The sequence below is a fragment of the Microcebus murinus genome, chromosome 3 (genome assembly GCF_040939455.1).
Source record: "Microcebus murinus isolate Inina chromosome 3, M.murinus_Inina_mat1.0, whole genome shotgun sequence".
Classification (NCBI taxonomy): domain Eukaryota; kingdom Metazoa; phylum Chordata; class Mammalia; order Primates; family Cheirogaleidae; genus Microcebus; species Microcebus murinus.
In genome coordinates this window covers 75,782,875-75,845,126 of record NC_134106.1, presented here as the reverse complement: position 1 = coordinate 75,845,126, position 62,252 = coordinate 75,782,875, and the positions used below count along the sequence as shown (strand labels likewise).

The window sequence follows — 62,252 nt, the reverse complement described above, 5'->3', positions numbered from 1 at the left end:
TCTTTTTATTGTATTGTCATGGCATCACCTCATGAGGGAGAAGCTATGCAGAAGCATTGAGTGTTTTTCTTAAGGTGGTGTATAGACTATTTTGCCAAGCCTGTTTCAGTGATCTGAGTATAGAAAGAAGTAATAGCAATGGCCCAGATGCTACCATTATTAGCCAACAAGAAATCTAGAACAATGCATTTGCCTGTCACCACTTACACCAATGAATTGAGACAGATCTGTATGCCATCTAGGGCAGAGGTGGTGCCATTAATAACTGTGGCAGAGTCTTACAGGCTTTTTATTTCCCACCATTGGAATACTGTTCTGATTGTTCACATAAACGACGAGTCAGCAATTCCTCCAAGGTAGGGTGCCTGGATAATCAAGGATAACCTCATTTTGAAACTCATGTCTGAATTGGAATTTCCAACATTGATGACTTATAGAATTAGAATTTCTGTGTACCGGCAAGTCTTGGAATACTTTTCCTAAAATGTGCGAGGTTTTAGTCTGAAGAGAACAAAATCAAGTCTCCTGGCTGCAAAGTAAGTGAACTCAGTAGCAGGGCATACAGATCCAGAACAAAAAAGGAATTGTTCGTAAGTCAAGATTGGAACCAAGGCCTTGCATTAGTTGTGTTACATATTTGGATCTCTATTAGTTTCTTCCAGATGATGAGTAACTAACCCATTGCCCTATAAAGGCTGCTGAGTTTAAATTTAGAATTTCCTAGAGTCTGATCAACAGATTGCAATAATTGGTCCTTTTTCTAGGAGAGAGGGACACCAGTAAAGTCACAGGTTGATTTGTTTGAGGTCATTTGTCCCTGTAGGTGCAAGTGGAAAAGCCATTAGCTATAATCCCCTATAGTTTCATTTGATGAAACCAGAATCACTCAGATGTATTTATCACAGTGGTCTGGTGCTGGATAGCATATCCAACATTGGTAAGAGTGAGCATAGTGGCTACTCTTAGGAATAACCCAAGAATGGCATTAGAATGAGTATGTTCTGACCTAACAATTATAATAAAGATGAAAGAAAAGAGAAAAAGGGCCACCGTGGGTAGATGGCACTGAGGGGTCAAAAGACAATGAGAATACAAATGGCTATAAGCAAGCAGATGAAAGACAAAACAGGATTTCTACAGAGGTCTTGGTCTGACATCTTGGGCAGAGGCTATCCACTATCCAAGTTCATTTTTTCTGAAGGCTTGGGTCCCCAGTATAGTTCTGAAGATCAGCTGCATATGTAATATCCTGGAGAATCCCCAGTTTGTGGTTTTCGATTGAAGTGGCCTTCTAGTTGCATCAATTCTTAATTGCTCCTTTAGTTGTGAAATGTATACCCAAGGATTGACACCCTGGAGTTTCACTGCTGTATTTATTGCTAAGGGTGCCTGATAAAGTCCCTTGCAATGAGATTCAAGAGGAATTTTTCTTTATGTCTCTCTTCCAATAGACAAAATCTCATGGTTTAACATAATGACAAGGCTGTTTAGGAAGATATTGTGAGAAGATGGCCTTAACTTGTTGGTGATAAGACTGGGAATAACACGAGTTCTTCACAATATTTCACCAGGCCTGCATAGAGCTGGGTAGAGTCAAGTATTGGAAGTGAAATCCCTATGTAAGTAAGCCTTCCAGTTACCCATTCTTAAGGGGAGAGCTGATGTGAATCAGCTGGCTGATCAAGGGAGTGAATCATATGGCTGTAAGGGATTCAGGGGGTACCTTTGGCTAGGGAGCTCAAGGGTTTCTGAAAGTGTTGCTAATTTTAATTTAAGGATGCCAATTGTTCTTTCAAGCTTTCTAGGATTGTGGATGGTAAGGACAGTGCAGGTTTTGAGCAGGGGTAATGCCTTATGCCAGCCTGGGAAACATAGCAAGACCAAAAAATATTTAAAAATTAGCTGGGCATGGTGGCATGCACCTGTAGTCCTAGCTACTTAGGAGGCTAAGGCAGAAGGATTGTCTGAGCCCAGGAGTTGGAGGCTGCAGTGAGCTATGATCACACTACTGCTCTTCAGCCTGGCCAGCAGAGTGAGACCCTGTCTCCGAAAAAAAAAAGAAGAAGATATATACAGATGGCCAATAAGCACATGAAAAGATATTCCCTAGCATTAGATATCAGGAACATGAAAATCAAAACCACAGTGAGATACTACTTCACAGCTACTGGGATGGCTAGAATCAAAAGGACAGATAATAAATGTTGGTGAGAAATCAGAACCCTTTAACACTGCTGAGGGGATTGTAAATTTTTTCTAGCCACTTTGGAAAACAATCTGGCAGTTCTTCACATGGTTAAATATAGATTTATCATATGACCTAGCAATTTTGCTCTTGGGTATATATCTAAAAGAAACAAAAACATATTCACACAAAAACTTGTACGTGAACGTTCACAGCAGCATTATACATAATAGTCAAAAGGTATAAAACAACTCAAATGTCCATCAACTGATGGCTAACTAAAACATACCGTAGTATATCCATGCAATGTAATATTATTCCTCCCTAAAAATGTAATGAAGCTACATTACATGCTACAACATGGGTGAACCTTGACAACATTATGCTTAGTGAAATAAGTCAGTCAAAAAGGAACACATATAATATTATATGATTTCATTTATATGAAATGTCCAGAATAGGCAAAGCTATAGAGCCAGAAAGTAGACTAGTGGTTGCTTAAGGCTAGTGGTTGCTTAGGGTGGCAGATGGGAGTATGGTAGAGTAACAGCTGAAGGGTATGAGGTTTCTTTTTGGTGTAATAATAAGTGTTCTAAAACTATGGTGATGGTTGCACAGCTCTGTGAATATACTAAAAACCACTGAGCTGTACACTTTAAATGGGTGAACTGCTTGAATTTAGTTCTCCTGAGTATGGGTATCTAGTCCTTCAGGGAAATGCCTGGGAGGGAGGCCTTAACAAGTGGCTCAAATAACCTGAGCCTAGAAATAGGGGTGATCCCCAAGACTGAGGCCTAATTTGCTGACCTGGTTTGAGCAAATGAGTAAGGGTGATGAGATATGGCTTGGACAGCCAGGGACCACCAAAAAGAATCTTTGTAAAAATCACAAAGATTATGATGTTTGAGAAGGTATAAACTCCTAATATAAAAATTTGGCCAAGATTTTTGGTACAGGAAAAGATTCCTTAGTCGTTGGTATTTGATATCCATTCTCGTGGTCAACTGAATTTTTTTGAGTTCATATATTTATTAAATTAAAAATTTTATTTGGAGATAAATATATATTCTCATGCAGTTGTGAGAAATAATAAGTCCCATGTACTCTTCACCCAGTTTTCACAGTGGTAACACTTTGCAAAACAATAACAATATAACAACCAGCATATTGACATTGATACAGAATACAATCCTCACTTTGTATCTGGGGGGATTGGTTCCAGGACTCCTAGTGGATACCAAAATCCTAGGATCCTCAAGTCCCTGATATAAAATGGCATAGTATTTGCATATAACCTATGCACATCCTCCTGCATGCTTTAAATCATCTCCAGATGACTTATAATACCTGATACAATGTAAATGCTACGTACATAGCTATTATTCTGTATTGTTTAGAGAATAATGACAAGAAAGAAGTCTGTACACTTTCAGTACAGACACAACTCTCCATTTTTCCCCCCTAATATTTTTGATTTGCAATTAGATGAATCCACAGATGGAGAACCTATGGATGTGGAGGGCCAACTGTACTTCCATCACCCTGAGGAGCCCTTGTGTTGCCCTTTTATAGCCACACCACTTCCCTCCTACCCCTGCCCGCTTCCTAACTCTGGACAGCCACCCATCTACTCTCCATTTGTATAACTTTGTCATTTCAAGACTATTGTATAAATGGAATCCTACAGTATATGGCCTTTTGAGATTGGCTTTTTTTATTCAGCATAATTCTCTGGAGAGTCATCCAAGTATCAATGACTTGTTCCATTTTATTGCTGAGTAGTGTTCTATGCATGGATTTACCAGAGTGTTTAACCAGTCACTCAGTGAAGGACATGTGGGATGTTCGCAGTTTGGGGGCTATTAAAAATAAAGCTGCTATGAACATTCATAAACAGGTTTTTGTGTAAAAAAAAGCCAATCTCAAAAAGCCATATACTATAGGATTCCATTTATACAATAGTCTTGAAATGACAAAGCTTTAGAAATGGAGAGAGGATGGGTGGCTATCCAGAGTTAAGAAGGGAGCAGGGGCGGGAGGAAAGTGGTTTTCATTTCTCTGAGGTAAATTTCCAGGAATACAATTACTAGGGAATAGGTTAATTGCATTGCATGTTTAGCTTTTAAAGAAACTGCCAAACTGTTTTCCAGAAAGGTGGTAACATTTTACATTCCCACCAGCAATATATGAGTGATCCAATTTCTCATATCATCATCAGCTTATGGTGTTGCCACTATTTTTGTTTTAGCCATTTTGATAGATGTGTAGTGATGTCTCATCGTGGTTCTGATATGCACTCCCCTGATGGTTAATGATGCTGGGCATCTTTTCATGTGTGTCTTTGCCTTCTGTATAACTTTTTCTGTGAAATATCTTATTTTTGTTTTCTATTGTATTGCTTGGTTTTGCTTGCTTTTTTTACTCTTTTTTTTTTTTTTTTTTTTGAGACAGAGTCTCACTTTGTTGCCCAGGCTAGAGTGAGTGCCATGGCGTCAGCCTAGCTCACAGCAACCTCAAACTCCTGGGCTCGAGCGATCCTTCTGCCTCAGCCTCCCGAGTAGCTGGGACTACAGGCATGCGCCACCATGCCCGGCTAATTTTTTTTTTATATATATATCAGTTGGCCAATTAATTTCTTTCTATTTATAGTAGAGACGGGGTCTCGCTCTTGCTCAGGCTGGTTTTGAACTCCTGACCTTGAGCAATCCGCCCGCCTCGGCCTCCCAAGAGCTAGGATTACAGGCGTGAGCCACCGCGCCCGGCCGCTTTTTTTACTCTTGAGTTTTGAGAATTCTTTGTAAATTCTAGATACTAGTCCTTTATCAGATACTTGGCTCGCAGATATCTTCTCCCACTTTATAGCTTGTCTTTTCATTCTCTTAACAGTTTTTCACTGAGCAAAAGTTTTATTTTTATTTTGAAGTCTAATATTTTAAATAAGGCTTAAGTTTCAAATTGTGGCTTATTTATTTTTGCCTGTGGTTGTTCAATTCTTTCTGCACCATTTGTTGAAAAACACCATTGGATTGGATTGAATTGAATTGATCCATTGAATTGCTTTTGCATCTTTGTAAAAAATCAGTTGGGCATTGTTTTAATCCCTTCCCATTCACTCTGAGGGAAGGATTCCTCTCTACGGTTTGGGGATGGCTGAACACAGGACATTTGATACTGGACAGATGAGCCCCACAGCAGTCTGTGTGTCACACACACTGAGAGGAGGACACTGCATGCCACAATGAGCAACACGGTGGGGGGGGTTGCATTTGGAAACAGGGTGAACCAGCAGGGGCTGTGGGAGCCACGTAAGAGAATGAGGTGACCCCTGTTTCCCACGAGAAGATGTGACTGGCTTGCTTGAATAATTCTGTGGACTGGCAGGGAACTGAACCCCATTACTCTGAAATAAGCAGGAACTGGGCCTGATCCCCTCGATGAAGAGTATTGCTTGGCCCTTATTCATGGGGGAGAGTGGGGACTAGATCTTATGGTTAGGCCATTAGAAGCCCTTCTGATTTCACTAGATGTCAAGGCAGCAGTACATACTATTGGGCCTTAATTTTAGGCCTTACACAACAGGCATATTTGTGTGTATTTATTTCTGGGTTCTCTAATCTGTCCCGCCAATCTATTTGTCTATCGCTCCTCCAAACTACATATTCTTGATCACGGTAGCTATTCTCTGACCCCTGGAGGACTCTTCTTAGCTGTCTCTTTCCATGATTGGCCTTAGTGAACTAGCTGGTTTATGGTTTAGCTTTTTGTGCTTAATTTAATAGTGTTGGCAGACTCTTCATAATTACTGACTTACAAAAATCTTCACCGTTTTTGAGAGTGCCCTTAGGTTTGAACTTCCCCAAACTCTGCTTCAGATAAAGTTCATTTCTTTAGGGATAGCTTTGGAGCTCTCCATTCTTGTGGACTGTCTCTCCCACTGGGAGAAACCTGTGACTCACCACTCCTGCGTGCTAGGGGGTGGGGGTGGTAGCCTCTGATCTTCTTGGCTTGACTCTCCTGGTGTGGAACCCCTGTCTTATGAATGAGCTGAGTTGGGGGCAATTAGAGCCTCCGTATCCTGAACCTGCTGCATCAGGGGTCCAGCCTTCATCCTATAAGTGGGAGCTGTGAGGAAGAAGGAAGTCTCCAACCTCTCAGCTGCACACAGCACATAGCAGGAATTTAGCCTCTTCAGTTAGGAGCTGGAGGAGATAAGAAATGCTCTAACCTGCCTTTCCCAGTCAGATACTGGGAAACACTGAATCCAAATTTTTTGCTTAGGGAGGAGTTTTCCTTCCAGAATGGCATGGTGAGGAGCTATGCAGACCTACTCCCCAGCAAAATAAGCATAATTGGTGGAAAATGTGAAAAAAAAACAAACAACCCAAACTCTTGAAGTTGTCCTAGGACATACAGCAAATGAAGAAACATTTATTCAAGAAGAGCTACTAAATCTCAGTAAGAACAAAATAATCTGGGGCACTTGAGCCACAATCTACTCCTTCCCTCAGAACCCTTCTTCCCCACCCACCTTGATTTGCTGAGGGGACAGGGAGCCCTGTTTTCTTCATCACACCTGATCATCTTCTTTCCAAACCCCGCCTCTCTTGCTGCCCTGTTTTTATTAGCACACTAATTTTTGTCTGGTTTTTCCAAATGAAAAATACCCTTTCATCCTTGGCCCTCCCTCCTCTCCTGTTCATGCTGCACGGCCAGCATCCCGCCTTGCAGACTGTCCACTCCTCCACCTGATCCGCTGCCACTCAGAACGTGCAAACTGGAGCGCAGCGTCTCCTTACACGTCAAACTGGAGCACAGCGTCTCCTCCCCATCAGTCCTCCCTCTCCAACGGGGAGCATTAACACCCTGCCCGTCCTCCTTGCTCAGCGTCCACTGTGGGTGCCCGGCCACCTCCTCACTCTGGGTCAGCCTGAACGGTTCTGTGTCACAGGGAAGCCCAGCCGCTTGGCCTCCATCAACACCTTTCAGGACATTTCTTCCCACGCACACTCGAGTCCCAGGAAACTATTTTGTGTTGCCCCTAAAAATGTTCTTTCACAGGTTCTCATCTCCACAGCTTTGCTTTGTGCCTAGATTGCTCAACCTAATTTCTTCAAGGAAAATGCATTCTCGTTCACTTTTGCTACTTTTAGATAACTGCGATATTAAATAGTCTTCCTAAATTGGGAGGAATCATGTGCTCACATGTCCAGTCTCAGCAACGTAGATGTCAGGGCTTCTTTGCAAGTGGGTTTTCTGCATGTGATCTTGTTTCCTACAGGAGACTTAGACTCAGTAGATGAAATAGGAAGAACGTGCTACTGTACATAAAACCCTCTGTGCATTTGACACATCATGTATTTTGAGGACCATTTATCCATTTGTTATAGCTGTCAGCCTACACTAACTGCATGCTGGCTTTCCTTAACCACTCCCCCACATCTAATCCTTCAGGTTCAATTTGCTGTTCTAGAAAACATAGCTTAGACCAGGCGTCCTCAAACTACATCCCTCGGGCCACATGCGGGCTGCCTAGCACATTTATCTGGCCCTCCCAGTGTTTTTGCTGCTGCTGCCTGCCCTGCTTAGCAGCCGACTAGTCCCTGGCCCACAGTGCACATGTGTGGAATGTGCCCCGTACTCTCCAATGGCCCTCCAATGATCTGAGGGACAGTGAACTGGCTCCCTGTTTAAAAAGTTTGAGGACCCCTGGCTTACACCATTTTACCTTGCTCAACAAGCCCCCAAAACACCAGCACTTCAAGGCTGTGGTTCTACAATGGCCTCTTAGTTGGTACCACTCGGCCTCAATGTGTTTTTAAAGCATATAATAGGGTTAGCAATTAGTTCCGTCTAATAGTTCCGTCTCATAAGATTACTGGGATGAATACATGACTTAATACATATAAACCAATTAGAACCGTACCTTCCTCACACCTGCCTAGAATGGAGCCTTCATCAAGGTGATAAATTGGACTTCATCAAAATGTAAAACTTTTTCTTGGTGAAAGGCCCTGCTCAAGGAATGAAAAGCCAAGCTATAGGCTGGGAGAAAATATTTTCAAACATCCTATTTGAAAATGGACTCACATCTAGAATATATAAAGAACCCTCAAAGATCAACAGTAAAAGAAACCAGTCAACGCACCTAGAAAATGAGCAACAGACATTTCACCAAGCAGGACATACAGATGGCAAAGAAGCACATGAAAAGAAGTTCAACATTATTAGCTATTGGGGAAATGTAATTTAAAACCATGATAAGTTGTCACAACATACCTATTAGAACAGAAAAAAAAAAAAAGAATGATGACAATACAAATGCTAGTGAGGATGCAGAGAAACTAGGTCTCTCACACATTACTGCTGGTGGAATATAAAGTGGTATGGCCAGTTTGAAAAACAGTTTGCCAGTTTCTTACAAGACCAGACATATACTGTACTTATCAAACAATCTAGTGATTTCAAGTGCTTGAAATTTATCCCCCCAAAATTAAACCTTATTTCCACATAAAATCATGCACATGATGGGTATATACCCAAAAGAATTGGAAGCAAGGACTGAAAGAAATATGTGTACACCCACGTTCATAGCAGCATTATTTACAATAGCCAAAAAGTGGAAGCCGGGCGCGGTGGCTCACGCCTGTAATCCTAGCACTCTGGGAGGCTGAGGCGGGCGGATTGCTCGAGGTCAGGAGTTCGAAACCAGCCTGAGCAAGAGCGAGACCCCGTCTCTACTATAAATAGAAAGAAATTAATTGGCCAACTAATATATATAGAAAATTAGCCGGGCATGGTGGCGCATGCCTGTAGTCCCAGCTACTCGGGAGGCTGAGGCAGCAGGATTGCTTGAGCCCAGGAGTTTGAGGTTGCTGTGAGCTAGGCTGACGCCACGGCACTCACTCTAGCCTGGGCAACAAGCGAGACTCTGTCTCAAAAAAAAAAAAAAAAAAAAAAAAGTGGAAGTAATCCAAGTGTCCATCGACAGATGAGTGGATAAACAAAATGTGGTATATACATACAATGGAATATTTCTAAGCCTTAAAAAGGAAGGAAATTCTGACAAATGCTACACATGAATCAACCTTGAGGACACTATGCTAAGTGAAATGAGCCAGTCACAAAAGGGCAATACTGTATGAATGCACTTATATGAGGTACCCAAAGTAAAAACTAGTCAAACTCATAGAGACAGAAGGTAGAATGGTGGTTTCTAGGGGATGGGGAAGATGGGTATGGAGAGTTACTGTTTAATAGGTATAGAGTTTCAGTTTTGCAAGATGAAAAGAATTCTGTGGATAGATGGTAGTGATAGTAACACAACAATAAGAATGTACTTGATGCCACTGAATTGTATACTTAAAAATTGGTAAGATGTTATGTGTATTTTACAATTAAAATATTTTTTAAATATTAAAAAACATGTACACAAATGTTGATGGCAGCTTTGTTTGAAACAGCCAAAAATTAGAGACAAACTAATATCCTACAATGGGTGAATGGTTAACAAATGGTGGTACCGTGGAATATCATTCAGTAGTTAAAAGGAATAAATTATTGGTACATGTAACAACTTGGATAGACATCAAGGGTATTATGTTGAGTGAAAAAAGCCAACCTCAAAGGTTACATACTGTATAATTCCACTGATGTAATGTTCTCAAAATGATAAAATTATAGAGATCAGAAACAGATTAGTGGCTAAGGGTTAGCGAGAGAAGGGTTAGGCTAAGGGTTAGGAGAGAAGAGTTATGGGTATGACTCTAAGGCAGAAGCACAAGGGATCTTTGTGGAGATAGAACAGTTCTGTATCTTGAATGTGGTGGTGGTTATATGAATCTACACTTGTAACACAATTGCACAGACCTACACACATACAAACACACACACAAATGAGTGCATGTAAAACTGACAAAATCTGAATATGCTCTATGGATTGTACCAATATCAATTTCCTGGTTTTGATTTTGTGCTATAGTTGTGTAAGATATTATCATTGGGGAAAACTGCACGTAGGGTACGTGTGACCTCTCAGTACTATTTTTACAACTTGCTACAAATCTATAATTATTTCAAAGTTAAAAGTCAGAAACAAATAACAAACTAACCAAACCAAAATCAAACTTGCTATGGACCTTAATAGATTCTGAATGTTTGAAACCACTGGCCAGCAAGTTACCATGCGATCTGAGCTGCCCATCATGACCTGGATGTTGTCTGATCCATCAAGCAATAAAGTTGAGGGCGCACAGCAATACTCCATCATCAAATGGAAGTGGCACACACAAAACCGGACTTGAATAGGTCCTGAAGGAACAAGTAATTAATTGTGGGACTTCCTTATGCTCCTGGCCCCTACTTCTGCTACATTATCTTCTCTCTCTCAACCCCTACTCACAGCTTCCTGAGGAATTGGCTGATTAGATTCCTGAAGAAGAAAACTCTTGGGCTTGGTTTACACGTGGTTCTGCATGACACACAGGCACCTCCTGAAAGTGGACAGCTGCAGGACTACACTCCCACACTGGAAAGACTCTGAAGGACAGTGGAGTAGAGAAATCCTCCAAGCAGGAAGAAGTTAGAGCAGCACACCCAGTTGTTCATTTTGCCTGGTCAGAAGTACAGAACTATACTTTTTCATGGGCTGTGTCTAATGGCTTGGCTGAGTGGTCAAATACTTGAAAAGAGTATAATTAGAAAGTTAGTGACCAGGAAATCTGGAGAAGAGGTTTGTGGACAGACTTCAATGACTGGACACAGAACATGAAGGTTATTATGTCCAATATGAGTGCTTCCAAAAGGGTGTCCTCCACAGAGGAGGATTTTAATGAAGTGGGTAGAATAACCCATTCTGTATATGCCAGTCAGCCTCCTTCCCCAGCCAAATGGACTCCTGTATAAAGTCAGGGATGGAGGTTATGTATGGGCTCAACATGGACTTTCACTGGCCAGGCCAATCTGGCTATAGTCACTGCTGACTGCCCCATATTCCAACAGCAGAGACCAATATTGAGCCGCTGATATGGCACACTCCAGGAGGCTCAGCCAGCTTTCTGGTTGTAGGTTGATTACACTGGACCAGTTCTATCATGGCAGGTGCAGCACTTTGTCCTTACTGGAATAGACACTTTGGATATGGATTTACCCACTTCTGCCCATAATGCTTCTGCCAAAACAACTATCCATGGACTTACAGAATGCTTTATTCACTGCTATGGTATTTCATACAGCATTGCTTCTGACTTAGGAACTCATTCCACAGGAAATGAAGCGTGGCAATGGGTGGGTCCCTGCTCATAGCATTAACTGGTCTTACCATGTTCCCAATCATCCGGCTTGACCTGTGGGTGTATTCCAACACTATTCTCTTAATTTAGCCAATTTGAGATGTAAAAAGTCTATTGAAAACCAGATGCATCAAAAATAGGTATGAGTGAAATAGAGAAAAAGGAGAAAAGAGGAATCTTTGACTCTAGCTTGTCAACTATTTTTATCCTTCTATATGTTTGAAAATTTTTTTGCTAAACTTAAAAATTGGACACCTGCATGAGCAGGCTCCCCAGCCTCTCACAAGACAACTCTGTTGTTCCTCCTCTGTTGCAGGTATGTAGTTCAACTGGACCGGCAGAGATGGTATGAACTAAAGTCTGAGGTGAGTTAAAAAAAATAAATGAAAAAAAATGAATAAAAAACCATGGCCAAGCCTGAGATATGCATACGTGTGACCAAAGAACAGAATCTGAATGAACCCACAAATGCGTGTGAAATCCAAGGTAATTTAAGTGCTTAACCTAAGAAACCTCAGACTTTACTGGAGTTGGGTACAAGCAACTCCTCTACACTCCTTCCCTGTTTCATTCACTCCTTGGATCCTCATTGCACTGGGTCCCTTCCCGTGCACGTCTGCACGTCACAAGGGTCCAGAGCATCAGCTCAGGTAATCCCGAGGTCACCCCTCCCAGGGACCTCCCCGATGTCCCACGCCAGTCTCCGGTTTGATTTGGCCCGTCGCCCTCCCCGTCTCGCGCGAGAACCACTTGAACTAGCCCCGCCCCAGCCCCGGGTCCTAACGCAAGGCCCCCGTGGGGCTGTCCGCGGCCGCGCCGGACTCAGCCTACCCTGTGGCCTGTTCCGGCAACTCCTACCCCTGCCTGCGGTGCGGTGTGGCCCTCGGGCCTCGAGAATTCAGCCGCAGCCCGAGGCCCGCAGTTTGATCAGAAGCAGTCGCGGCAGGCGGTGGGGAAGGCGGTCTGGGTCGGAGGCTGAGACGCTGCTCGGGCTCCAGCATGGCGGCCGCGGTGCGCGCTGTGTGCCGCTTCCCTGCGCTGTGCGGCGGGTCTGCGGGTGAGAGCCGAGACGCCGGGAGCTGGGGCTCTGAGCAGAGCGGCAGCGGGGGTCGCCCGGGGTCTGCAGCTGCCCGGACGGAGGGAAGCGAGAAGTCGCAGCCTTTGGCTCCTCATGCCGGAGCCTGCTGTGTGACCTTGCGCGCGTCCTCTCCCTCTCTGGGTTAGGGAGCCCCTGTCTGTAAAGTGAGGGTGAACTGTACAGCATTTACCAAGGTTCCTTCCAGCGTACGAAGCCGCTCGTACGTGCTCGGCTGAGAGGAGCGGGAATCGGCAGGCATCGCCTTCCGGGGGAGAGCGACCCACAGGTTCATTTGGTGATGTCTGCTTGGGGTTCAAAGCAGAGGGCCGCCAGCTAGAAGCAGGAAAGGAAAAGAGCGGCCTTCCTGTTTGAGACGGATAGGATCAGCCGCGATCATTCTAGATTCCCTGCAAATCGGTGGCCTTATTTATGAAGACGGAAGCTGTTATTGTCCTTCCTCTCCCCTTGTTGGTTGTGTGCAACCCGAGGAAGAGATCTGCTGTCCTCCAGCATAACATTTGCCTTTAGGAACCGCTTCTTTTGCCTCTGCCTTTTCTATTTGCAGTATTTTACTGTTAAGTGCACAATCTGGCATTTGCAATTCCGAAGTCCAAAGACCCCTAAATACCGAAATTTTCTGTTTTGTAACTCATTTTGCTGCAAAATTTGACCTGAAATCATTTCGCGGAAAATCTGATGTGATTTTTGTCCATGTTGTGATCATCTCCTCCTTTTTCAAGTCCCCACTCAAATAGCACCTAGCTGTTGTAGCTTTCCTTCCATGAGCTCTTACTATGTCTAGGGACTTTTAAGAGTATTTTCCTCAGTTCATCTTCATAATGCCTTTATGGGGTAGATGGTTATTCCCATTTTATGGATGAGGGAATGAAGGCACACAGATCGGGAAACTTGCTCAAGGTTAGACTAGGAGGACGTCAGATTTTTTCACTCATGCTGCCTGGCTCTAAAGCCTGCTTTCTGTTTGTTTGCTTGGAAACAGCCTTATTGAGATATAATTCACATACCATACAATTCACCCATTTAAAGTGTACAATTCAGTGGTTTTTAGTATATTCACAGAGCTGTGCAACCATTACCATAGTCAGTTTTATAACATTTTTTTCACTCCAAAAAGCAAACCTGTACCTTTAAGCTATCACCACCCTATGCCACCCCATGAGTACCCAGCCCTAGACACCACTAATGTACTTTCTATCTCTATAGCTTGCCTGTTCTGGACATTCTATTTAAATAGAATAATATAGTATGTTGTCTGTTGTGACTGACTGACTTTCACTTAGCATAATGTCAGAGTTCATGTATGTTGTAGTATGTGTCAGTAAGTACTTCTTTCCTTATGGCTGAATAATATTCTGTTGAATAATGTGCCACATTTTGTTTATCCATTCATCATTTGGCTTGCTTTCACCTTTTGGCTATTACGTTTCATGTTGCCATAAACATTTGTGTGCAGTGTTTTTGTGTGTACATATGTTTTCTTTTCTCTGTGTGTATACCTGGGAATGAAATTACTGGATCAAGTGGAACTCCCTATTTAACTTTTTGAGACTGTTTCCCAAAGTAGCTGTACCATTTTACATTCCTACCAACAGTATATGAGGGCTCTGATTTCTACACATCCTTGCTAACACTTATTATTATCTGTTGTTTGATTATAGCCCTCCTAGTGGATGTGAAGTGGTAACAATTTGTGGTTTTGATTTGCATTTCCCTTATAGATGATAAGCATGTTTTCACATGCTCATTGGCCATTTATGTATGTTCTTTGGAGAAATGGGTATTCAAATCTTTTGCCCATTTTTAAGTTGGGTTGCCTTATTGTTGAATTGTAAGAGTTCTTTATATTTTCAAAATACAAGTCCCTTATCAGATATATGATTTGCAAAAATTTTTTCCTGTGTTATCTTTTCACTTTCTTGATGGTGTTTTTTTAAAGTGCACAAATTTTAAATTTTGATGAAGTCTGACTTTTTTTCTTTTTGTTTCTGTGATTTTGGTGTCTTATATAAGAAACCATTGCCAAATCCAAGGTCAGGATGATTTACCCCTATGTTTTCTCCTAAGAGTTTTATAGTTGTAGCTCTTACCTTTACATCTTTGTTCCATTTCATGTTAATTTTTATATATAGTGTGAGGTAGGGCTCCAACTTCATTCTTTTTTGTGTTGATATCCAGTTGTCCCAGTACCATCATCCCAGCACCATTTGTTGACAATGTTATTACCTCCCCATTGAGTGGTCTTGGTGCCCTTGTCAAAAATTGCTTGCCCATGAATGCTATCAGAGCCTGTTCATTGTGTGAAGGGGTACACTATACAGGCAGAGCCTAGTGCTGTAAGGGCTCCAGAGGGAAAGGGGGAGGCTTCGCTGAGAGGTAATGTTTCAGACAAACCAGGAGAGTCTGGTAAAGACACAGAAGTGTGCAAGAGCAGGGGTTCAAGACCGACTGTAGGTCTGGCATGGCCAAAGGGAGGGTGGATGGGAGAGAGAGAGGTGGGCATGAGGCTGGTGTGGAAGCTTGGGGCTATGGGGCAACCCTGTAGGCTGTGCTGAGTGGTTTGACTTTGTTCTGCAGGCAATAGGGAGGCAAAGAATGATAGATACATCAGGACTGTGAAGTGACCAGACCTGTTATTTTAGAAAGGAGGTGAATTACCGGGGGAGAGATTGAAAGTGGGGACCTATTAGGAGACTGTTATTCGCTGTGGCTGAGGGACAATAAGGCCTGAACAGAGAAAGGGCAGCGAGGCCATAGAAGAGGGTACAGCTGATAGGTGGATCGGTCTTTGAGGAGACTCTGTAGGGCTTGGTAACTGGTTGGATGTGAGGGTGAAGGGAACAGATGAGATGCGATGTCATCTACTTGGCAAGTGGTCACGGAGCCCAGAAATTACTCATTCACTTGTCTTAGTTCTTTTATTCTGTAGATGCAAATATTCTGTAGATGTTACTGTTTAAAATGTTCCTTTTCATGTAGAAATGTATCTTAATTTTTTTTATTTTTTTATTTGCAGTTCATTTATGGTCCAGGCAGCTTTCCCTAAATGCCTGTCCAGCAACTTCCATTTTGGCATTGAAGCCCACTCTCAGCAATGGTGAGATTCATTTATCTAACTACCTTTTCTCATAAGATTTAATGTTAGAATTGTTTCTATAGTTTATTTATTTATTTATTATTTTTTTAGAGGGCGGTGTCTCCCTCCGTCACCTAGGCTGGAGTGTGGTGGCACGATCTTAGCTTACTACAGCCTCTATAGCTTTGAACTCCTGGGCTCAAGGGATACTCCCGCCTTAGCCTCCCAAATAGCTGGGTTAATGGCATGCAGCACCATGCCCAACTAGTTTCTGTAGTTTTTAAAAATGTAAATGAATGAAGCACATTCTTTATAATGGAAATTCATAGGGTCTCAAGAGTATTTTTTGAATTTTTTATGATTGCAGTTGTTACAGCTCAAGACTTTAAAAAGTAATAGCTAAATAATCATTATTGAGTGATTACTATGTTTTAGGCTTCAAGCATGTTGTAGTGAGTAGTTAATCCTCATACCAGTTTTTTGGGGTTTTTTTTGACAGGTTTCTTTCTGTCTCTCAAGCTGGAGTACAGTGGCATGATCATACCTCACTGCAGTCTTGAGCTCCTGGGCATGGGCCACCACACCAGCTAATTGTTTTTTTTGGTATAGGCAGGGTTTCACTGTGTTGCCCAGGCAGGTCTTAAACTCCTGGCCTCGAGCCATCCTCCTGCATCGGCCTCCCAAAGTGCTGGGGTTATAAGTGTGAGAGCCACTGCACCTGGCCCTTCACACCAGTTTTTATGAGGGAGTTATTATTTCTATTTTATACATGATGGAGAGAGTCTCTGACAGGCTAAGTGACATGTTCAAGAGCATGTAGTAAATGGCAGGGCTGGGAGCTGAGCTGTCTGGATACTGTGGTGTCTTCTCGTATGTCACACAGGCCTTTCACTGCCATAGGACAGGCCATCTCTTTAGTCACTGTCTAGCAAGGAAGGAAGCCAATCCAGGCTGAGTCCATGTTGTATTTGTGATCCATTGAATCTTACCTTTTCCACAGGGACTATGGTTAGAACAGAACTGAAATCTTGTATTGAGTGCCAGGCTTTACTTTTAGTCTTACTCCCTTTCCTCATCTTCACTGCACCTATGAGATGCTTTGCACCTTAGTTGAGAGGTCCTGCAGAGGAATTTGCAGACCTGGGCTCTTCCCTTTATTTATCTGTTCACTTGTTGACTGGTTGGTTCATTCATTCATAAACTACTTCTTCTGCCCTTTCCTGTGAGCCAGGCAGTTTCCCTAACCTGAGCTGCTGTGGGGCCTGGAGAAGGCTTCTGTGAGGAAAGCCAGAGAGGAGCACTCTTGGCTGAGGGGATAGCCCCGGAGAAGGCCCTGGGTGGGGTGAGCACAGAGCTAGCTGACTGTTGGAATGAAGGCAGAATTCTCTGCTCCGCCACCTCCTGTCTTTGCAACCAGGTACAGACATCACCCCTTGGAGCCTCGGTTTCCTCATCTATAAATTAGGGATAGTAGTCTTTACTTTGAATTGTTGTATTATTTTTTTAAAATATTGAACTTCCAAAGAATACAAAAAGGTTTATATGTTAAGACCAATTCTCTTTCCTACCCCTCCGAATCGTCCACTGACACTTTAAATTCTTTTAGTTTTCTTCTGGTTGTATTTCCCAATGCATTGTATATATTTTATTTTATTAACATTGTTATCTAAGTAAAAAGTTAACTCTTACTCTGTTGTCTCTACCTTCTCCTTATGTAGTTATAAGCACAATTTTGTTTGAATCTCTGGGCAGTGTTTTCATTATTAAGGTTATGTGTATATTCACAGCTGAGTTAGGTAGTAGTAGTCTATTATTATGTTTTCCTACAATATTTTCTTTTTCCTAGAATTAATAATTGCCTTGTTTTTAAAATACTGCTTAATTTCGTTAGTACCCATTACTATATTTTTCTAAATGCTGCAACAGATTGGTTAGAAACAGCAATAATTTTTGTAAAATCTCTCATACACATCACTGGTTACTGGTTTGATTTAATAGATGAAACTTAAATTAGAAGGAAGTTCATGGTGAAAACTGTTAAAACACTGAAATGACACCCTTGAGGGCAGACTTTGTGTCTGAGGAGGCTTCCACATGAGGAGGCTTCCTGGGCTTAGCCCTCTTCAGACTCAAGGAAACAGGGACTTCATGGTCTGAAATTAATAATTCAAAGGCTCAGAGCAAAAGTGATAATTGTTCATGAATGGGTGATAATCTGTGACTGAGTGATTTAACACAAGCTGCTGCCATCTCCTGTTTTAAAAATCACATTTTAAAGTCAATTTTAGTAACAGTGTATTAAAAGTAACTATTTCTAAACTCTGAAGTCAGTTTCTTTCTGCCTTTGACAATTAGACCTTTTTAGGCTAAGTACAGTATTATCTAGGAATAGTATTTCAGTCTTTTGTAAAAGATTAAAGAATTCTAAATCTGATAGTGATTTTTATACTTCTTGAAGTATATCAAAGATTGCAGTGTTAAACAATGCAAGGTTAAATATCTTAATTGATATTAAATTAATATTAACTAAGATATTTTATTGAAAATTAAAGGGTATACAAGAAAAGCTAAAATGTGCCCTGGATAATGGGATTTGGAATGACAGTGGAAGTCCTGAATATATTTAAAATGAAAAGCCAGTATTTTCTGCTACTTTCTGTTGACTGATTCTGTAAGTGAGCTCATGGATCTAGAGGGGCCTCAGTTCGTCATCCGAGGTTGGCCTCCATGCAGTTGAGTAATTAATATGGAATTGGAATTGGTGTTTAAATCCCATCTTCTAACTAGTCTTGTGATATAATACTTTTCTCACTTGTGCTTAACCAAATTCTTACTACCATTTGGGGTCACTTCTAGTGTGTGGCCCTGTGGGGTGATGAAGCAGCTGTTACTGTCTTCATAAATTTGCATAGACTTGAAAATAGCTGTTTTCACTCTTTGGTTTTCCATTTTTCAAGCCCAATATCCTTAAATAACCTCTTTTCTTTCAAGGGCTGTTTTAATTCCCTTCATCACTTCTCTTGTAGTCGTTAGCCTCTCTATTGAAATGTAAAGCTCAAAAGTGTTTGCCATGTTTTTGTGAGCAGTATTCCCATTTCCTCTCATCTACTGATTCTTCTCACCCTGCCCTCTTCCAGAAATCTCCATCCCATGGGATTGATCAAATGGCTGTCTCTAAGACATACCTATTTACAAACATTTTCATACAGTGAAAAAAATTCCAGAAAGTATAAAAAAGTAAATCTGTCATATCCAATATTAAATGTGTCAGTTTTCTTCCCTAGAGACAACCATTATTAGCAGTTTCTTTTTTTTTTTTTTTTTTTGAGACAGAGTCTCACTTTGTTGCCCAGGCTAGAGTGAGTGCCGTGGCGTCAGCCTGGCTCACAGCAACCTCAATCTCCGGGGCTAAGCGATCCTACTGCCTCAGCCTCCCGAGTAGCTGGGACTACAGGCATGCGCCACCATGCCCGGCTAATTTTTTGTATATATATTTTTAGTTGGTCAATTAATTTATTTCTATTTTTGGTAGAGACGGGATCTCACTCAGGCTGGTTTCGAACTCCTGACCTTGAGCAATCCGCCCGCCTCGGCCTCCCAAAGTGCTAGGATTACAGGCGTGAGCCACCACGCCCGGCCTAGCAGTTTCTTGAGTATACTTCTGGAGTTAGTCTATACAATAAATATATTCACGCGCCCCTCCTTGTTTTTGAAACATGAAGAGTAGGGTAATCTGCATGCTGTCATGCACGCTGCTCTTCTGACCCCGTTAGTTACAGGTCTTTCCATGTCAGTCCATTGCCTAGCTGCGTATAGCAGAGGGCACCTTTTGCCCAGAGTAGACTGCTGAACTTGGGTTGGAAGACACAGCACAAAAACCCTGATGTGGACAGATCTACTTGGTTAGACAGCTGTACCCATTGTGGACAGATCTACTTGGTTAGACAGCTGTACCCATTGTGGACAGATCTACTTGGTTAGACAGCTGTACCCATTGTGTGGATGAACAATAACTTCTCCAACTAGGATGGGCATTTAGGTTGTTATTGATCAAAAATTTTGTTTCATTTTTTAAAGAAAGACTGTCTTCAAAGTCTGATTCTTAAAAATCACATTTTTATTAGTGACGATTATTTGATGCTAGCAGTATTCATCCACAGCCAGGGAGCGTCTAACTCAAACTTTTATTCCGTCTGCCTACAGGTCCTTTGTCATTGCTGGCAACCAGAGACAACCGTCAGTACACCAGCTTGAGCCACGCGCTGCAGGCACAGTGCTGTATTTCTTCTCCCAGTGACTTGATGGGCCAGCAGTATAGACCATATAGTTTCTTCACTAAATGTACGTAGAATGGCCACAGTTAACATTTTCGTGATGAGTTTATGATGTATATTAAAATATAAATGTTCCTTAATGTGTCTCCTAGAATTATCTCACATGGTACCAGTTGTACTTACACTTTGGGAAGCACTAGTTTACTTTAATCCCCTCATTTAGGGCATCTGAGGCCTCATTGGTGTTGATTCATGGCTTAGATCCCCTGCTGATTTAGGTTTGCACCAAGAATACGCCCTGTTTTTAGTTGTGCCTCAGTTGAGGATTTAGAACATCTAATCAGGAAAAGTTAATTTTAAGGAATCATTGTTTGCCAATGCTACTCTTATTTGTGATGGTATTTGGGAGAGTTAAATCTGAACTGAGAGTAGCTCCTCAGATAATAAATGGTGATTGAATTCACAACTCAGCATTAGGAAGATTAAAAGAAATTAGGATTATAAAGGCAATTAATGATTAGTTTAGAATATTAAGTAAATATGGGAAACTCAAAAAGGAGAAAAGCACCTGCATTCCTCCTACTATGAAAAACTGGGTTTGCTGACTTTTTCATGCAACAGTGTATTGCACGTTTTCCCATAGGCTTCTCCAGTGCAATGTTATGACCGTAGAGTATTTCTTTGTATGGAGACAAATCACTTCAATTTGGAATAACTAGGCCATTTGTGTAGCAATGCAGAAAAGAGGATCAGGTGCTGGGGGATTAAGTCATTTAGGTTTAGTTATACCTGCGGATTTAGGTGCAGAGAAAAGAGAGGTGGATAGAGTTGGGGCCTACAGAGTCTCTTCCTTCAGTGCCCATAGCCCCACTATTTTTTAAGAGTTTTGTATTCCAAAAAATATAAAATATATTTTAGAGGGCATATTAAATGTACAGGTCTTGGGAATTTTTATTTTTTTAACAGTCCTTTCCCTGTTCTAAAAAGCCTTTTCTCTAACTCTTCTTGTTCTAGAGGTGCCCCTTATCCTCTGAGACCCCTGCCTTCATGGTTGTCCCACACCTGCCTCTGACTCTCCATTAGCCCATGTTCATCCTCAATTATATGACTCAGTCCCCTTGTGAGTTTATTGTTCCCAAGTCATATTGAGATTAGTTCCAATGGGGCACTAACTAGACTGGGGCTAGTTTTTGCTATTTTGGTAGGAAATAGTCTTTGTTTTTCTAAATCTCCAAGAAATAAAATGACACAATTTTTCAAAACTCATTAAGATTTCCTGAGAATATTGGACATTGTACTTGTAAACTTATCTCTTTGCTACAGAGGGTCCACCATTTAAATCCTTTTGATTCAAATTAGCAAGGAGTGTTCCTTAGCATGATTAAGAGAGTAGTAATAACTCAGTATACCAAATTGTACACTACAGTGGATTTTATGTATATGTTGTATGTATATATGTAAAAGATGAACCTTATTTTTTAAAACTATGATAGTTAACAGGTGTACATATTAGCCTTCCTACTACTTACACTGTTACAGAAAATAACAGAAAGAGTTGACATAGTAAATCTATTCTAACTAGCCTTTTTTGGTTTATTAGAATTTTGAACCTGATGTAAAAATAGTAAAATCTGTGTTAAAAACTTAATTCAGCTTGCAGCCATTCAAAAATCATGTTCGTGAATAACATTTAAGAATATGAGAAAAGGCTCACAATGTAATATTAAATAAAAAGGATACAATATTACACATTTATATAATTTCAGTTTTGTTTAAAACAAGCATATGTACTCATGTATGCGTGCATGTATAAGGAAAAAGGCAGAATATACATTCTGATCTAACAGTGGTAATGGGATTATAATTATATTATTCTGTTTCCCAGATTTTTAAAGATAATTTTATAATCTGAAAAAGGATTAAAACATTTTAAATTGAGTAATGGCATTCAAAAGTTGGCTAATAACTTGCTGTCTTTTTCAAATGTAGCTAGAAATTTTATTGTTCTCTTATGTAAAAAAAAAAGAGCTAAACTCTTAACTCAGTCTTTTACAGTTTTGTCTCAATGTCAGGTTCCTTTTAAAATTGTATCTCTTAGTCTTTTTTTTTATGAAATAGGGTCTTGTTTTGTCACCCAGGCTAGACTGCCATGGCATTGGCCTAGCTTACTTACAGCGACCTCAAACTCCTGGGTTCAAGTGATTCTCCTACCTCAGCCTCCTGAGTAGCTGGGACCACCAGCTACGGGGGGTTCGTGCCACCATGGCTGGCTAATTTTTTCTATTTTTAGTAGAGATGGGGTCTTGTTCTTGCTCAGGCTGGTCTCAAACTCCTGACCTCAAGTGATCCTCCTGCCTTGGCCTCTCAGAGTGCTAGGATCCCTTTTAGTCTTAATGAGTAATTTACTTATTCTGATCCTAAGTGAAGGAAACTGTAATTGTTTGACCTTTTAGTATGCCTCCGTTACAAGTGAACTTTCAAGGTTTTCATGCCATTTATAGGTACCAAAGCAGTTTTGGGACAATCAGATCTTTAATGAGAGTGTAGTTTGAGGTTAGTACTTTTATTTTGAAACTGTGGTCCTTTTAAGTGAATTAGTGTTGGCCTAAAATTTGAACTTAATCCTTTGTTCTGATCAGGGCTGTACAAAGCAGCATGTGATGTGGAATCTTACTTTTCTGAGTTTCACTTATGAAGACCAGCTGTAATATGTGTGTGTGTTTTGAAAAATTGGATACTCTACAGGTATAAAACATTTAAAAATACTATAAATCGAAAAATTTTCTCTTTTTATTTTATCTATCTGGAGGATCGAGGTAGGCTAGGGTCTTTTAGGAAGCAAGGATGTAGAACTTTTAACCCCTAAGGGTTCATAAAAGGAGAATGAAGGTACTGTATAGATGCTTTTCTGTACATATTTGTCTTCTATATTATGTTTAGTATTTCAGGAATATACATATTTATGTATCTTAGATTTTTGACTAATACAGCATTTGTGTCACTCTGATTCTTTATTAAATAAATTTTTAAGTAACAATTGATTTTATAACCATAGATTCTGTTCCAGATTTATGGGTTCAAATTGAAGTGTCGATTCTTATTTGGACTAAGAAACCTATATTTAGGAAGGATAGTTGATGATCTTATTGGTTATAATGGAGGTAAGAGGACAGGGAAGAGATCTGTATTGCAATTGATAAATGTCAGGGGAAAAAACCTCCTGGTAAGTAACTGGAATTTAAATGTTGGCTGTCTTTTGTGAAGGAAAGTAACAGAATTGTCTCCTTTTTGTCTTTCTAAATGTATACAAAGAATGATTTAATTTTGCTTTTATTACCTTAATGAAATGGGTAAACCTGGCTGCTTCTGGTCTTTTTATTCAATAGGAGACCATAGATCAGTACTTGAAAATTACAGAGTTAAAAATAAAAACCCTGTTTCATTGCAGTGACAGCAGATGAGCTATGGAAAGGTGCTCTAGCAGAGAGTGGTGCTGGAGCAAGAAAAGGAAGAGGCAAAAGAACTAAGAAAAAGAGAAGAAAGGATTTGAACAGGGGTCAGATCATTGGTGAAGGTAAACTTATTTTAAAAAACAGTTAAAGTACTTTTCAAGCTTTTTCCCCCAACTTTTATAGGTATTTTACAAACTAGAAGGATCAAAATATATGGTTTTAGAATTTAACCAAGTAACTTCCTAATTGCTCCAGAATTCTGGGGGAGGAAAATCCCATAGAAAGGGTTTCATTCATTCAGTTATTCATTCAACAGTCACTAAATATCCCTGTGTGGCATCTTTTATACCAGTCCCTGCTTTCAAAGAGCTTACAATTCAGTGAAAGAAAATAAATGGAGAGTTGGGAAATTTTCTTTGCAAAGGGAAGATAGTAAATATTTTCAGCTTTGTAAATTAAATGGTCTGTTTTGCAACTATTCAACTCTAACGTTGTAGCACAAAAGTAGCCATAGACAATACATAATTGAATGGACATAATTGTGTTCCAGTAAAACCTTACTTACAAAAACATTGATGGGCTGGATTTGGCCTGTGGGCCTTAGTTTGCTGACCCCTATAACGCATGATTGTTTATATTTATGCTTTTTGAAGAATATAAATAGTGTAGTGTACTTAAATCAGTCCATTTTGTACTGTGGTTGCTGACAGATCATCTTTTAGGAATAAAGAAAACACCTTGCACTGCACTTCTAGTATCGTATGTCTACTTGCATGCTTTTCTTTAAACTTACCTTATATCTTAGTTTATTTTTTTTAACACTTTTTAAATAAGAATCACATAGGAGTACCTTCTCAGTGAAAAAATGCAAAGATTCTAGAGAAACCTAAAGTCTCCCTTGATGTCCCTTCTGTCTCCCCTAGTCCTATTTTCTTCCTGAGGAAACTACCAGTCTCATGTTGGTGTGTTTCCTTCAGTATTTTTAATGCTTTTCTGTACATAAATGCCCTAAAAGAAATATATATTTTCATCTTCTGAAAAGTAATTAAATTATATCATATGGTACAAGCTGTCTTATAATTTGCATTTTTCACTCATTAGTAGATCTTGAGAATCATTCTACATCAGAATCTAGAGAGCTACCTTGTTCTTTCTATTTAGTACAGAATGTTTTATATGTTGGATGTGCCAGAGTTCATTTAACCATTCCACTACTGCTGGACATTTGGATTACTTGCATTTTTTGCCTTTACAAATAACATTTCAGTGGACATCCTTGTCCAAACACACATATGCTGTGTATGTGTATGTGAGTGTTTCTCTAGGTAATACCATGAAGTGGAATTACTAGCTATCAGGGTACATAGGCACATTTAAAATTTTTATAGTGGCAAGTGACCTGCCCAAGTGATGCTACTTAGCTTAAGTTCCTACGAATAGTGTGTCATCATCTGTACACACATTGCCTAGCATTTTAACACTTGAAATATGAATGCTTTCTTAAAATTCTTACTTGTTTATATTGTTATACCTTCAGGGCGTCGTGGTTTCCTGTGGCCTGGTCTGAATGTCCCTCTTATGAAAAATGGAGCAGTTCAGACCATTGCCCAAAGAAGCAAAGAAGAGCAGGAGAAGGTGGAGGCTGACATGGTACAGCAGAGAGAAGAGTGGGAACGGAAGAGGAAGATGAAGGTTAAACGGGAGCGAGGATGGAGCGGGAATTCATGGGGCGGCGTCAGTCTTGGCCCTCCTGACCCTGGTCCCAATGGAGGTAGCAGAGTCTTAGTTTTGCTTGCCTTTGTGACAGAGAGAATACTTATAGTTTAGAATTTCTTTAAAAGGATATTTATTTTTTTGTTTAGACTACCTTTTTCCATGAAAGGATGAGCATCACATTATTAACCCAACTGTATTTTATGTACTATTAGAGGTCCATAATAATGAAGTAGTATTCCAACAGGATGGAAAGCACTGGGTTCCTAGTGTCTTTATTAGGTGGCTTCTCAAAGCCTTAAGTGTCATGTGCATTTTGAATCTATAGGATCTGCTCATAGGATGCAATGTTTCCCAAACACAGTTGGCTGCAGGGGTACCTATGGAGCGTTATGGCTTGGGGATGCTGTTTCAGCAGTAGAAGTGAACAAATCAAATAGCTGTCATTAAACCTCATAAAAACACACACAAACAAAAGTTGATAATACTTAGGCCAAATTAGAAAACAAAATTTTTCCCCTCTCCTGAATATATAAAGAAGTAAAAATCATCTGAAAAACTTGTTCTTGCTAATGAATGGGAGAAGAGGAAATAGGCAAAAGTTTGGCTGCTTTCTTAAGAATTTTGACTTAAAGAGGAGGGGAGAGGTTGAGATGGAGTGATTCAGGCAAACATGCTTAGAACTGAGCAAAATGCTTTAGTTGAGGGATGAAGGAATGGGACGGAGAAAACAAACTTCATGAACAAAATTCAAGTCCCTTGCGACCAGCCTGAGCAAGAGTGAGACCCCATCTGTACTAAAAATAGAAAGAAATTAATTGGCAAAATATATATATATATATATATATATATATATATATATATATATATATAAAAATTGGCTGGGCATGGTGCGCATGCCTGTAGTCCCAGCTACTCAGGAGGCTGAGGCAGGAGGGTTGCTTGAGCCCAGGAGTTTGAGGTTGCTGCGAACCCGGCTGATGCCACAGCACTCTAGCCCGGGCAACGTCTCAAAAAAAAAAAAAAAAATTAAAATTAAAGTCCCCAATGAGGGCCCAGATCCCCAGTCCAGATAAATGGGCTAACTTGTTGACAGAAGGAAGGGCAGGGTACAGATTCAGTTGAGCCTATATTGTTGGTAGTGGAAAGGTGAGGGTATTATATGGTGTCTGGTTGCTGCAGTTCATGTGTAAGGAAGAGGTGGAGTCGTTTTCTAAAAATGAGATAAGGGCATTGATGATCATGACCACTGGAATATTTCTTTATGGAACAGTATAGTATATCTGGGACTGGCTTCAAAATTATCCAGTAGAGTGGGAATTGGGCAGAATTTAGAGGAAAGAAGATTGGCCATGAGTTATTAAAGCTGACTAATGAGTACATAAGCTTTCATTCTGCTGTGCTATATTTGTATATGATTAAAATTTTTTATAGTTAAAGTTTAAAGAAAATAAAAGCACATAGAGACTGAATTGGCTACTTAGTGAGGAAAGAAAGACCTAAGTAAAAAAGACATAAAAGGCCAACAGGCAGAGGGAGAACTTGATTGAATTGGAAACCGTGAATTTTTAGTGGCCTCTGTGTGTGCTTTGCTTGGGCTTCTCTCCAGCTACACCCAGCAGGTCAAGTGTAGCTGCATTGATTCAGGCCAGGATAGTTGGGTAGAGTGAGAAAAGGGTGAGGAAGTTGGGAACATTGACAAAATCTAGTGGAAATGATGGACTGGTGTCTTGGCGGAGTGGGAGGGGCCGTGAAGATCGGAGGGGACCAGAAGGGAAAGCAGTGACTGAGGGTCTGAAGGTGCTAAGGAGCTGATGAGTGAGTGCGCTGGAGGAGGAGGGGAGGAGGATGCAGTTGGGGAGATAAGTGACTGAGTGTATGAATCAGTGGCGGACCAGTCTCTAGTGATGAGGGGGTTGGAGTGTGGCCTTGAGAGTGGCACCAAAAGATCTGGGATTCTTTCTCACTTAAAAGTCTGTGATGGTGCTTGTGTTGAAAAATGCTTTCATGTGTTGATTGTATGGACACATTTAATCTGTACATCTGTTATTTTCTCCCTGCAGAAACATATGAGGATTTTGATACCAGGATACTTGAGGTAGGCATGCTGAATTAAATACTCAATTAAGCCTTTGGATAGATTGGGGAGGGTGGGGCAGGGATAGGGCCAGCAGAATTGTGAGGAAAAGCCTTTGATGCACGGCTGTTTCTGAGACGCAGAGCTGATTTGGGTAAGTAAATAATGGAGCTTTAACTTCAGTTACTTGTTGGCTCTTCTGACTGCTGCCCTTTTTGGGGGGTACCAGATTGAGATCTCATGACAAGGCAACTTCAGTAGTATTGTTAATTACAGAATTTGGAGATTAGGTTTAAATTTCCTCCTTTCTAAAACTAAAGTAGCATTAGCAATCTGTTCTTAAATTATAAATAAGCTACTGTATATAGCACTCATTTCAGGGAGCTGAGATTGGGAGGAGCCATGGGGTGGGCTAGAAAGAGGTCGGTGAATGTCCCGTTCTTAAAACTGAAGCCCAGATCAAGTAAACTGCAATCACTTTCCAGAGCATTTTCTAAAATAGTCAACTTGCTTTTAAGCTGGCACTGCATACTTAATTAGTATTAAATACCACATGGAATGATCATTTGTTGAGTTTGTGATGAGCCTCTCTGAATATGTATATTGTTTCTTCAATATCAGTTGCATTATAGAATTTAAAATTTGTTTATAAGTATTATATCTTTAGTATACCAGCTTACAGCTTTTGGAATTTAATCCCTTTGAATTCTTATACATGTGGGTGATTTTCTGTAAGATTATCCATGGGGGTGGACTCAAGCTCCCTTTTATTTTAACCACATTTTATGGGAAAGGGGCCACTATGAACTATAGAGCCAGCTGCCACGTAAGCAGTTCAGTTAACAGTTCATAGTTCCTAGCCTTTTGATTATGCCCCCCCCCAAATAGATTTTCTTATAGTTCAGAATAAGTAGATATTCCCAAATTTTCTATTCTCAATTGAGCCTAATCCTTGGCATAGAGATCCCCACCCTATGCTAGTTATTTCTGTGCATTTCATCATTTCTAAGGTGCACATTTTTTCCTATTTTAACATCTCTTTTTTTCTTCTTGTGGTATATTCATTAAGATAGAGTATATTGTGGCTGGGTGCAGTGGCTCACACCCGTAATTCCAGCACTTTGGCCAAGGCAGGAGGATTGCTTGAGGCGAGGAGTTGAAGACCAGCCCGGGCAACATAGTTAGATCCCATCTCTTCAAAACATAATAAAAAAATTAGCCATGCATGGTGGCACTCTCCCGTAGTCTCAGCTACTCAGGAGGCTGAGGTAGGAGGATCATTTAAGCCCAGGAATTCTTTTTTTTTTTTTTTTTTTTTTTTTTGAGACAGAGTCTCACTTTGTTGCCTAGGCTAGAGTGAGTGCCATGGCGTCAGCCTAGCTCACAGCAACCTCAATTTCCTGGCTCAAGCAATCCTTCTGCCTCAGCCTCCCAAGTAGCTGGGACTACAGGCATGCGCCACCATGCCCAGCTAATTTTTTATATATATATATTAGTTGGCCAATTAATTTCTTTCTATTTATAGTAGAGACGGGGTCTCGCTCTTGTTCAGGCTGGTTTCGAACTCCTGACCTCGAGCAATCCACCCGCCTCGGCCTCCCAGAGAGCTAGGATTACAGGCGTGAGCCACCGCACCCGGCCAAGCCCAGGAATTCTCATTTACGGTGAGCTATGAATGGGCCACTGCACTCTAGCCTGGGAAATAGGGAAAGACCCTGTCTCTAAAAAACAAAATAAAAAAATAAAAATAAGATACATTGAGTTGTACAGTTTCAAATTCCTTTAAAAGGTTATCAGTTGAACCTTCTAATAACCCTGTGAATAGGAAGAGAAAATCTATTTCCATTTTATTCCTGAAGAAACAGTCCAGAGGGAGGTTTCATTTGAAGTTTGTTGTTTGTGCTCACAGAGTTGGAGGATAATGTGCCTTTTTCACCACATGTGCATGTTTAAGGAAGGCAGGTCCCTCCAGTTCCCTACTTCAGTTTCCTTAAGGTGTAGTATTTATCAGACATTTTGTCTTTTAGGTGAGAAATGTTTTCAATATGACAGCAAAAGAGGGAAGAAAGAAATCAGTCCGGGTCCTGGTTGCCGTGGGGAATGGAAAAGGAGCGGCAGGTGAACGGGGCGTGGGGATACCTGTGGTGGTGGTGGTATGGCGGAGGACAGGCTGTGCCGTGGAGGCCATGAGTTCATGCTGCTGGCCAGACCTTTTCTCATTAAACCTTTATGTGATTTGGCCTCATAAACTTTGTAAACCCATAATAGCCCTTAGAGAGAAAAGAAAGATAGGTCTTTCTGCATCTTCTTTTCCCTCTGAGGATATTTTGAAAGACTTAAGACATTATTATGTATAATAGTGAAAAATTAAAAGGTAAAAACACTAATGGTTCAATAATATTAACAAAAACACTGATGGTTCAGTAGAGCCATGGTTACAAAAAACAATATAGCTATACAATGTAATATTCTGTAGCCATTAAAGAACTATGGAAAATTACTTAGAAAATAATGCTAAGTTAAAAAAATCTGCATATAAAACTGTAATATCTTAATTTTTGAGTTTTTTTCAATAGGCTCTAATCCAATGTGATTTTTAAAAAAATGTTTATATGCAAACAGAAAACTGGAAGACTATTCACTGAAAAGGTTAATAGTGTTTATTCCAATTAGTAGGTTTGCTGGTCATTTAAATTTTTTTCCTCATATTTTCTTTGAAGTTTCAAGAATGGACCTCTGGTTTTAAAATGTATAAATTCATGTTGAAGGAAAAGAAAACTGGAAAACTGCCTCATTAGCCCATACTGACACATTTACATTTCTTTAATTATTTCAAAACAGAAGTAATCCATATGAATAGTATGTTGTTAAAGGAAAGCATATTTAACAGTTAATTTTGTATCTTTCCAGAAATTTCGTATTCATATTATCACCATAAACCTTTAAAAATATCTATACAAAGGGATCATATTACAGCCATAGTTTTACACCTTGCTTTTCTTGTTTGGTATCATAAGCCAAGATCTTCCTGTATTAACATAAACAGATTCCCCATCATTGTCTGTGCTGGTTGTATGGTGTTCCATGGTATGGATGATTTTTGTAACCTTTTCCATATTGCTGAATATTTATGTTGTTTCCAATTTTTTGCTATTTATAAAAAACAGCAAGCTTCTTTTACATGTAATTCGTTGTACTTTTTTAAGTATATAAATAAATAGGGGAAATATTTTGCAAGTATATAAAAAGGGGAAATTGCTACCCTAAAGTTACATGCATTTTTAAATGTTGATAAGTATTGCCAGATTGCTCTGCCAAAAGATTGCATCAGTTTATGTTCATCTATACCATCACATGCTCGCCAGCCAGCCCTGGATATTATCAAGCTTTACTGATTGTCAATATGAAACATATTTTTCAGTTTTCGTTTACATTTCTTTAATTATGAAATTTTGGGTGCCATTTTACATTTATTGGCCTTTGTCATTTCCTTTTTGAGATTTGTCAGTTCATGTGCTTTGCCCATTTTTTAATTGGGTGATTATTCCTTTCTTTATTGATTGGTACAAGCTCTTTGTAAGTTAAGGACATAAGCCCTTTGTCTATCAGATATTTTGACTTAGTTTTTAATTTTTTTCCACACAGTTATAAATTGACAGAAGTTTTAAACCTTTATATAGCAAATTTTCAGTCTTTTATCACTTCTGGTTTTGTGTCTTCTTAGAAAGCCTTCATTTGAAGATTATGAATAAATTAATTCATATTTTCCTCTAGGACTTCCATGATATAATTTGTTTGTTTAAAGTAGGAATTAGAATCTATAGTCCCTTTTGTCCCAGGTCTCAGATGTCTTGTGTAGCTCATGGAGCAGTATTGTCTTATGTTACTTTCCTGTGTATAATTTAAAAACAAAACACATTCTTCAAGCTAAATAATTAATAGTGGCAGTGAATGAGGGGAGCATTTCTGTAACTTGTGATAAACCTCATTTCATGGGGTTAAGCATTCACAAACCAAAGCATCATTGGTTTTATTTCCTGGTTAATTGAAATCTAAATTCCATTTGAAGTTCCAGTGAAATCATGGTTTTTCTTTATAGGAGTGTATAGTTTTTTCTACCCCTTTTGGTTATTTTCACCTATTTTCAAAAACATCCCAAATCATTTGCCATATTAATTTAGGGCATATTTAGTTGTTTTTTTTTTTTTTTTGAGACAGAGTCTCGCTTTGTTGCCCAGGCTAGAGTGAGTGCCGTGGCGTCAGCCTAGCTCACAGCAACCTCAAACTCCTGGGCTCGAGTGATCCTTCTGCCTCAGCCTCCCTGGTAGCTGGGACTACAGGCATGCGCCACCATGCCCGGCTAATTTTTTATATATATATCAGTTGACCAATTAATTTCTTTCTATTTATAGTAAAGACGGGGTCTCACTCTTGCTCAGGTTGGTTTTGAACTCCTGACCTTGAGCAATCCGCCCGCCTCGGCCTCCCAAGAGCTAGGATTACAGGCGTGAGCCACAGCGCCCGGCCGAGTTTTTTTTTTTTTTTTTAAATTGAGTATATTTAGTTTTATCTAGAAATTTATAAAAGATAATGTTGTACATCTAACCTTGGATTTCATAAATATGTCCACATGTAGTATTTCCAGAATGCCTCAGAACCAGATAAGCAAATCTCTGTAGCTTCATGCTTTGTCATTAATTTTGGATAGCAGGTTTTTTGTGGGTGGTGGAAAGATGAAGTACTATGAAATAGTAGGAACTGAAACTTACAATGTAGTAAAGTTTCATTATGTTTCATAATGGCACTTACATTATATGCCAAATTTATATCCCTTTTCATATATTTGCTTTTTTTTTTTTTTCTTGATCTCTCATGGAAGTAGAAATATATTTGCTTTTTTATTTAAAGGTTTTGCCATTGGGAAAGCCAGTGAACGGATAGATGCTTTCAGAAAAGTACGTACATTTTTTTCTTTGTTGACACTCAGTAAAAGATGAATAAGCTATGTGTTAGACACTGCGAGAATCATAAAACAATAATTTGTTCCAGAACCTTCCCATGAGGCCTGTTGTCAAAGGTTACTTATATTATAAAAAATAGTTTCAGAAGTACTTGTGTTCTTCATCATTTTTATCAGATTTGTGATTGCTTACCAAAATTATTAGACAGCTGTAGAAGTTTGAACACTGACAGAATGTTTGATGATAGTAAGAAATTATCGTTAATCTTTTTTTTTTTTTTTTTTTAGAGACGGGGTCTCGCTCAGGCTGGTTTTGAACTCCTGACCTTGAGCAATCCGCCCGCCTCAGCCTCCCAAAGTGCTAGGATTACAGGCGTGAGCCACCACGCCCGGCCTATCGTTAATCTTTTTAGATGTGATAGCGCTATTGTGATTGTGGGTTTTTTAAAATAAGTCTTTATCTTTTAGAAGTGTTTACTAAAGTTTTGCATAAATGAAATTTTTATAATAAAACATTTTATAAAATGTGTTGAAATCCTTGAGAAAAATGTAAATTTCAGTAATAGATTTAAGAGAAACATTTTTCTTCTTTTAGGCAAAGAACAAAGCAATTCACTATTTGCATTACATAGAACGATATGAAGACCATACGAGTGAGTATTAATCTTTCTTTTAAAGTTTGCAGTATTATACTAGTTAAAATATGCGTGGCAATATATCTCCATGAGTATTTTTTGTGTTTCTCTGTGTGTTACTACATTCTTACAAATATATAAAATATGAAAACAAACCTAATTTCCTGAGAAATTTAGTAAAATGATTGAAATCAGAGTTTGTCATTCATTCGTGGTCAACATGTGCTGCCTTTTTAGGGTGGTAGGGTGGCTTTGTGATATTTGCAAGGGCATTAAAGCCACACATCTAATCTTTCTTGTGTTTATGTTTTTACCCTCCAGTATTCCATGATATTTCTTTAAGATATAAAAGGACATATATCAAGATGAAGAAACAACCCAGAGGTAACTAAAATACTCTTAAAATTTGTAGAGGATAAAGCAGAGAAATTAGAACAATTCCAGCCTGTCATCTATTTCTGCTCATCTTTATTTGAACTCATCTTGAAAACACCAAAATGGAAAGACTTAAGAAGGATGAGGCTCCTGGGGAAATAAAAAATAGTCAAGCTATACAGCTTCCTGTGAGCACAGGCATGTTCTCGGAGTAATTTTAGGTGCGGAGAATACATTGTGAATGGGAAATACCAATTGAGTGAGTAATAGGGTTTGTATGAGTAGGAAGATTAGTTCCTTCTGGAAAATTCACTGATGCTGTTAAATGTTTCTATTCTTATAGCTTATTTAGTTCTAGTTGTTTATTATTTGTCATCAAGTATCGAGGGACTATCTTCTGTGAGCCAGATGCTATGCTAAGCACTAGGGATGCAGAGGTGGCCCTTTCTGTCTCATGGATAAGCAGGAAGGCAGGTTTTACAGCAAAAAATGGTTTTCTATAACTCTAGGTTAATAAATCTCAAAACCTTTGGGTCAGAAGAGATAAAACATTGTATTTAAAATTTTATATCAAAGTTCTAATGTCACTCTGTAAGAGCTATGGCTTGGAAATAAGAAAAAGAAATCAAATGCAGTACTAATTGTGTTAATGTACCAGAACATGCTTTCTGCTTTAAAGCCATAATTAATCATTTATATGCCTGATAAAAACCACTTATCATTTAAAACCACTTGATAAAAACCACTTGTCATTTGAAAAAGAATTGGACACTTGGACATCAAGGTTTAGACCCGTGCTGTGCCATGTGGTAGCTATTAGCCAGCCTAGCTATGGAGCACTTAAAATGTGGCTATGGAGATCTGCTCCAAGTGTCAAACACACCAGATTTCAAAGACTTAGTATGAAAAAAAAAAGAATGTAAACTATCTTAAATATATTATTATACTGATTATATTTTGCAATGATAATGTTTGGATCTGCTGGCTTAATACACTATATTACTAAAATTAACTTTTTTTCAACTTGTAAAAATGTATCTATGAGAACATTTAAAATTATATATATGGTTTCCATTTGTGGCTTTTATATTTATGTTGGATGGTGTTAGTCTAGACACATTTATATCTGAATGACTTTTGAATGACTGCTACAATTTTAATTTCAAAAGTTACCTTTTTAAAAAAATCTTCCCTGTCTTCTAATCAAAGCTGCAATTTTCAGGTTTCTATGTAGTCTAGACCATCACCCATGCATTGGAGTTAAATACTCTCATTTAATTTGAAGTTAAAACAGTGTGATATATAGATATTTCATAAATACATATACAAATAGGCATTTCTTAAACTATGTTCCTACATATTACTCTTTGTATGATAGTAATGCATAGGAGGTAGTAATTGGTGTTACTCCAGAAAGGGTGCCAAGTGGCAGAACTGGATTAGGGAAAGGCAAAAAAAGTGCATGTTTGTGAATGTTATGGTCTTTAATTTACTGCTATGCAATATGAATCTCCCAAGGGAAATAGAGAATGTAACGTTCCCAAACTCATTTAACCATGGCACACTTCTACTTTGGCTGCAGGACACTAGTCAGTTCCACACTGCTGCAAAGGTTTTCCTCCCAAAATATACACACATTAATTTAACTTTTATTAAACAAGTGTTGTGTTTTTTTTTTGTTTTTTTTTTGAGACAGAGTCTCACTCTGTTGCCCAGGCTAGAGTGCCATGGCGTCAGCCTAGCTCACAGCAACCTCAAAACTCCTGGGTTTAGGCGAACCTCCTGCCTCAGCCTCCCAAGTAGCTGGGGGGCATGCGCCTCCATGCTCGGCTAATTTTTTCTATATATTTTTAGTTGGCCACTTAATTTCTTTCTATTTTTAGTAGAGATGGAGTCTCGCTCTTGCTCAGGCTGGTTTTGAACTCCTGACCTTGAGCCATCCTCCCGCCTTGCCTGCCAGAGTGCTAGGATTACAGGCGTGAGCCACCGTGAATGAGTGTTTTTTGACAGTCTCTGCCTGGAAGTGTTCACAATCAAAGTACTGTTAAATATTAGTAATTACCATAGGACTGTGACCGCTGTTATATAGATATTTATGTGCAAAACATAAGATTGTATGTGCAAAACAATGGCTCCCATTCATGGAGTGTTTCCTGTGGTCCAAGTGCTGTGTCTTATACACACCTTCCCTTGGTGCTCACAGCACCTTACAGCACTACTAAGTAGATACTGTAGGGAGGAGGGAGAGTCTTGCCCAAGGTCATCCAGTGAGCAGTGGCACGCTAGAGTCTGCCTCCCAGGTCCTTCCAAAATCTGCCTTACACCCCCTTTCATGTGTACCTGTCTAGGTGTGTGTGCATCTAGATACATCTATACATGGATGCTTTATGTTCATGCATGGACACAAGTTCTATGTGTAGATAAGTCTACACAGAAGAACAAAGAACCCCATTGTTACCTGTTGTTAGCTATCCTCTCAAGTCTGTGGTTCTTGCATGATCTGGCATAGTTACGGAGTCCACAGTTAATTGGTTCTTTCAGGTAGAAGGGATGGTTCTTTACCATGAGAAATCAGAAGCTAGAAAGCAAGTAATGTCCAGCTTACTGAGTAGATCTGCCTTAAAGCAGAAGAGGTGTGTGCTGAGTTTCATATCTGGCAAATAAAAATGATAGAGTGTAAAGTAGGGGCCATTAACTCTCCCTCACGCCTATTGGCATTTGCCAGGTACTGCTCTAGGCTCTGGGAACATAGTTGTAATAGCCTGGCTTTCATGGAGCCCATATTCTACTGAGGGGAAACATGGAACAAACAGGTTTCATTGATTGCCTGAATGCCATGATCAGGATGCTGCATTAGAGTCGGGGAGGAAGGTGGAAGGGAGGATGCCACCTTGAATAGTGTGGTCAAAGAAGGACCCTGAGGATGAGAAGGAGACAAGGGGACAGAGCTGGAAGAACATTCCAGGCAGAGGGAAACCCCACGTGCAAAGTCCTTAAGGTGGGAAAGCCAACATGAGGAGGGTGCTTCTCCAGATGAGGTCAGGGTTGAGGCATGAAGGGCTTTGTAGGCTGTGGAGGTCTTTATTATTTATTTTATTTTAATTCAGAGAACAGTGGGAAATGAAGGGCTTTAAATGGGGAGTGATGTGTTGGTTTGTGTTTTTAAAGCTCTTCTGGAGAAGGGATTACAGGTGGACAGGAGTAGGGCAAGTGGCTGGAAGGGGACACCACCTAAGATTTAGAAGCCAGCAAGGAGGGGAGATGGACGGGCCAGTAGCCAGGGGGACATACAGGACCAAAGCTAGAGAAGAGTTTTCCCAGGAAGAGGGAGTGGATGCTCTGCTCAGGGCACCTGAGCAGTTAAGGAGGGTGAAAACAGATGTGTCCCTTGACCCTTAGTTAACAAGGATTTTGGGAGGAGCCAAGAATTTTCAGACATCTCTGTTAATCTTCATAGCAGCCCTGGGTTCTTTTCCCCGCTGTGTTTAAGAGATTTATATATATATATATACATATATATATATAAATCTCTTTAATCCCTTATAGTATCCCATGTAAATAAGTGTCATCATGGAAGTTAAGTTGCTAAGGGTCACCCCACTGGGAAGGGTGACTGCAACAGGCTTGTTTCACTTGGTTTTCCCCCCTTTCTAGGTCACGGCCTCCGCTGCCACAGGGCCATCACCACCATTTGCCGGCTCATTGGCATCAAAGACATGTATGCCAAGGTCTCTGGTTCTGTCAACATGGTCAACCTCACCCGGGGCCTCTTCCGTGGGCTCTCCCGACAGGTAACCTTTCCCCAGGGTCTGAAACAGAAGTTCTGGTTTGTATTTCGTTGTGTGCTTTGACACCGCGATGCCATGGGGCCTCCTGGGGATGCTGTCCTGGGGCCTCCTGAGGACTTGGGCATTCTTTGCTATCTTACTGCATCAGGTTAGTAAAATCACTGAAGAGTTACTTAATGAAAGTCACCTTTTAAAAAAAATACTAAATGGATTTTTTTAAATTTCAAAATTCAGTATTGTAATAAGCCAGTAATTACAGCCTGTGTTTTATTATGAAAAGAATACATTAATTCGTGTGTCACTCAAAAGGAAAAAAATAACCACCAATTTAAGTGACACAGCTTTGATTATAAGATAAACCTATTTAAATTATTTTCTTTTGTTTATGAAACAGCTCATCTCTTTTCTAATTCCAAACATATATAGAATTATAATAGTGCAAGGCAGCCATGAAGTCTGGGATCTTGGGGTTGGGCCTATCAGGTATTTTAATACACTATAAATAAACCATCTACTAAATTTATTTGCTTGTTTCCAGACCTCGATGGCCACCCTCTATAATGAATTCCCACAGCCCTCTCACCTAGTTCATGATCAGTCTTGTCAGTATCAAAACCCCTCTACCCAGCCTCAGTTGTTTTAAACCAAATCTAAGACATCATTTGTTTCATCCATAAATCTTTCGGTATGTAGTTCTACAAGATAAGGACTAAAACATACCCTATAATCCTGTTATCATAACTAAAAAATTAGTAACTCATATTATCAAATATCCAGTGTTCATACAAATGTATCTGTCAGATTTTTTAAAAATTATTTTTTTACACAGTTTGAATCAGATTGCAAAAAAGGTCAATACATTGTAAGTTTTTATGTCTTTTAAGTCTCTTAATCTGTAGGTTCCCCCTTTTCTTCTTTTTTTGTTTTCTTGTGATTTTTCTGTTTAAGAGACCAGTTGGTTTATCTTACATTGTTTCCCAGTGTGGTGCTAACTTAAAACCTGTGAGGTCCTTAATACCTTCTGTCCCGTATATTTCCTGTGAATTGGTAGTTAGATCTAGGGGCTTGATGAAATTCAAGTTCAATTTTTGGCATAGTATGGCAAGTAATTAGGAGGGTTTGGAAAGCAAGAGGCCAAGGCCCTTCCCTCCATCCCAGTTTTGGGTGGGGAGATGGGGCTGAGATGGCTCCACCAATGACAGGTCACCATAGTTTAGCCATAAAATACATTACCCAGGATCGACTAAAATTGGTATTTCAGTTCCCCCACGCTGCTATACATGTTTTTACATGAATTCCCTCTGGCTTATGGAAGTTTCTGCTCTTTAAGTTGCAGATGTACTTCATAGACCTAACCTGTTCTTCTCAATTTGATCTTGCCCAGGAAACCCATCAACAGCTGGCTGATAAGAAGGGTCTCCATGTTGTCGAATTCCGGGAGGAATGTGGTCCTCTGCCCATTGTGGTTGCCTCCCCCCAGGGAGCCTTGAGAAAGGATCCAGAGCCAGAAGATGAGGTTCCAGATGTCAAACTGGACTGGGAAGAAGTGAAGGCTGCACAGGGCATGAAGCACTCTGTGTGGGCAGGTTTAAAGAGAGCCGCCACATAACCTTCACTCTGGCTTTGTACAGGCAGTGCCTGGTGCTGTTCAGCACCTAGGAGAGAGACTCAACCCCTCACACCTTGGGATGTTGCCCTTTTTTGGGGGGGAAGTGGGGATGGGTATCCAACCTTATCTCCTCTGTTTACAAATAAATTATAGCTTTCATTTATTGACCATACCGTATATGCCAGTCATTATGATAAGAACTTTACCTACATATCTCAGTTCAAGACTACTTTAAATATTCATTTAAACTAGCAAAAGCAAGTAAATTGGGGAGAGAGCTAATAGTCTGACCCAATCAAAAATAATATGCATAATAATAATTGCTATAATAATTATAGTTAATACATATTTACTCATTCATCCAAAATGAACATTATTAACTTCATTTTAAGGGGGCAATTAAGTAACTTGACTATACTGAGGGACTGCCAGACCATTTTCCACAGTGGCTGTGCCATTTTACATTCCCATTAGTAGTGTAAGGTTTCTCCACATGCTTGCCAGCACTTGTTCTGTCTTTTGATTATAGCCATCCTAGTGGGTATGAAAGTATGAAGTAGTACTTCATTGTGGTTTTGACTAGCATTTCCCTACTGGTTAGTGATGTTAATCATCTTTTCATGCGCTTTTTGCCCATTCATATATGTTTTCTGGAGAAATGTCTACTCAGATCCTTTGTACATTTTAAAAATTGGATTGTGTTATTGAGGTAGTTGTTTATATGTTCTAGATACAAGCCCCCTATCAGATACATGATCTGCAACAGTTTTCTCCCATTCTGTGAAATATATTATTATTTTCTTATTTCTTTGAATAGCTTTTCATCTCCACCCACATTCTCCTTCTGGGACACTGATGACACAAATGTTAAATCTTTTATTATAGTTCCACAAATCCCTGAAGCTCTGTTTATTTTTCTCCAGTGTGTTTTCTCTCTGTTGTTTGGTTTAGGTAATTTCTAGTGTTTTATTTTTAGGTTCACTGATTATTTCCTCTTTCCTCTCCATTCTGCTCTTGAGCCATCCATGCAGTATTTTTATTTTGGCTATTTGTATATTTCAGTTCTAAAATTTCCATTTGATTCTTCTTTAGATCTTCTTCTGTTTCTTTGCTGAAGTTTTCTGTTTGCTGAGACTATTATTTTTAAGTTTCAAGAGTATGTATGTAATTGTTTGCTGAAGCATTTTTATCATGGCTGCTTTAAAATCCTTGTCCTAAAGTTTCAACATTTGTGTCCTCTTAGCATTAACAGCATTTCCATTATCTATGGAGACAGTCCATGGTTTCAGGAAGCGTCATCCCATCAGGACCTGGTGGCCTCCTCGAGTTCAGGTGGTAGAGTCGGGAATTGAGGGCAGTCAGGGTGACTAGAGTTCAGAGGAGAGAATGCCTTAGAGGAGAGAGCTACACAGCAAGAGAACGGATCTACAAACACTAAACAGGACATTCCTGTGAGGAAACTACTCAAGACCAAAGAAAGACCCACCCAAAAGGATTAGAGGGAACAGCATATGGAACTGAAAATAGTGCCTGTTTTCAACAGCCACTGTGGAAAACCTTGTAATCCAGATGTCATTGGAAGAGTACTAATAAGAGTTTTGCCTCAAGGCCAGGCGCCGTGGCTCACGCCTGTAATCCTAGCACTCCGGGAGGCCGAGGCGGGCTAGATTGCTCAAGATCAGGAGTTTGAAACCAGCCTGAGCAAGAGCAAGACCCCGTCTCTACTATAAATAGAAAGAAATTAATTGGCCAACTAATATATATAGAAAAAATTAGCCGGGTATGGTGGTGCATGCCTGTAGTCCCAGCTACTCGGGAGGCTGAGGCAGGAGGATTGCTTGAGCCCAGGAGTTTGAGGTTGCTGTGAGCTAGGCTGACGCCATGGCACTCACTCTAGCCTGGGCAACAAAGTGAGACCCTGTCTCAAAAAAAAAAAAAAAAAAGTTTTGCCTCAGTAGTGGAAAAATTAATTCCATAATAAATCTACCTCTTGTCCCAATTCACAAAACTTAAAAAGTCCAAACTGGAACACAACTGTGTTTTAGAACAAAACTCTAGAAAATAGAAATGCAAAAAATAACTAATACAGTAATAAGGTAAAATTCACAATACCCAGCATCTAATAAATCACTAGACATGCAAAGAAGCATGAAAATAAAGCTCACAATGAATGGACAAGTTGATCAAAACTGACCCAGAAATGGTGCAATGAAAGAATCAGGACATTAAAGCAGATATTGTGACTGTATTCTATATGTTCAAAAAGAGAAAAATTGAACATGTTAAGTAGAGGCATGGAAGATATAAAACATGCAATTTGAACTTCTAGAGGTGAAACTAATATCTGGGATTAAAAACACACTGGCTGGAGTTAACAGCAGATCAGACATTGCTGAAGAAGAGATGAGTGAACTTTAAGACACAGCAGTAAAAAAATAATAAACAGGAAAAAGACTGAAGAAGATTGGGGAAGAATTGAGCATTAGAGAACTGTGGGACAACATCAAGAGCCACATACAAGTATAATTAGTTTCCCTAGTTGAGGAAAGTATAACAAAATATTTGAAGAAATAATGGTTGAATTGTTTGCCAAATTGACAACTATAAACTCACAGACTCAAGAAGTACAATGAACTATATCAATCAAAAATTTCTTTGAACCAGTGATAAAGAGGAAATCTTAAAAGCAAGAGAAAAAGACAAATTGGTTATAGAGGAGCAAAGATAAAAATGACAGCAGCTTGCTCGTTAGAAACAGTGCAATCTAGAAGGGGATGAACATCTTTAAAGTACTGAAAGAAAAAAATTGCTAACCTAGAATTTTTTCCTAGTGAAAATATCTTTCAAAAATGAAGCCAAGGCTGGGTGCAGTGGCTCATGCCTGTAATCCTAGCACTCTGGGAGGCTGAGGCAGGAAGATCGTTCAAGGTCAGGAGTTCAAAACCAGCCTGATCAAGAGTGAGACCCCCATCTCTACTAAAAAAATAGAAAAAAATTAATTGGCCAACTAAAAACAATATAGAAAAAATTAGCCGGGCATGGTGGTGCATGCCTGTAGTCTCAGCTACTCGGGAGGCTGAGGCAGAAGGATTGCTTGAGCCCAGGAGTTTGAGGTTGCTGTGAGCTAGGCTGACACCATGGCACTGTAGCCCAGGCAACAGAGCCAGACTCTGTCTTAAAAAAAAAAAAAAAAAAAGTGAAGCCAAAAGGAGGGATCTTCTAGACGTAACAAAATCTGAAAGAATCAATCAGCAGACCTCTATAAGAATTGTTACATGAAGTTCTTCAAGCAGAAGAAAGTTGATAACAGATGGAAACTAAGATCTACACAAAAAGCTGAAGAACACTGGAAATGGTAACTGGGTAGGTTACCATTACATGTGTAAAGGATTGCATATATCCTTTTTTGTTACTTAAATATCTCTAAAATATAATTAACGATTTAAAAGCAAAAATACCAACAATCTATTGCGTGGTTTTTAACACGTAGAAGTAAAATGTTTGATAACAATAGCATGAAGTCCAGGAGAGGAAAAATGGAAACTTGCTGTTATGTGGTTCTTATATATATGAAGTAATATAGTATCATTCCAAGGTAGATTGGTTAAGTTAAAGATGTTCACTAAAAACCCACTGTAAAGGAATTATGAAAGTAACAAAGTTATAGTTATTGAGCGAATGGGGATAAAAATGCAATCTTAAAAAGTACTGAGTCCAAAATAAGGCAGAAAAAGGGAACAAGGAATAGATGGGCCAAATAGAAAAGACACAAGATGGTATAAAAAACCCAACCATATTCATAATCACCTCAAGTATAAATGGTTTAAATGTGACTATTATACCCAGTTAGTTGATGATACAGTTGCTTTCAACTGTGTCATTACTGATTTTCTTCCTGCTGCATATGTCTATCTGAAAGGGGTGTTGATGTCTCCAACTACAATAGTGGATTCATCTATTTCTCCTTGAAGTTCCATCAGTTTTTGCCTAAGCAGATTTCTGCTCTGGTAAATTGTGATCCTCTGTATTTAGCCTGTCTCTCAATTTGAGGGGCAGCAGTTTGCCCTTGACTTCACTTCTTCGATGGATCTAAGAAGGGTTGGTTTTTCAGTTTGTTTAACTTTTTACATGGTGAGATGACCTCCCAAGCTCCTCAAACACTGGCCCAGAAACCAGAATTCTAAAGAAGCCAATTAAACAGTAAAGATTGCTAGATTTCATTTAAGCAAAACCCAATTATATGCTGCCTACAAGAAACCAACTTTAGATATAAAGACTAGTAGGTTAAAAATAAGAGGATAAGGAAAAAAAAACATGCTAACAGTCTATAGAAAGCTGATGGCATGTTAATTTTAGGCAATGTAGATTTCAGAGCAAGGAATACTACTAGGGATGAAGGGCCACTTTACAATAATAAAGGGTTAATTTATTGAGACAGCGTAACAGTCCTAAACATTTAGGCACCTAAAAATAGAGCTTCAAGTATATGAAGCAAAAACTGACAGAAATGCAATGAGAAATAGAGCCACAATTAATAGAGATTTTAACACCTCTCTCTCACAATAATTGGTGCAAATTAACATAAAATTGTTAAGAGTATAGAAGACACAAAAAATAGTATCAACCAACTTGACCTCATTGACTTATAGAACACTCCACCACCACCAACAAAAATGTATATTATTTTCAAGGGCATACAGGACATTTGCCAAGATGGGCTGTGTTCTGGGCCATAAAACAAATCATGAAATGTTTAAAAGGATTCAAGTCACACAGAGTATATTTCCTGATCATGATGGTTTTAAATTAGAAAATCTGAATATTTGGAAACAAAATGACATATTTCTAAGTAACCATGATAAAGAGCAAAAATTAAAAGGGGAAATTATTTTAAAATTATTTCCCCTTGAATTTTGAAATAAATTGTTTTGAATTATTTTGAATTTTGAAATAAAATTATTTCAAAATTATTTTGAACTGAACTGACTTTAAAGCTATAGTGACTGACTTTGTGGTGCTGGCAGCAAGATAGACAGACACAGATCAATGAAAGAGAAGGATATGGTCATCTGAGTTTCAACAGATGCAAAGGAAATTCAATGAAGACAAGATAGAAGAAATGCTGCTGGAATAGATGGATATCCACAGGCAGAAATGAGCTCTGAACAATTTGTCAAACCATCTACAAATGCTAACTGATGATGTCTCCTAGGCTTACATATAAAACTCAAAACTAAATTTCTAAAAGAAAACATAGAAGTAATCTTTGTGACTTTGGGTTAGGCAAAGATTTCATAGCTACAATATCAAAGGCACAATCCATAAAATGTTGATAAATTGGACTTTATCACAATTAAGAATTTCTTCTTTTCAAAAGACTGTTAAATGTGTGAAAAAGTCCTTTCCAGAGACTAGATAAGTCACACACTGGAGAAAATATCTGCAAAACACGTACCTAATAAAGGATGTGTATTCAGAATACATACAGACTTCTCAGAATGTGTAATTAGGAAATAACCCAATGAAAATGGGCAAAAGATTTGGACACTTCCCCAAAGAGATGGCATATAAGCATATGAGAAGATGCTTATCAATCATTAGGGAAATGCAATTAAAACCACTAAGAGATACCACTACATATCTATTAAAATGTCTAAAAATCCTTATAACAAATGTTGATGAAGATATGGAACAACCAAAAGTCATGGATTGCTAGTGGGAATCTAAAATGGTACAGCCACTTTGGAAAATAGTTCAGCAGTTTCTTAAAATGTTAAAAATACACTTAACCATATAGCCTGGTCTTTCCCTTTCTAGGTATGAATCCAAGAGAAACAAAAGCAACTGCCCTATACCACAATTTGTATTTATATATGTATGTTCATAGAGGTTTTATTTGTAATAGCAAAAGCTGAGGACAATGCCAACGTATATCAACAGATGAAGGGATACATACATTGTGGTATATTCATACAATGGATTGTTACTCAGCAAAAAATAAATAATAAATAAAGGAATGAATTACTGAATCACAACATGGTTGAACCTTAAAATAATTACGTTGAGTGAAAGAAGCCATACCAAAAAAATGAGCACACACTGTATAATTTCATTTATGTAAAATTCTTGAAAGTGGAAACTAATCTATAGTAACAGAAAGCGATCAATAGTTGCCTGGGGATGGGTGGGGGTAAAATGGGTTTGAGGGAGAGATTACAAAGGGGCATGAAGCAACTTTTGGGGTGATAGATATGTTCATTATATTGTTTGTGGTGATGGTTTCACAGTGTGTAGACACCTCAAGACTTACCAAAGAGTGGTTTGTTATTTAAATCTCATGAAAACTTTGTAAGAGTTACAATTACAACCACCAGGGGGCAGGGAGAGCTCCCCAAATACAGTAGTCCCTGTTTGCTTATTGAATGCTGCAATGTAGAAACTGATGATTCTAGTAGAAACTTCTCTCTCCACCCAATGAAATAGTTTGCAGTTAGAAATGCTTGCCTACCACACAGGTAAATCATTCCTGTTTGAAATGCTAGACTTAGGATCTTCAGGGGCTGTAAGGATCTACTAGCAATGTGATTCAAGTTAAGCTTCCAGATTTGCACTACAAAGACTATCTTAAAAGAATCACATTCACTTCTCTTCTCCAGAGGGGTTTTCAAACATCTTTTGGCTGCAGATCACTGCATTCAAACTGAGGTTTACAGCAAGCGTAATGTGTATGTCAGGGTTGTGGGGCAGCTGCAGGAAGCATATGGGAGCTGGGGACTATGGCTTGAAAATCCATCGACTTGTTTAACTCCTCTATCCACCACCCCAAGCCTCCAGTCTCAGCTTTCAGAAAGTGTGTCATGTGCTCTCCGTCCCTTGACTGTTACCCATAAAATCCACACTGCCCACTAATGACAGGTACACAGAGGAGAGAGTGGTGGCTGTCGGGCTGCAAGGGACATGGCAGTCCAGGGAGTGGAGCCTGCTGAGTTGGGGGCTCTTCTTGGACCTGTGTGGCTTGTAAGGTGGAGCTAGCTTCAGCCCAGTGCTGCCTCTTCTAAAAGGCTCATCTTTTCAGAAAAAGGCAAAAATTGGCCAGGAATGAGAACCAAGCACCCGGCACCCGGCATGAGTGATTAGGTGTCTTTATACCACACAGTGATGACACGGGCTACCATAACTCCACAACCTGTGCTGGGCAGAGGCACCTCTTACCTTTTTCTTAGCACTAAACCAGTGACTCAGGACCCTCAGCGACTTGCTCCTTACTTTGATGTTCATTGAGATCCTTATTCGTACCAAGATTATTGTTTGGTGTATATTTATGTCTTGTAACTTTTAATTTTTTTTTTTACAGTAAGCATGGTAGTAATAGGTGACATTTACTAAGCATTTAACGCGTACTTGACAGTGTTGAAATCCACTCACCTATCCAAACTAATAGCCCTTGAGCGCTGAGATTCCAGATTAACTCGCTCAAGATAACAAAGCTAGTAAAAGGTGAAGCCAGGGTTGGCACCCAGGCAGGCTGGGTCCACTGCCAAGCTGCTAACGTCAGGCTGCCCCAATAAAGCTGGAAAAGTTCTTTTATCCAGGAATCTTTTGGGGGATGGAAGGGAGAAGCCCAGCTCTGAGAGTCAAGGGGAGGCCGCCGAGTTTCGAAAATCTTTGGAAAGAAAGCTTGGGGAGCCCTAAGAAATGAAGGAATGTTTGCGTAGGGCCTTAAGGGACGAATAGGAGTTGCATGCGTGTGCTGGTGGGGGGGGGGCGGCGACTGCTAGTTCAGAGCCAAAGCTGGAGGAGCTGTGGGAGCCAGGCAGGGCCCGAGCCATCCTGGGACACGTCGCGACTGCGGGGGCTTGTGGAGAAGGCAGGAAGGGGACGCAGGCACGCGTGGGCTGGGCGGGCCAGCCCCCACCCGCTGCAGTCCTGGGGCCGCGCGAAGCCGCCCGCTCCTGCCGGCCGGGGAGCGACCGGGGGCGGGGACTGCTGCAGGCGAGGACGAGGATGGCAATCCTTGGCTCCCGGGCCAGGCAAAACCTCTCTGCTCCCGCCCGGAGGCCAGGTGGGGGGAAGGGGCGAGGCGCGCCGGTGTTTGGGCCGCAGGTGGCGCCCGCTCGCTCCGGAGACCTGGCAGCCAGCCCGGCTCCGCGCGCAGGAAGGCGCCTTGGGTCCTTTCCACCAGGAGTCCCACCCTCCCGGAAAGTCTCGGCTGCCCCGGGTTCAAGGACTGCTCTGTGGGGTCTAGACGCCCTCGCCTGAACTACGTGCTTTCCGAAGGGGGCGAGTGAGCGAGCCCCGCCAGCTGTTTGCTCGGTGAACACCACCGTGTGGCCCCAGCCTCCCCTGCCCGGGAGAGCAGCATCGAGGAAGTGCCCCCATCAGGACCTGGTGGGAAGGGCGCTGGCACTCAGTCTGAGGTGATTGGGTTTTTAAACACGATCTGAGGTAGAAAAACCCACGAGCTTCATGTTCAAGCACAAAGTGGGATACAAGGATTAGGTGGCACCGGAAAGTTTCAGACGGTTCTTTTTTAGTAGCATAATGCAAAGAGAGACCCTACAGACTAAGGGGCTGAAAGAAGGAACAATTTTCTTTCCAAATGATGAGATACAGTGCCCAACTCTGCCCTGTATTCAATGCATGAATAATAAAAAGAGGGCTGTGTGGGCTGGGGCTGCTCCTGCTTCCTCTGGGTCCTCAGTTTCCCCATCTTTAAAACAAGGGGACAGACCATGTGATCATTAACTGGGGCTTCAGGCTTATGGGGCACAGATCTTGATATTCACTGGGCACAAGGCCCCCCTCCCTGCGAGATCAGCTCACACCCACAGGACACCCAGTGGAGGTGGCCTGAGCAGTCCGCTCTAAGCCTTCAGCTTAAGGTGCGTCTTTGGCAATGAGGATTCCTTGGAAGGAAAGCTGCCCTTTCCCCCCCAGCGGGACCCATGGGGTGTCCACACAGCAGGGCTGTGTTATTTTTTTCTTATCTCTGGAGAGCAGCTCAATTCATGCTCAGTAGACATAAACCAGGAGGCTCTTTAAGAACATTGCAGATATAACTGAAAATCAGACTAAGATCTTTATCTTACAAAAGCATCTTACAAATGCTTCAGAAATGGTGCTGAGCCCACTCCTATGGGGGTTCCCCTAGCTCCCCCATCCTTTGTGGTCTCCTGAATGCTGAATTCTGCCCTGCCCCGTCCAGGGCTTCTGTGGCCCTGCCCTCCTTAGCCCAGCCTGAGCTGCTGGGCAACAAGCCTTCCCCTCCGCCCCTAGCTGTCCTCACCCACCTGCCCTGAGGGCCATATCCCTGCCTCTGGGACCCTGGGCTGTGGCCAGGCCTCCACTAGTCCTCCCCGTCTGTTCCCAGGGTTAGGTAGAGTCTCTGTCCCACCCAGAGCCATCCTGGCAGCCTGCAGCAGAGCAAGAAACTGCTTCGCCACCGGTTGCATCCGGGCCCTCCCTTCCGTCTGTTGAGACGAACACGATCTGAGGAATCGCTTGTTATGACCGCTGCACAGCGGCTTCCCAAGGAACTGCTTCAAAGCACTGGAGCAGGGACGGGGCTTTGCAGGGCTCAGAGATGGAGGCAGTCTGCAAACAGGTGGCAGGACTTCTGAGAATGGAAACAAGCAGAGTTCGAAGCGTCTGTCATGCACGTTGCAGCAAAACAGGATGTTGGTTGGCATGAAAAGAACAAAAAGACCTCTGAAGTGAAGTGGAGGTAGTGATTGTTTCTCAGAAACTGCATGTACCTGTTTAGACCAAATGGAATTTCCCAGCAGGAGTGGAGGGGCTTGGGGAACATGCTGCTGAGGACCAGGGGTTCGAGAGGGTTCAGGAGAACACAGTCCTTTACTCAGGCGCACCTCGGGTCCTGCGTGCCCACAGGTCGGCAGCACTGTCAGGGCTTACTGTGCCCCTGGGACTCGTGGGAACAATGTCTGCTCTCCTCTCAGCAGGGAGCCATGAGGGACTTTCAGTGCGTTTTTTGTTTGGGTCTATGAATCAGATATTCGCCAGATCACGCCAATCCGTAGCCCCTGCCCACACCTAGGGAAGGGCCCCGAGGTTGCCATGAGGCTGGGCAGGCATGGAGGTCTTGTTCATGGTGTCTCTGTGGGCCTTACAGAAGCCTTTGAGGCCATTAACACCTAGACCCTTCCACTCAGGGTTGGGTGGGCTGATCCGCTAAGAATCTAAGAGGCAGCCTGAAGTGTCAGAGCAGGGTAGGGGTTCACTAGGACAGCAGCCATGGTGCCCTCACCCCAGGTGGTTCCACGGTCAAAGGCTCACTCTGTCCCTGACCCCTCCGCTCTAATAGAGCCCTCATTGGCACAGACTGGGATGACTCAGTCCTGAGCGCACCCGGCCAGCTGGCCACCCAAGTGGGGGGGAGCAGGGGAGTGGTGAGCCTGCCTAGTGGCCAGGGCGCCAGCTGCTTGTCAGCTTGTGAGCCTTGGGGCCCTGCTAGCTCCAGGGAGGCCCTCCCCAGGAATTTCCAGCCTTCCCATGAGTTAAGATCTTTTTCCATGTGTTAACATTTTTTTTTTTTAAACAGAGTCTCACTCTGTTGCCGGGGCTAGAGTGCCGGGGCGTCAGCCTAGCTCACAGCAACCTCAAAGTGCTGGGCTCAAGTGATCCTCCTGCCTCAGCCTCCCAAGTAGCTGGGACTACAGTCATGTGCCACCATGCCTGGCTAATTTTTTCTACATATGTATTTAGTCGGCCAATTAATTTCTTTCTATTTTTAGTAGAGACGGGGTCTCGCTCTTGGTCAGGCTGGTTTCGAACTCCTGACTTTGAGCGATCCTCCCGCTTTGGCCTCCCAGAGTGCTAGGATTACAGGTGTGAGCCACCATGCCCAGCCAAAAATTTTTTTTTTTAATTCACAGATTGGTCCCCTACCCAAGACACATATTAATATTAATAGTAGGTATACTTCTAGTAACTGTTGCTAGAGATATAGGTTATAAAAAGCTGCTCTGAGACAGCAATGTTTTTAACATAGGCATCATGAATACATCTATACATTATGAAAAATAGGACTATGGAGTGTATAGGTGTTTGGACTGCAAATGTATGCCCAGATCCAGTCCCCAGGGCCCTCAGGGTGGAAGCTACAGGCTTATGAAACCAGAGAGTCCCCTGACTTCCTAGTGAGAACTGGACTTGGCAGTGTGCACCCAGTCACACTGGGTCCTGCTTCACTCTGGCTAGAACTGGCACCAGAGGATCTTGCTGTAAGGCCCATTGTGCCCATGTGATCTCCGAGACCTCCAGCAACCCCTGATCTCAGTGATGACGAGGCTGAGCCAGGACCTTCCAGTACTTTCTGAGTCAGTGGTTCTCAAACCTGGCTGTCCATAAGAATCCTCTGAAAAGCTCTTACAATGTGGATTCCTGTATCCACCCCTGGGCAAGTGGATTAGAATCTGCAGGGCTTGGACCCAAGGCTGTATTTAAAGCTCCCCAAGGCCAGGCAACACACGTAAGAACACTGTATGTCAATTACATATATGCATCCAAAAGCCAAAATCCCAAATATTCATGAAGTATGGCACAGCTGAAGAACATTATAATGTTACTGTGTTGGAGCCTGCGGAAATTAAGAATTATTGTTTTTCTGGGTGAAGTTTTTCTTTGATTCCTTTGATCTCTGAGAGATGAAATTTCAAGACACCAAGAGATGGAAGCCAGTTAAAAGGCTTCTCAGGCCATCTCTCTGCCAGGGTGCGATTTCGCCTGAGCCAGGATGTCCTGGATGGCACAGCTGGAGGCTCACCAGAGGTGGGCACTGAGAGGTTTGAGTGCAATGCACAGCCAGGCTTTGAGGGCATGGTGGTGTGCTGATGCTTGGTCATATCCCTTAAAGAAGAAATTACAGGTCTGAGCCATAACCTGGCTTGGTTCCTTCTTCCTTCAGGGTTTGAGATGTGTATCTGATCACTAAACAATAAGCAAGCACAACCTCCAAAGATTTATCAGGCAAGGAAACTGTGCAGACGTACACAATGCTGTACCCTGAAGTTACCTTCCAGGAAAGGCGCTCACAGATCTTGGTGAAACTTGCCTGAGTTCATGGGTTGTCTTTCACCCTGAGCAGTGAAAGGTGGGGTCAGGGTAAGCAGAGGGCTGTCGGAACAATGATCCCAGGACTGCTTCAACAATAGCTTATCAATGTAACTTACTAGAGTATCTGCTTAAAAGAAGACAACCTTGGGATAGCTCCAAAGAGAGGCCCCTAAAAGCTGATAAAATTCACACCCATTCTTGATATAATCTCATGGCAAACTAGGAGTAGAAGGGAACTTCCTTAATGTGATAAATGGAACTTATCAGAGTAAACTTAGGACTCAATGGTGAAACCTTAGAAACACCTTTTCCATTGCAAGAAGGAACAGAATATGCATGCCTGCTGTCCACCATTCAACTCTGTCTTGGGGTTGACCCAGCACAGCAAGCCGAGGAGGGACAGGAAAGAACAAAGCAGTCTTCACTCCAGGGGACACAATTGTGCACCTAGACAATCTAAGGGGATCAATGGCAGACTCTTAGAGCAAATGCAAGCAAGGCTCAAGGTGTCCAGATAGGGGTGACCCCACAGAAAATCATAAGGCGTCCAATACCCCAGCAATGGCCAGTTAGAAAAAGTAACATAAAAGAGATACCAAGCATGGAGCACAAATTAAAAAAAACACAGGAAGCTGGAGAATTTTATGCTAAGTGAAATAAACCAGGCACAGAAAGACAAATACCGCATGGTCTCACTTATATGTGGAATCTAAAAAAGTCAAACTCAGAAGCAGAGAGGAGAATTGTTGTTACCAGGGACGAGGGTGGGGGGGGGGAGGGAGAGGAATTGAGGGGATCTTGGTCCAAGGACATAAAATTTCAGGAGGAATAAGTCAGGAGATCTATTGTACAACATGGTGACTATAGTTGATAACAATGTATTGTATACTATAAATTTGATAAAAGAGTAGATTTTAAAAGTTCTCATCACACAAAAAACAGTAAGTATATGAGAGAATGGATATGTTAATTAGCTTGACTTAATCATTCCACAATGTATACATATGCCAAAGCATCATGGTGTACTCCATAAATATATACAAATGTTTTATTTGTCAATTAAAAACATCGTTGAGCATGTACCAGCCATGCTCTGTGCCAGACATTCTTTTTAGTGTATTGACTATTTTGTTCCTACAACACCTCTAATAAACTGGCATCCCTAAGAAGTTGGCATCAATTCCAGACTAGACGAATAAATCACTGGAACAGGATAGAGTCTGAAAGTTAACCAGACACGTGTGGGAAATTACAATATCTTTCATACGATATCTGTTGGAGCAATCCTCTATCCAATTTGGAAATAATTAAAGTTAGACTATTACCTCACAATATTGGCAGTAATTATAATGACTAATAAACTTCATGAAAAAGTAAAAACAATGATAACCAAATTCTATTATTAATACTGCTTATATGTGATTATTTATGTGTATGCCAATTACTAATTGGTACAATAATTAATAGCAGTCATTTTATGAGCAATGCTGATGGAGCAGTGTGTAGGCCAGGCTCCACGCCAGGCCTTTCACCTGCGTCATCTCATTTGATCCTTACCCCGGCACCAAGATGTGACTACAACAGACGAGAAGACCGAGGAACAGGTCAAGTCAGCACCTGGTGCTGCCAGCTAGTAAGTGGAGGAGCTTAGGATTTACCCAGACTATCTGAGCAGCAAAATAAAATACATATGAAGAATTTATTATAGTATTAGTAGAAAACTTAGAAAAATATGCTTGTGATCTGGAAATAGGGAAGGTCTGCTTAAACTCAAAAAGCCAAAGCCATGAAGAAGGAGATTGATCATTTGACAATATCCACATTAAAAAATTTTCTGCAATAAACTACACTGCCAGATAATATTAAAATATGAGGGTCAGATTGGGAGGGAAGGAAAACCCCATAGAAAAATAGGCAAAGGCCATAAATAGATGATTCTCATAAGAAGAAACACAAAAAGGATGGGTGTGGTGGCTCACGCCTGTAATCCCAGCACTTTGGGGGGCTGAAGCGGGAGGATCACTTGAAGCCAGGAATTTGAGATCAGCCTAAGCAACATAATGAGACCTCATTGCTACAAAAAATAGAAAAATTAGCTGGGTGTGGTGGTGTGCACCAGCTACTCGGGAGGATGAGGCAGGAGGTTCACTTGAGCCCAGGAGTTGGAGGGAGGCTGCAGTGAGTTATGATGATGCCACTGAACCCCAGCCTAGGTGACAGAGCAAGACCCCCATCTCTAAAAAACAAAAGAAAGAAATAAAGAAAAAAGAAACACACATAACCAATATACATATGGAAGATGTGTTGATACTAGCAATCAGGAAACCACGATTTCAAATAACAGTTTTTCTAACAAAAATTAAGAATATTGATAATATGTAAGGGGGTAGAAAAAAATAGTCTTTTTCAATACACTTTTTAGGCACATTTAATATTATCTATTAAAACTTACAATGCATATGTACTACCTACTACTCAGAAATTTTACTTCTTAGTATCTACCCTGGAGAAATGCTCCCAGAAGGAAATTCATTACAATACTGTTTTTAAACAGTGGTAAAATATGAAACAAGTAAATGACCATTGACAGACAGTCCTAGTCAACAATGAATAAGATGCATCTATCCTGACATGCAGAGCTCTCTAAGACATACGCTTGTGTGGAGAGAAAAGTTGAAGAACAGTCACAGCACACTTTAGACTGTGGGACACAAACATACCCCTGAACGTAAGCACGTGGGATGTGAGTGCGTGTCCCTCCAGACCTTCCAATGCATCAACCTTAAGGGCACTTCGCTTTACAGGTAGGAGCCGAGGTAGTCCTTCCACCCAGGCGGCAAGGTCTGAATGGTTTTGCACCAAACAGAAGACCACAGCCACCTCTGGGAAGTTCTGGGTTGGGGAGTGATGGGAGACAAGGAGTTTAAGTGGATCGGTAGTAGTTTAATTTGTTTCTGGGAAACCATTAGGTACTGGCCGCCATGTTTTCCCTCAGAGCTGAGGTGAGCCCTCCTTTCCTTTCCTTCCCGTTGTCGGTCCATTTATTTATGTTACAGACTGAATTGCATTCCCCGAATCTCACATGTTGAAGTCCTGACTTCCTGCGCCTCAGAATGAAGGTGTCCCCACAAGGAAGGGTGTGAGCACAGGAGGGCCTGCATGGTGTGTGAGGGCCTGGAAGTCTTGAGGCCCTTGAGTTTCTTCTAAGACGACAAGCAGTCCGGCAGCAAGTAGGACTGGGGCTGGAGGTGAGGCAGGCACGGCCATCTCAGAAATGGGCTTGCCTGGGCGGTGAGGGGTGTGGATTTGATCCTAAGGGTCTGGGAGCCTTGTTAGACTGGGAGCAGGGACAGCTGCGATGTGCAGTTCGGCTGGATGGGAGGGGAGACAGATTCAGCCACAAGCCCCCAAAGGCACACACCTCCCAGGGCGCTGTTGCAGCAATGCAGGAGGTGAGTGTGGAGACTCTGACGGAGCCAGGGCAATGACAGTGGGCCGGGAGAGGAGGGACGGAGCTTGAAAGGACCCAGGTAGCCATACTGACGAGACTTGGGGGCACCCTTCCCACCCCAGCCCCCCAGCAGCATACTGGCCTCTGGAAGTCCCTAACAGTTGATGTGCTCCCTCTTGTCTCACACGTGTCCTCTGCATTGTGGCTGCATTACCTGTGCGGGGAATGTTCCGCCCTCCTCCCTTGACCTGCTCAGATCCAGCGAGACCCCCTCAGGGAAGCCTCCCAGACCCCCCCCCCACCCCCCCCACCCCCCACCCCCCCCCCCCCCCCCCCCCGCCAGATCAGCAGCCTGAGGGTGGGCAGTCGCTCTGCGCATCTGGAGCTTGGGAGGGCGGCGGGTGAGGAGTGGAGTCTTTGGCGTGTGCCTGAGGGATTCCTGCAAGGGAGAATGGGGGGTACAGAGAGAAGACAGTCTCACATGGAGTACTGGAGGTCCCCAAGATTTAAGGGAGCTAAGGACCTGGGCAGAGGCAGCCAGGGAGGCAGGAGGAAGGCCAGGACGTGAGATTGGTCACTAGAGCCCAGGAATGAGGCCGTGTCAGGGGGAAGGCCTGGTGGTAGCACTAAGAAGTCCAGGAAGATAAGGGTAGACTGAGGTCCATTGTATTTGGCAAGAAGGAGTTAATGAGTGACCTGGAAGGAGCAGTTTTTGTAGGATTCCAACCCAGACTGCAGTGGATTGAAATAAAGAGGGGGTGTTGGGGGAAGGGTAAATATGGCAGATTAAATACACACATCTCCTTTAGCGTCTTCTTGAAACTACACTCCAGTGACAGGAAGGTTGGTTCTAAAAGCACAAACCTACAAAGACAGGAATGATGGGAGACAAAAGCAACAAAATTGTGGAAGTGGGGAATCAGACGGAGAAACGTAGCTGGCTTTTCAGACTAGAAAAAGCCCTGCATGCTGAGGAGGCAGTGGGGAAAGGCTGGAACCAACCCAGGCTACAGCACAGACGCCTCACAAGGCTCAGGAACTGTCGACACCAGGCAGCTCTGGGGAGCAGGGGGGTGTAGAATAGGAATTGTTGGAAGATATGTTTAATTAGGAATAAGAGCCCCAAATTCCCTCCTCCGCTGTGTATAGCTGGGAGATTTCTCTGGAGAGAGTGAGATCTCCCAGCCCCCAGCCCCTCGTGAACCTGGAGACATCTGCATCTAGGGATGTCCAGGAGTGTCTGTGACGGACGCGCTCATTCTGGGCTCCCACAAGCCTTTCTCTCTGCTCTGAGGAGTCTGACCAGACCCACGGACAGATTTAAGGTAATGACGTTTGAGATTCCCTCATTAAACAGGCAGTCCAGACCGCCCGACAGTGATGCTCCAGGCAATCTTGCCCTGGCACTTTCAGGATTTCCAAGCAGCTTTTAGATCCCACTTTCAATATCAGATGACACACAAAGAAAACTCCAGGTCCAGATTAATTCAATCAAACATATAAAGAATAAAATAATACTAACCCCACACAAACTTTCAGAAAGTTCCCTACTCCCCTACCACCAAAACTAGACAAATAACATTACAAGAAAATTAATGACCGATAACTCTTATGAACACAGACATAAAAATCTTTAGCAAAATATTAGAAAGTTGAATCCAGCAAAATAAATACCCTATGACCAAGTGGAGTTCATCCAAGGAATGCAAAGTTGGTTTAACATTAGAATATCAAGTGATGTCATTCATCATGTTAACAGAATAAAGAAAATACATATGATCATCCCAACAGATGCAGAAAAAGCATTTGACAAAATTAAAACAACTGTTCAAGATAAAAACTCGCAGAAAATCAGAAATAGAAGGAAACTTCTCAACCTGATAAAGACCATCTGTGAAAAACCTGCAACAAATATCATATTTGATGGTGAGAGATGGAATGCTTTCTCTCCAATAATGCCCATTTTCACCATATCTATTAGTCATTGTACTGAAGGTCCTAGCCAGTATAATAAGGCAAGGAAAAGAAATAAAAGGCATCAGATTATAATAAAAGGGGAAAAGTAATACTGTTTTTATTCACAGATGATATGATTGTATCTGTATAAAAATTCTAAGGAATCTGTAAAAACTGTTAAATAACGAGTTAATAAGTGAGTTTAATAAGGTCACACATGATCAATATATGAAAATTAAGTGTATTTCTCTATATAGCACCAAATATTTAGAAATTAAAATTTAAAATAATAGTATTTACAATAGCATAAAAATAGGAAGAAATTTAACAAAAATATGCACATATCTGCATCTGGAAAATAATAAGACATTGCTGAGAGAAATTAAAGACTAAATAAATGGAGAGAGATATCCCATTTAAAGATTGGAAGACTCAATATTGTTAAGATGGCAGTTCTCCCCAAATTGATCTATTGATTCAATGCAATCCTAATCACAAACCCATCAGGCTTGTTTGTTGAAATTGATTAGGGAATGCAAAGGACCTAAAAGAGTCAAAACCATTTTGAAAAAGAAGAAAACAGAGGGCTTGCAATGCCCGACTTTAAGAATTATTACAAAGGTACAATAATCAGAGCAGTGTGGTGTTGGCAGAAGGTTGGCCACATACATCAAGGGTACACAAACAGGATCTAGAAATAGACCTACATGTTAGTGTCAAATTTTTCCTTTTTAATGGAACCCTTTCTTGCTTCATGGATCTATTATCTTTTCTTTTTTCCTTTTGAAATAGTAATAATTTTATGGATGGTTTCTTCTCCCTTTATACTTACTTTTTCTGTTTGTTTTAATCCCTATTTTATATTAAAGGCATTCCTGAGATGTCTGGTAGTCTTCGGTTCATAGCTCATATTTTAAAATCAACTTTATTGAGACATCATTTGCATTTAATGAAATGCACTCATTTTGCATATACATTTTGCAAATATATGCACCCATGTAACAATGACCACAATCAAACTGGAGAACATTTCGTCACATAAAGAAGTTCGCTTGTGCTCCTTCCCAACAATCTCTGCCACCTTCACCCCTCAATCCCAGGAAGCCACCAATCTACTTTTCATTTTCCTATAGATTAGATTTGTCATTTCTAGAGTTTTATATAAATAAAATCTCACAGAATATACTCTTTTGTGCCTGGATTCTTTTGTTCAGCGTGATGTGCGAGAAATTCATCCATGCTGAGTGTTTCAGCAGTTCATTTCTCTCTGTTGCTGGTTTTTTCCCCAGTATCCTATTGTATGAATATGTCTTTGTTGTCAGCTGAGGCTCTGCTGAGGTTGGAGACAGAGATGCTCCAATTCTGTGAGGCTACAGAGTGTTCCTACCTCCTCGGGTAGGAGCACAGAAAGAGAGGGAGGGAGGAAGTGTCCTTAGGGCTCACTCTCTGGGCAGGTGGCAGGAGAGTAGCCCTGACATTAGTCTGAGTGCTGACGTGGAGGCCCCAAGAAGCCAAGGCCGCGCAGAAATCAGGACACCAAATCTACGGCTATCGGCTGCTGGGGTGGTGCCTGAGGAAGGAGGGGGCTCTTTATCCACCCTTGTCCCTTACACCCCCTTCCGCCCCCCACACTCACTGCAGAACTCTGCGGGCTTCTGGGGCCACACCTGTTCCCGTGTGGGGAATACCTTATCTGGAGCTCGCTTAAGCTGGCTGGGGGCTTCCTCGCTGCTCCTCTCAGATTGGGTGGAGGGGTCTACTCCCTGTGGATTTGTTCCCCCACCCCGCAGGAGAACAGTCTCATTGAAACAGAAGATTTGGGGCAGGAAAGAGCGGGCAGACCTGAACCAATTGGCCTCTGCCAAGGCCTGGGTCCTCTGCCCATTCCCCCTCCTCTCCCTCCCTGCCCAACAACACAGAATACGAAAGGGAACCAGGCAATTGTCTTCTTCACAATAAGTCTAATCCGGTCCCCTAGGTCAAAAGATTAGCAGTGTTCCTGTTTGGGGTGTATAGGAAGCACTCAGTGAAAGTTAGTTTTCTGCCTTCAAGTCTCCAAATATTGTCCATTCTGGCACTCCATACGCCACCATGAAAGCCTTCCTTGCAGGTTTCCAAGGGTCTCTGGCTAAAATGAAATGCAAAAATCTTTGCTATCGGTAGCCCTTTTAAGCTTCAAAGGGGAGCCGGGCCTGGAGACAGGAGAGAGGGGGACACGTGCTCAAGAGGAGGAAGACTCACAGAGAGCCAAGGAACAAGGAGGATGCATGGACCTACGGGGCTCTCTTGCCTGGCTCCATCTGTGCCGGCTCTGGGTCAGCCCAGCCTGGTACAAGGCCTGGCTCAGCCACTTAGCAGCGGCATTGGCTGGCTGTGACTCACCCTCAAATGCTTCCTCATCTGCGCAGTGGAAATGATAATAGTATCTTCCTAGTAGGATTGTCTTGAGGTGACAGCATACACGGAGCTGTTAGCTCCAGTCATATGGAGAATGTACCCTGACCGCTTGGGGAGCTCATGTTTGACACAGGAGGGAACAACATTCAGTAGATGGTGCGGGGTGGGATGGGGCCGGGCACTGACCCATGGCCGGCTTTCTCTGTCTCTCCATAACCTTTCTCTCCCACCTTCCTGCTGAGTGAGGCCAGGGACCCTGCCTCTTCGGCTACAGCAGGGCTGTGCCAGGGGACAAGAGAGCACGCTGTGGGGACACCCACAGAGAGGGTCGGGCACCCTTCACCTTTAGCACCAGGGACCAGCCCACTGCCCAACCTGGCTAAGTGGGGTGAGGGCAGGGCAGGTCCTATCGCAGCATCTCGCCATCGAGGTGGGCTTGGCTGGGCTCGCATCTCGGCGTGCATTCCTGCCGTTGTTTGCCCGAGGTGGGGCACTGGCCGAGACTGGAGCCTCCAACCCTGACTGTAGAAGTGAGAAATCCGTGAAAATATGCTGTTTGTCCACCTGCGCTTCTCCTGCTGCCCATCCCTTCCTGGCTCTGGTGACAGGAATGAGTCACAGGCAGAATCCTTGGGGCCAATTCACTTTCTCTTCCCTCTGCCACAGCTGGTCCTGGGGGCTGCAGAGAGCCCTCAGTCCTTCCAGCCTCACGCTGTCCTGCCAAGGCTGGGCACAAGTGGGCACAGGAGAGCATTGCAAGGAACCAGCCAGGGCGTCTGTCTGGGAGGCAGTGGGGTCCTGGGGCTGGGGTCGGGGTGCGGCTTGCAGGCTTCAGTGCAGAGGGTGGGGGGCAGAGAGCCAGGATACCCAGGAGCAGGAGCAGGACAGGTGTAGCTCCCTGGAGGAGGTGGCATGAGAACTGGGGAGTGTTCCAACTGGTGAATGACTCCACCATCATCATCATCAACATCATGCTAACTGGCATGCGGGGTGCAATGTACCTAGATTGTGCTGGCGATTTGTGCGTGATGCTTGAGGACAGCCACGGCCCTCATTCTAGCTGTTGATGGAGCACATCCTGTGTGATCCACAAGATTGTCACCAACTCTAACCCCAGAAATTGGAGGCCAGGAGGGCCAGACTCCCCATGGGCAATAGATGTTGAAGTTGTACCTGATGAGCTTCCCCGGGCTCCTCTCACCGCCTCGCCCTGTCTCCGGTGTGGGCTGCCAGTTCCCTGATCAGCCCCCACCTCATCTGCCTCAGTGATGCCCTATGAGAGGAGGGCAGCAGGGCGGGAAGACGAGGGCAGGGGCTGGCAGGGTAAGGTGCCTGGGGGGCCTGGAGCTGAGTGCCAGCCTGTTGCCAACCTGCCTGGTGCTCTGGGCAAGGCTCTTGCCCTCTTGGGGCTTATGTACATCTTCTGTAAATTCCTTGGCTCTTCCTGGCACTGCTGTCCCCTGCTGGGTGAGGCTGCTCAGGCCTGATGACTCGCGCCCAGGAGACCGAGGGAGCTGAGAGGCCTGGCCCAGTGACCTTGACCTGAGAGCGGCCCTCATGGAGCACTTCATGTAGTGGTCAGAGGGCTGAGGCCGAATGGCCTCCTTCCCCAAGGGCTGAAGCTTGGTTTGCTAGGTGGGACTATTTTAAACCATGTCATGGCTGATTAAAGGTTCAATTCTGTGGGGAAAAGCAGAAGTATCAATCCAAGTTTATGATAGAATGCCAGGAACATGGTATAAATAAGCACAATGTGACTAATGATCATCAGCCAAGGCTAGAAACTTCAAGATCCTTCTAGACCTTTCTTTTTTTTTTCATTCCCATAATGATAACTGTAGATGCTACTTCCTGAGCCTTCCTTGGTTCCAGGGGTTGACCTGAGCCAAGTACTCAAATCCTCCCAATGACCTATGAGGCAAGATTGATGTTCCCATTCTGCAGACAAGGGAACTGAGGCTGAGAGAGGCCACACACAGGCTGGCTTGGGGATCCATGCCCTCGGCCACTCCCTTCCACCGGCTCTCAGTTCACCAAGATCTAGTCAGGTCTGTCCCACTTCCCTGCCTGCCCACACACTGCCACCATCCCCACAGCATCTCTCAGCTGGACAGCTGCTGCTGCTGCCCAACAGAAAGCCCCTGCAGGGCTTGCCCTCGGGTGAGAGCCAAGCTGCAACTCTGGCTTCAGGAGCGCCCCGGGCCCTCCTAATCTCTGGAGACACACCCTTGCCCCTGACTCGCATCTGGCCTGGGTCACCTTTGGTCTCCCCAGGGAAGCCCTTCCTGACTTCTTTGCCTGGCAAAGTCGCCCTCATCTCAGACACATCTCCCCCGGCTGGGCTCCTGGCTGGGTTTCCCCAACACTTGTCTAGTGTCATTTGGAGCCTTGAGCTTTGGTGTGGGTGTGAGGGACTTCTTGGCATGTCTGTGCACTCAGCTTCCAGAGGTACAGGGACCCTGTCCCGGTCAGACACAGGGCATGACAGCTCACCTCGGGGCCTGGAGCCACTATGCTGGGACCAGAACCCACCCTACTTGCTGTGTGACTTTGGGTAAATCTTTAACCTCTCTAAATGGTATCTACCACATAGGGTTGTCACAAGGATTAAGTGAAGAAGCAAAGTCCTTTGAGCAGCGCCCAGCACACAGTGTGGCATTGGCAAGCCATGTCGCTTCGTGTCCCTGGGTGCCTGCCTCCTCGGCAGGCTCTCGGCAAGTGTGTGCGGCTGAAGGAAGCCCTGGCAGCTGAGCACCCTGCATGCACCAAGCCGCTCTGGTACCATCTAGATAGCCTGGCACCGTGACTACCCCCGTTACCTATGAAAGAAGGCAGAAGTCACAGCGAGGAACCCCGGTGTCTGCCTCCAGTGTCCCAACTCTTAGAAGCTTCCATGACCGAGTATAATGGAGACAGAACAAAGACCATTGAATCACGCCGAGAGTGGGGAAAATCACTTGAAATCTGTTTTTCCAAATCGTGTTATTTTAAATGCCCTGGGCGGATGCCCACGTGTGCAGGGACACTCCGCCTGGCCAGAGGCGCTTTGTCTCTTTGAAAGGCCCCATTGTGACCCCACACCGGCCCCAATTGATTCACAGAACAACAGGCCCTTGTGTGGGCCCCGAGGCAGGCTCGCTCCAGCCCATGGCTGGCAGCGCAAACCCTTTGCTGTCTCTTTAAGGTCAGCGCAAGGAGGCCTCAAATCCTCTATTTGGGCTGCTTTGCAAAAACAGCCCTACAACCTGCAGGGATAAGAGATGTTTTTCAGAATGTGGTTCTAGAATGTTGACAAAGGGCAGTTCCTATAAACTGCATCTTCTTCAGAAGGGAAGATCCAATGTGCACAGAAGAGGGTGGCAGGAGTCTGGCTCCCAGGGGAGACCTCTCAGGACCCTGCCCTGTACAGGGAAGGCCACCAGGAAGATGCTCCCAGGAGGTGTCCCAGAGCCCCTACGAAGCAAGGGGGCCACAGCCTGTGAAGTCACAGGCCAGAGCCTGCACCCCCTCCCTACACATATGTCCACAAATAATTGAAGCCCTGCAGAGCTGCCCTAAGGGCAGAGGAAGGCCAGAAGGAGTGTGCTTACTCACCAAATCACTGTCCAGTCAAAACCATGCCAGCCACTCCCAACTGCTGTCCCTAGCACTTGGCTGTACCCGCTCCCGAACCCCATTTTCAGCTGGCATTTGTCCACCATAAGGTCTCGTCTCACTGTCATTTCCCAAGAGGCCAGAGGCTAGCCCTGCGTGAGGACAGGTCAGGCAGAACAGCCCCAGCTGCCTGCAGGAGGCCGTGCAGCCCCTACCCTCACACCTCCATGGCTGGGAGCTGACAGGTATTTG

The 62,252-nt window shown here is 42.2% G+C and overlaps 1 protein-coding gene across 2 annotated transcripts; it reads left to right on the top strand.

The window, feature by feature from the left end:
• Window positions 1–12,192: 12,192 nt before the first annotated feature.
• Window positions 12,193–38,699, top strand: MRPS5 (mitochondrial ribosomal protein S5). 2 transcript variants are annotated; one of them, XM_076000985.1, is made up of 12 exons: window positions 12,193–12,529; window positions 15,585–15,665; window positions 19,848–19,985; window positions 23,367–23,492; window positions 24,908–25,141; window positions 27,147–27,181; window positions 29,188–29,278; window positions 32,069–32,115; window positions 32,716–32,773; window positions 33,077–33,139; window positions 36,785–36,921; window positions 38,303–38,699. In XM_076000985.1, exons 1-12 carry the CDS (start codon window positions 12,472–12,474, stop codon window positions 38,525–38,527), a joined length of 1,293 nt encoding a protein of 430 aa, XP_075857100.1. In that variant the 5' UTR covers window positions 12,193–12,471; the 3' UTR covers window positions 38,528–38,699. The 2 variants fall into 2 exon arrangements, with proteins under 2 accessions (XP_075857100.1, XP_075857101.1); XM_076000986.1 differs by lacking the exon at window positions 12,193–12,529 and adding an exon at window positions 12,636–12,836.
• Window positions 38,700–62,252: the final 23,553 nt, after the last annotated feature.

Bases quoted from the DNA above. Each gene is read 5' to 3' on its own strand.
- MRPS5 (XM_076000985.1), top strand. From the start codon at position 12,472: ATGGCGGCCGCGGTGCGCGCTGTGTGCCGCTTCCCTGCGCTGTGCGGC. The intron at 19,986-23,366 runs GTACGTAGAATG...GTTTCATTGCAG, and splicing joins ATATAGTTTCTTCACTAAAT to TGACAGCAGATGAGCTATGG. The intron at 33,140-36,784 runs GTAACTAAAATA...CCCCCTTTCTAG, and splicing joins GATGAAGAAACAACCCAGAG to GTCACGGCCTCCGCTGCCAC.